Source organism: Carcharhinus amblyrhynchos, chromosome 31 (assembly GCF_965287045.1).
Source record: "Carcharhinus amblyrhynchos chromosome 31, sCarAmb.v2.hapA, whole genome shotgun sequence".
Taxonomy (NCBI): domain Eukaryota; kingdom Metazoa; phylum Chordata; class Chondrichthyes; order Carcharhiniformes; family Carcharhinidae; genus Carcharhinus; species Carcharhinus amblyrhynchos.
This window is the reverse complement of record NC_137354.1, coordinates 16618514-16690602: the sequence shown is the minus strand read 5'-3', so window position 1 is coordinate 16690602 and position 72089 is coordinate 16618514. Positions and strand designations below refer to the sequence as shown.

The window sequence follows — 72089 nt, the reverse complement described above, 5'->3', positions numbered from 1 at the left end:
TTCTCCCCGTGTCTGCGTGGGTGATGCTCCGGTTTCCTCCCACAGTTCGAGAGACATGCTGGTTAGGTGCATTGACCCGAACAGGCGCCGGAGTGTGGCAACTAGGTGAATTTCACAGTAACTTCATCGCTGTGTTAATGTAACCCTTACTCGTGACTAATAAATAAATTTTACTTTTCTTTAATTACCCGCATTAACACTAACAATATCTCAAATTAATGCTCTCACAATTAACAGAAGATACTTTGCCAGGCAACTTTTAAAACTCTTATGTCTTTTAAAAAACACTTAGATAGTTACATGGGTAAGATGGGTATGGAGCGATACGGGCCAAATGCGGGCAATTGGGATTAATTTAGGGGTTTAAAAAAAAAGGCGGCATGGACAAGTTGGGCCGAAGGGCCTGTTTCCATGTTGTAAACCTCTGTGACTCTATAACTTGCAAATACATTGCTCACGTTTTATCCCACAAATGAAATCTCTCCAAGTTATTTTTAAAAGTTCTTTTCACAATCTAATTGATTAGGATTCTCCCTCAAGTGTTACCCAGACAGGTGCCGGAGAGTGGCGACTAGGGGGTTTTCACAGTAACTTCATTGCAGTGTTGATGTAAAGTGTGAAATTTCTCACCCTGCACAAGTGAGGGGTGTGCCGAGACTGTCCCTTCAACTTAAAAAGCCTCAACTCAGCTTTAAGAAGTTGCTCATCTCTCCCAACCGAGGTGACATTGAAGTAAAAGTAGGCTTGCTCGCCCTGCACTGGAAGAGAAGGAAAGACATGTTTGTGTGTGTGTGTGTGTGCGTGAGGGGCGAATACTGTTCCATCCCCCTCCCACTTTCAAATGACAATTAATCTGGGGCAACGTCTTCAGGGTATACACAGTGTACTGTCTTTAAGTTTATTTATTAGTGTCACAAGTTGCCTTACATTAACGCCACAATGCAGGTAGTGTGAAAATCCCCTAGTCGCCCACACTCCGGCACCTGTTCAGCTACACCGAGGGAGAACCTAACATGGCCCCTGCTTCATAGTAACTTCATTGCAGTGTTAATGTAAGCCTACATGTCACTAATAGACTTTACCTAACTACATGTCTTTCGGACTGTGGGAGCATTGAATTACAGAATTACTACAGTACAGGAGCAGGCCATTTGGCCCATCAAGTCTGAACCAGTCACATTCCCACCCAGGCCCTATTCCCGTAACCCTCATTTACCCTGTTAACACCCCTCTGACACTAAGGGTCAATTTAGCATGGCCAATCAACCTAATCCGCACATCCTTAGACTTGAAGGAAACTGGAGCACCCGGAGGAAACCCAAATGAACACAGGGAGAACATGCAGACTCCACACAGACAGTAACCCAAGCCGGGAATCGAACCCGGGTCCCTGGCGCTGTGAGGCGACAGTGCTAACCACTGTGCCACCATGCCACCAACTTGCCTCCCATTCTGGGAACTAAATCCTCATGATTTTGGAGCTGCTATAGCAGATACACCAACATCCAACTAGTATGATATCACCAAACCACGCACTAACCATTAATTACCCATAAGAAGTCTCAAAACACCATGTTAAAGTCCAACGGGTTTACTTGGAGTCACGAGCTTTTGGAGCACACATCCCTTCATCAAGTGAGTGGAGAGGTTTCACAAACACAGAATATATAGACAAAGATACAATTGCAAGATAATAACAGATTGGCCTGGGCTTGGAAAATCCTACTAACTGTTAATTATCTTGCAATTGTGTCTGTGTCTATATATGCCGTGTTTGTGAGACCTATCTCTGCACTCACCTGATGAAGGAGCAGTGCTCTGAAAGCTCGTGATTTCAAATAAACCTGTTGGACTTTAACCTGGTGTTGTGAGACTTCTTAATGGTGTCCACTCCAATCCAACGCTGGCATCTCCACATCATTAACTGCCCACTTTAACACAAACAATATCTCAAATTAATGCTCTTACAATTCACAGAAGATACTTTGCCACGCAATTTGCTCACATTTTACTCCACAGTGAAATCTCCCCAAATTATTCTTAAAAATTATTTTAATAATCTAATAGATTAGCATTCTCCCTCAGTTTACCCAAACAGGTGCCAGAGTGTGGCGGCAAAGGGGTTTTCATAGTGACTTCATTGCAGTGTTAATGTAAGCCTACCTGTGACACTAATAAATAAACTTTAAATTGTTCATTACCTGCTTTCCACACTATTTTATTCTATTCTCATGAGACAGATTCAAATTTGCTGCTGGGATATAGTAACCTAGGTTCACATTATTGCGTTTTTTAAAATATATATAAAAATGTGCATTTTTGCAAACCTTTATCCTCAAAGCTTCGCACGATGTTTCCTTCCAACACACGGGGAGTCTTGGGCACGCCATTGGCATCTGAGACGGCATTGAAGAGATCCAGCATGTACTGTGGGGGTCTTCTGCTGGGGACCACTTTCCTGGGGAATGCCCCCATCTCGAACACTTCATGGAGCTGCTGGGTGGCCTGGGAGAGCCCCCACTTGTCTGGGATTGCCCCCTTCTCTGCCACGGCAGGGAGCGAGAGGAGAGAGACAGGAGACAGCAGAGCGATGCAGTGGCAGATAAAGCGAATGGACATCCTTGGGCTTGGCACTCAGGGCTGGATGTTCACCCTCTGCTATCCTGGAACACAACACACATCAGTCCGAGAGCAGTGTTCAGCTAACACCAGGAGACAAAAAAAGCAGAAACACACTGTGAATCAAATGTTCAGTATTTCACCCAGACGAAACATAAAAGGATTCTGCCAGCTTTGTACAAACACTATTAATAGATGACATTATTAAGGGATTTAGAAGACCTTTAAAAAACTGCCACTGCGACACTGGGAATTTGTCCAGTTTAAAATTTTGCTTCTAACCTTTTTAAAAAAAATCTTGTTGTCCGAGAACAACCCATGTCTTAAAATCGATACAAGATGTGGAGATGCTGGCGTTGGACTGGGGTGGGTCTCACAACACCAGGATAAGGTCCAACAGGTTTATTTGGAATCATAAGCTTTTGGAGCTCAGGTGAGTGGACATTAACCTGGTGTTGTGAGACTCCTTACTGCGCCTTATACAAGTCACCTTAACCCTCTAACATGCATGGTTTTAACTTGGCTTTTATGTTAAGATCTTCAGCATTAACTGACACCAGTGATTCACATATTTTGACACGTGCTTGAGAACTAAACCTTCACTCTGATACATCAGCAAGTTACCAAGGTGAAAACTGTGTGTACTGACAAGCCAAACTTGTATAAAATCACACCTTCAATGCCTCCAAAGAGACAGAATCATAGAATCCCTACAGTGCAGAAGGAGGCCATTTGGCCCATTGAGTCTGCACCGGCCACAATCCCAACCAAACCCTATTCCTGTAACCATCCATATTTACCCTGTTAATCCCCTGACACTAAGGGTCAATTTAGCATGGCCAATCAACCTAACCTGCACATCTTTGGACTGTGGGAGGAGCACCCGGAGGAAATCCATGCAGACACGAGGAGAATGTGTAAACTCCACGCAGGCAGTCACCCCCGAGGCCAGAATTGAACCCAGGTTGCTGATGCTGTGAGGCAGCTGTGCTAACCACTGTGCCACCGTGCTGCCCCAGAAGTGGAGAAGTGGATGGAATTTGGAGTGAAGTCTCACATTGCAACTGGTTTCATTCAATAATATTCCTTTTCCTACACAGAAAGGTTCAAAATGTGGGTTCAGTATTTATACAGTAATTACACTTCTTAAAAAAATTTCCTGGAAAGAACAGTGTTGAACTTAAAGGCCAATTAATAAATGTCTGATCCTTTTGTCAGTTGCTACAGCTACCATTTATACAAATGAAACTTACTGCATTTGCTGCATCAGTGTCTCCTTGATGCACTTTTGGTGTTGAAGTTTTAAAGTAGTTTTTTATTAGTGTTACAAGTAGGCTTACATTAACACTACAGTGAAGCTACTGTGAAACTCCCTGGTGGCCACACTCTGGCGCCTGTTCAGGTTAGACTGAGGGAGAATTTACCATGCCAATGCATCTAACCAGCATTTCTTTCGGATTGTGGAAGGAAACCGGAGCACCTGGAGGAAATCCACGCAGACACAGGAGAGAATGTGCAGTCTCCACACAGACAGTGAGGGAATTATAGATTCATAGAATCTCTATAGCACACAAAGGAGGCCATTCAGTCCATCCAGTCTGCACTGACCACAATTCCACCCAGGCCCTATCCCCATAACCCCATGCATTTACCCTAGCTAGTCCCCCTGACACGAGGTGCAATTTATCATGACCAATCATCTTAAACTGCACATCTTTTGGACTGTTTGGAAACTGGAGCACCCAGAGGAAACGCACGCAGACATGATGAGAATATACGAACTCTACACAGACAGTGACCCAAGCTGGGGATCGAACCCGGGTCCCTGGCGCTGTGAGGCAGCAGTGCTAACCACTGGGCCACCGTGCCGCCCAAAGGTGTTGCCTTCCAATAAAAAAACATGCACAAAATATTACCTAGGCTGTCTGCTTGACGTGCCGTGTTCAATATTGCGTCTGTAGCAGTCTTCAAGCTGTGAAGGTCTTACTGCACCCAGGCCAGTATTACAAAGGGACAGACTATTGCAGCGTTACACAGCAGACTAAGACGCCGAGGGTTTGTCACAGGAGGAGAAATGATGGATGCAAATGGTTGGTTTAATTGTCAGAGGCTGTCGGAGATACTTTCCCAACTCCCACCTCCCCCCCCCCCCACTTCTCCTGTTGGGATAACGAATGCCCTGGTTAATTGCTGCTTATCCCGTTACCCCGGAAACCTGTTGGTGTTATCTGTGAGGTCCCAGCCTGGCCTTGTAAGAAAAAAGCAAACGGAAAAGGCTGATCATTGACGCAAATGAGATCCTTATGTTGTTTGTTGTCTTTCTTGTCTCGTCCAGTTTTTGGGGGGGCCAGGAGGGGAGGGGAGGGGGGGTGGGGGTGGTGATTTAATTTTAGATCATATCTCTGGGTCATTGTATCGATCAGGAAGTAACTCACAGAATGAAAGTGGGTGAGCTCCCCCCCCCTGCTCCCCACAAACCTCATTCATATGGTCAGGTTTTAAAACAACTGATATGGATTCAATCGTTATTTAAACAGCTCCAAGGAAAGCAGAGGAATTATCTTAGTTTTGAAGGCCTTATCCCCAAACAGGGGAACCAATTGCACATCTTACCCTATCTGATATGGAAGAAAATCTATACTCGTGCCCAGCACCGCAGATCAGTATCTTGACTGGGTGACTGGCGTGGGGGAGACCTGGGAATAACTAAAGGATAGTGAGGGGTTAAAAAGTGAGAGACTCTAACGCAAGTTCTTACAATTAGAATCCCTACAGTGCAGAAGGAGGCCATTTGGCCCATCGAGACTACACTGACCACAATCCCATCCAGGCCTTATCCCCATAACCCCATGCATTTACTCTAACTAGTCCACCGGAATTAAGGGGGCAATTTAGCACCGCCAATCCGCCTAACCTTCACACCTTTGGACTGTGGGAGGAAACCGGAGCAAACCCACACAGAACATGCAAACTCCACACAGACGTGACCCAAGCCGGGAGTCGAACCTGGGTCCCTGGCACTGTGAGGCAGCAGTACAAATCACTGTGCCATCCGTAAGTCTATTAACTCTTTCCACTCAAACAGGGAATAAAAGTTTGATCATGTTACTCCAACAATAGCATACCGCCACAAATTGTAAGCAGGCACTATACTTTAAGGGATTTTTTTTAAACTTGAGAAATGAGTTCTAAAGTGTTTGTCTAACGTGATGTTTCTACAAAAATATAACATGTTGTTGTTTAAAATTAATCTCCCGTTCGAAGCAGGGAGATGTCAAACACAGGTGAGAAAAGCCAAAAATCACCAGACTTGAGAAAATAATGGCTTCTGTATTTGAAGAACCACATTTAAAAAAAAATATTAAAGATAGAAATCTTGATGAGGAAATGCTAGTGTTGGATTGGGGTGAGCACAGTAAGAAGTCTCACAACACCAGGTTAAAGTCCAACAGGTTTATTTGAAACCACAATCTTTTGGAGCACTGCCCCTTCATCGGGTGAGTGAAGGAGCAGCACACCAAAAGCTCACAATTCCAAATAAACCCGTTGGACTTTAACCTGATGTTGGGAGGTTTCTTACAAAGAAAAAAAGTGACTCATTTTTATAGATTAGCAGACAGAATATTTTTCAATAATAGTAATATAATTATATGATGAGAAGGGATCTTATTTGGAGGGAGAAGTGTGTTTTGTTAATACTTTTGGAGATACTGGGGGTGCTTAGAGTGGATCAACTGGACAAAAACTGATCAGTCACCCCCCACTCTACCCTTAAAAGGACTTTGTGTCCTGGAAAAAAATGTACTCTGGGTGTTGCATTTATTAACTGCATGGCATGCCTTCAGACAAAAATAGTTTAAAAACCAGGACAATAATAAAAATGGAAATTAATGGAATACAATGGGGATTAAAGTTTATATTTAGTGTCACAACTAGGCTTGCATTAACACTGCTGTAACATTACTGTGAAAATCTCCTAGTCACCACACTCCGGCGCCTGTTCGATTACACCGAGGGAGAATTTAGCATGGCCAATGCATCTAACCATTCTGGAGTGTGGGAGGAAATCAGAGTACCAGGAGGAAACCCAAGCAGGCACGGGGAGAATTTTTATAAAGTTTATTTAATAGTCTCACAAGGAGGTTTATATTGACACTGCAGTGAAGTTACTGTGAAAATCCCCCAGTCGCCACACTCTGGCGCCTGTTTGGGTACGCCGAGGGAGAACTTAACACAGCCAATGCACCTAACCAGCACATCTTTCGGAAGGAAATCCGCGCACAGGGAAAATATGCAAACTCCACACACACAGTGACCCAAGGGCGGAAGTTTATTCCATTGGCGGGTGAAACTAGAACTAGGGGGCATGGCCTCAGATTAAGGGGAAGCAGATTTGGAGTTGAGGAGCAAATTCTTCACACAAAGGGTTGTGAATCTGTGGAATCCCCTGCCCAGTGAAGCAGTTGAGGCTACCTCATTGAATGTCTTTTAAGGTAAGGATAGATAAATTTTTGAACAGTAAAGGAATTAAGGGTTATGGTGAGTGGGCGGGTAAGTGGAGCCCAGTCCACGAAAAGATCAGCCATGATCTTACTGAATGGCAGAGCAGGTTTGAGGGGGGCTAGGTGGCCTACTCCTGCTCCTAGTTCTTATGTTCTAATTGAATCTGGGTCCCTGGCGCTGTGAGGCAGCAGTACTAACCGCCGTGCCACCTAAGGATCAGCCTTTTTAAACCTGCATCCAGGTTTTTAAAGACTATTTTCACCCAGTGCTTATTGTTTCAATGCGTCTTATTGTGCTCTCAGACTCAACTTCCAAATGTAGAACAATTTCAGCTAGACAGACCTCAATTTGTGTTTAGAATCTCCAACGTTAATGTGCAACATCCAAAGTAAAGCAAATTTAATTTTGTGTTAAACTTTTCTTTCAGAACAGATTCATTAACTAAAGGACCCATTATATGATTATAAAGCATTATTTAATGTGTGCGTGGTGAGGAGAGAGTAATAAAGGCCCATATTTTCATTAGTACACTCTCATGAGGCAAGCCTGGAAGAGCCTCATAGGCGTGTTGTTGTTGTTTTTCATTAGTGCATAATAATTCCGCTGACATAGTTATCTAATCCAATTCCTTGCCTTATCTCCTCGGTTTCCAAAGCATTTAAAGGTTGGATCTTGCCAGTGTAATAAGTAAAATGTAATTGATAAGTAGAACGTGGTTCAGCAAAATGTAATTACATGGATTGATATTAATGCATCTTTTCTGTTGCAAGGTTTGTTTGGTGCATGACTCGAGAGAGGCTGGAAATCAAGGTCGAGCTCTATTTCTGTATCGACTTTGTTGTGTTTCCTCACGCCGTTCAGTCTTGGAGAGGGATGATGTGCACTTTATGAATGTCCAGTTCGATTTGCCTTTCTGATCCTGTTCAGTGCTTCTTCCCGAAATCAATCAGTACATAAATGAAACGAGGGAATATTGCACAGTGTAGGAATACATACTGGTGTTTATGCACATCAACTCAAGAATCCTTGTGACCAGCCACCATTCATTGACTAAACCTTTATAGGACCATAGAAATCTTACAGTGCAGAGGCCATTCAGCCCATTGAGCCTGAACTGACCCACCCAGACCCTATTCCTTGTAAGCCCGTGTATTAACCCTGCTAGTCTCCCTGACACTAATGGTCAATTCAGCCTGGCCAATCAACTCAACCCGCATATCTTTGGAGTGTGGGAGGAAATGGGAGCGCCCAGAGGAAACCCACACAGTCACAGGGAGAACGTGCAGACTCCACACAGACAGACACCTCAGGCTGGAATCGAAGCTGGGTGCCTGACGCTGTGAGGCAGACGTGCTAACCACTGTGCCACCGTGCAGGCTGTGCTGGTTACAGTATATTCGTCAGTAAAATTGTGCGAATAGAAATGAGTCACAGCCGACTGATTTAAACTGTACTGGAAGGCAAAAGATATGAAGGCAGGTTTCAAGAATTTAAGAAAGAGTTAATTTCATTTTGTTTCTTACACAAATGTTGGGCAAGTAATCACACTGTATTGTCTTTACTCAAACTGCACTTTTCAATATTTAAGCCATTAACTGGTGCTGTGATGCTAATGGAAATGGAAATTGTAATGATTAAATGAGTTTAGAAAGCAATATGAAAATATCTTAAATGCACGTCAGCAATAAACATAGTAAGTACAAAAATAATTAAGTACAAAATATGAAATTTAGTTCATTAACTGAGGTGTGCAGCGATAGTATGAAATTTCATTTGCCATAGAGGGAAATGAAATTCTGTCCATCTAAGACTCAAGTTTATAAAAATATAGAATCACAGAATCCCTACAGTGCAGGGGGCAGCCATTCGGCCCATCGAGTCTGCACCACAATCCCACCCAGGCCCTACTCCCATAACCGCACGTATTTACCCTGCTAATCCCCCTGACACTAGGGGCAATTTAGCATGGCCAATCAACCTAACCCGCACATCTTTAGACTGTGGAAGGAAACCGCAGCTCTCGGACGAAACCCACACAGACACGGAAGAATGTGCAAACTCCACAAACAGTGATCAAAGGCCAGAATTGAACCTGGGTCCCTGGCACTGTCAGGCAGCAATACTAATCACTGTGCTGCCCTATGTTCTGACATATTTTGGTGGTAGTATAGAATAATCTGATAATAAACTATACTTTAAAAACCAAACAAATTAGCATTTTCTGAATCAGACTCCCTTTGTTGTCACTTCCAAACCCATCTTTTGGACCAGCACCTTTGGTCACCCCATAGCTACCACAGTTCAATAGGACCATAGAGTCCTATGTGCAGGAGGCCATTCAGCCCATCAGATCTGTGCTGATTTTTCAAAGGAGCATGTTACCACGTGTGCACGCATACACACACACACATACACACACACACACACACACACACACACACACTTATCATGGCTAATCCCCATGACCAGCCCATCTCTGGACACTAAGGGTCAATTTACCATGGCCAATTCAACTAACCTGCACATCTTTGGAGTGTGGGAGGAAACTGGAGTATCTGGAGGAAACTTGCGCACATGGGGGAGAATATGCAAACGCCACACAGTGACCTGAGGCCAGAATCGAACCTGGGTCCCGGGTACTGAGAGGCAGCAATGCCAACCGGTGCTAGTTTCCTTATCTATTTCTTCCCTCTTCCATCATTCATGCCCCCACTCCCATAAAGCACCGGCAGATACTTTCCACTTTAAGGTTAAATATAAACACACCATCTGACAAATTAACTTCATAAAGACATTTATTATCAATTTCAGCTATTGAAATTTCCCCACAAACCTTAGAAGGTTGGTGTTACATGAAACTCCCTTTGCCCAAAAAAAGATAGTAAAACAACTTTTAGTTCCTGTATTTCGTTTGAAAAAATACAATTAAACTGTGTGGAAAAGAAAACATCTTTTCAATGACATCTTACCACATTAGTACCTGTGGCAAATTTGAGATATCAGCTTTCTGATTTACTTGTGATCTGCTGCCAGGGTAGTCTATCAATTAGGTCAGGGAATTATTTTCATTTGGAGGACAATGCACGTCATTCATAAAAGAACATTGTCTCACTTATTTTTGTTCCAAGGTTTCGGTTTAGGATAAATAGGCAAAGTCAGGCCATACAGTTATGGAGACACAGCATGGAAACAGGCCCTTCGGCCCAACCTGCCCATGCCAACAGATATCCTAAACTTGACCTGGTCCCACACGCCTGCATCTGGGCCCATATCCCTCTAAATCTTTCCCCTCCATGTACCTGTCCAATGTCTTTCACATGTTGTAATTGTACCCACCACTCCCACCTTCTCTGGCAGCTCATTCCACTCACTGCCCTCCGCATGATGAAGTTGCCCCTTTTAAATCTTTCCCTTCGTACCTTAAACCTATGTCCTCCAGTTTTGGACTCCTCTATTCTAGGGAACAGACCTTGGGCTATTCACCTTATCTACGCCCCTCATGATTTTAAAAATTGCTGTAAGGTCACCCACTCATCCTCATAGGGAAAAAAAGTCCCTGTCTATCCAGCCTCTCCTTATAATTCAAACCCTTCCAGTCCCGGTAACATCCTTGTAAATCTTTTTTTTTGGACCCTTCGCAGTTTAATAACAGCCTATGAGTGGACGCTACAGATGACTGGAATCAAAACAGAAAGTAGTGAGAGGGCGAGGTCATGAAGGTTTTGGAATGACAAATGACAAGGTAAAGGAATGTAGTCGGGAATGTAATGAACAGCATCGTTAGAAAAGACCCTGAATTTTAAAAGGCATTATAAATAAGCAGCCGACAGACTTATTATGAACAGTGGTCAAATTACAACCTCTCCTTTGATTCTGGTATGTTCTGTAATTGGGCACCAAGTTGTTTAAAGTTAATTTATTTATTTGCCACAAGTAGACTTACATTAACACTGCAATGACGTTACTGCGAAAATCCCCTAGTCACCACATTCCAGTGTCTATTCGGGTACACTGAGGGAGAATTTAGCACGGCCAATACACCATAACCAGCACATCTTTCAGACTGTGGGACAAAACCAGAGCAACGGAGGAAACCCATGTACACAAGGGGAAAATGTGCAAGCTCCACACACACAGTGACTCAAGCCAGGAATTGAATCTGGGTCCCTGGCGCTGAGAGGCAGCAGTGCTAACCCACTGTGCTGGTGTTGTATTGGCCTGTCAAAAACGTACCACGGATCAAAAGCTTTTGTAGAGACTTCTCTGCAATTTCAGGAACTCCTGTGGAAAACTGCACAATGATTCTAGCACTTTTATACAGTAATAAATATCAGAAGCTGCAGTCAACATTCACTGAATGCGACTGGAGGCAACCTGGGGAAAACACCTGTTGAAAATTTATGAAAAAGGTTTGTAATTATAAAACAAGGTAGTCCATATTCTAGGTGGCATGGTGGCACAATGCTAGCACTGCTGCCTCACAGCGTCACGGACCCATGTTTGATTCCCAGCTTGGGTCACTGTCAGTGTGGAGTCTGCAAGTTCTCCCTGTGTCTGCTGAGTTTCCTCCCACAGTCTGAAAGACGTGCTGGTTCAGTGCATCGTCCATGCTAAATTCTCTCTGAGTGTACCCGAACAGGCGAAGTGTGGCGACTAAGGGATTTTCACAGTGACTTCATTTCAGTGTGAATGTAAGCCTACTTGTGACTAATAAATAAATTTTAATTTATATTGCATCCTACTCTTTCACCAAAATCATGGACGAGAGATTTTGCCTTCTTCCCTCTCTCCAAGATAGTGTTCACGGACATTATTTACGTCACTGGAGTAGATTATGATTTGTACTATGATTTTAAACACAAGGGATAAAACAACTCATGGGTTCTCGGTACGGAAGGGAGGATTAAGTTAACTGCACAGCAGCGCACACTGCAAGAGATAAACAACAAGTTTGAAAGAAGTTAAATCTACAATGGAAATTTTGATGAATGCAAGGTGTTTAATGCTCAATAATCTGTATGAGCTGCCTCTTAATTGTTCCACACTGCATCATTAAAATAACCATAGGGAAGGAGAACTAAACTCATAAAGCAACTGAGACTAGAGTACAAGTACAGCATGAGGTTTCATTGTTGTCATCAAGAAAGAAGTCACTTATTCAAATCCTCATTCAATAGGTGAGGTGTTAAAAAGTCCTGTTCAACATCGGAACAGCATGTTATAAAGATACATTAGACCCATCAAAAAGTGAAAAGAAAGCTTAAGAGATCATCTTTGATGACACTGTCTGAAGGTAGCAACGAGGTGGAGATGTTGGCGTTGGATTGGGGTGGGCACAGTCAGAAGTCTCACAACACCAGGTTAAAGTCCAACGCGTTTATTTGGAGTCACAAGCTTTCAGAGCGCTGCCCCTTCACCTGAAGAGTGGAGAGGTAGGTTTCACAAACACGGCATTTTTTAAAAAGTTTATTTTAAAATAAGTGTCACAAGTCGGCTTACATTGACACTGCGATGAAGTTACTGTGAAAATCCCCTACTTGCCACGCTCCGGCGCCTGTTCGGGTACACTGAGGGGGGAGTTTAGCATGGCCAATCCACCTAACCAGCACATCTTTTGGACTGTGGGAAGAAACCAGAGCACCTGGAGGAAACCCAGACACAGGGAGAATGTGCAGATTCTGCATAGACAGTGACCCAAGCCAGGAATCGAACCCAGGTCCCTGGTGCTATAAGGCTAACCACTGTGCCACTCTGCCGCCCATATGTAGACAAAGACAAGATAATCGACAATTCGTAGGATTTTGAAACTCAGACCAAATGTTGGGGGTATTATGTTGCAATTTAGTCTTTGTCCATATATGCCGTGTTTGTGAAATCAACCTCTCCGTTCACCTAGTGAAGGAGCAATGCTCCGAAAGCTCGTGATTCCAAATAAACCTGTTAGACTTAACCTGGTGTTGGGAGACTTGTTACTGTCTGAAGGAACGGAATACAGTGAACATTTAATATAGGCTTTTATTCTGAATGTATTTTGCATTTTAACTAAATGTTTTCTGACACCAGAAGTATAGAATATTCTGAACTAGGTGGCTCAGTTACTCACACTGTTCTTTTAATCAGCAGGTTGTGGCTTGAACTTCCCTAGGAGCTCTTGGCTCAGTACTGAGGAATTGTTGTACTATCAAAGGCATTGAGACATTACACCCACGCACCAATCAAATAGGTGCAAAAGATCCCAAAATACCATTCAGAGAAGCACAGAAACTTCTCCCAGTGTTTGCCCAACACCATCACAAACAAATTATCTGGTCATTGGTTCATGTGATGTTGGTGGGATCTTCTTTATGCATAGCTTGGCTTTTTATTTTTATTTATTTATTTATTTTTAATTCATGGTTTTGCACTTCTTTACTTGAAAGTTGAGTGCACTTCAAAAAGTAATCCACTGGCTGAAGAGCACTGTCAAATGTCCTGAGGATATGATGGAGTGCTACATAAATTCAAATTCTTGCTTCCCTTGCCCTGTGAACTCAGAATAGCATAAAAGCAAATTACTGCCGGTGCTGGAATCTGAACTCGAAAGAGAAAATGCTGGAAAATCTCAGCAGGACACATTAATAGACTTCCGGTCACAACATCCAATTCAACAAGTTCTGACCATTTGTTCTACCCCACCTCGACCCCTTTGTTTTCATTTTATTTAATTTTTAATTATTCCCTACCTTTATTTCTTTATTGTCTTTTATTTTTCTTACCCCCCCCAACTCTTTCCCCTATTTTATCCCCCCCCCCCTTTCTCCTCTTTGCTTAATTTTACCCTTCTCCTTCATCCACCGCCTCCCCCCCCTCCCCGGCCTTCATCTGTCACAGTTTACCCTCTGGTTTCAGCATCTCTGCCGTTTGGTCATTCGCACCTTCTATTCTCTCTATGGGCTGCCATTAGCAGCCTTTCCCTTGTTTTTGTGGCTTTGACTCATCTTTTATCCCCTCACCCTGGAGTGTAAATATCTCCCACTTTCTATGCCTTTTAGTTTTGATAGAGGGTCATCTGGACTAGAAACATTCGCTCTTTCCTCCCCATACAAATGCTGCCAGACCTGCCGAGATTATCCAACATCTTTTTCTTTTGGTTTCAGACTAGCATAACATTGGGGATTTGGACTTTTCATACAATGACTGCTTGAACTGTGGGGGAAAACAAAAACAGTATCAAGCAGTTGAAAGCATATTTAGCAACACAAGACCTCCATGAAGTAGAGGTAGATGCCTACTGACATCACATTAAATCTTACTGCCTTAAGTTAGATTTATCTATAGCATACAAACAAGTGCACTGTTTGGTTAGTACTGCTGTCTTACTGTGCCAGGGCCCCAGGTTCAATTCCAGCTTTGGGTCATTGTCTGTGTGGACTTTATACATTCTCCCCGAGTCTGCGTGGGTTTCTTCTGTGTACGCCAGTTTCTTCCCATAGTCCAGGTTAAGTTGATAGGCTATGCTAAATTGACATTAGTGTCAGGGGGAATTAACGGGGCAAATCTGTGGGGTTGCAGGAATAGGGCCTATGTGGGAGTGTGGTCAGTGCAGACTTGATGGGCTGAATGGCCGCCTCCTGCACTGTAGAAATTCCAGAAGTGTTATTTCTATTGGAAGGTCCAATGCCCATGTTAAAGTCTATAATTTGAATAGATGTTCTCATAGAACCCTACAGTGCAGAATGAAACCATTTGGCCCATCCCGTCTGCACCGACCACAATCCCACCCAGGCCTCATCCCCGTAACCCCACGTTTACTCCCCCTAATCCCCCCAACGCTAAGAGGCAATTTATCATGATCAATCAACCTAATCCGCACATCTTTGGGAGGAAACTGGAACACCCAGCGGAAACCTACGCAGATACAGGGAGAACGTGCAAACTCTACACAGTCACCCAAGGCCAGAACTGAACCTGGGTCCTTGGCGCTGTGAGGCAGCAGCGCTAAACAATATGCCACCATGCCAGCCCATGATGACATTCACCCACTCCCTGGAAATCAGTTCAACGTAAGGAAGACATTTTTAACAAAATAAAAAAAAGATTTATTTAGGATGTCTGTCTGTATGAATGAATCTAGTTCTTATTATTTACAGTTGAATTATATACTAATTATTAGTTAATTGGCTTACGCTAATTAAGGATTCCCAAGACTAGCACGGGAGCAAATTGAAATCTGTTTTTTCTTTTCAAGTTTCATTTTTGTGCGGTCATGGATAATTCAACATTTCACACTTCAATTATTGCACTCGGCGGCAGCAATTAAACACAGCGCTCAGTCACACTGCTCTCACGGTTCGGCAGAAGCACCCGGAACGTTCACCGAAAGTCTGGTTTCAGTGTCCAGATTCCGTCCCCAGATGCGTTTCTGTGGAATGTGCACAAGTTCCGGAGGAGTTCCCGGAAAATAACCGTCTGCGCAGTTGACAGCTTGGGCTGAAACTCTTGCAGTATCTCGGTGGTCGTGGCTTGCCCATCGCTGCTAGCCTGGAACGCGATGAAGTTCCGCATTTCCACCAGCAGGTCGTCGTGCTCGGTCGGGACAGGAGGGGGCGCCGCCGCCACTGCCGCGGCGGGCTCGGCACTCTCGTCATCTTCAAGCCTCTGGAACAAAGTCAGGTGATTCCTCGCCCGCATTTTGGCCAGCAGCGAGCAAGAGGATGGAAGCGTATGACTCGCCTCCTCTTCCGTCGCAACACCACTGAAGTGAGATCTGGCAACTTTGTCCTTTTCCGTGACGGCAGCATCCTATGTGCAAAAAAAAAAGTGGATTTTATTCAAACGATTCACAGCCTACTACCAGTAAAGATACGATGTTGTGTAAAAATGTACAAGTTAAGATAACATCAGTTAAATCTTCCTCAATCCTTGCAGCAACAATTATAAACATTAAGGGGATGAGTGGCACAGTGGTTAGCACTGCTGCCTCACAGCACCAGGGATCTGTGTTCAATCCAGCCTTGGGTCCCTGTCTGTGAGGAGTTTGCACATTCTCCTCATGTCTGTGGGGGTTTCCTCTGGGTGCTCCAGTTCCCTCCCACAATCGAAAGACGTGCAGGTTAGGTTGATTGGCCATGCTAAATTGCCCCTTAAGTATCGGGGGATTAGGAGGGTAAATACTTGGGGCTATAAGGATGGGTCCTGGCAGGGATTGTTGTCGATGTGCCAAATGTGTTCTGCGCTATAGATTCTATGATTCTTTGAGTCAAATTTCTCACATAAAACATTAAGTTGATGCTAGTGACTCATGCAAGACTTTATTCTAAAGTTATCCAAAAAATATTCTATCTATAGTACCACGGGATCTCTACAGTGCAGAAAGGTCATTCAGTCCACCGAGTCTGCACTGAAAGAGTATCTCACTCAGAGCCAACCCCGGCCCTATCCCTGTAAGTCCGCATATTTAACACGGCCAATCCATCTAACCTACACATCTTTGGATTGTGGGAGGAAACTGGAGCACCCGGAGGAAACCCATGCAGGCACGGTGGGGGGAATGTGCAAACTCCACACAGTCGACCAAGGCTGGAATTGAACCCTGGTCCCTGGCACTGTGCTAATCACTATGCCACCGTGCCATCATAGTAGTAGTAAAGGTACAACTCTCATAACTTGATTTATAAGCATGGTAAAATGTAGGCACAGCATCCAACACTCAGTGCTGTGCAGTGCAGTACATTTTGCAATATAACACAGGAAAACATAATGTGGTCACTTTACATAAATATTCTGTTTCTAATAACTAAATCAGAATTTTAAGTGGGCCAACACCGCTTGGGGAAGGCTACTAATGTGCGGATAGGTCAGCGCGCTTCTTGTCTGAACCAAGGTTGGCTCAGGTATCTCTTACTACACAAACCGTCTAGCTTAGATTACGAGCTCGATAGGTTTGCTCCCATACCACTTAGCAGCATTGCTGAATACAACTGAGCACTTAATACACTGGTCACAAAAGACACAAAAAAGGTTGCAGTACTGGACGGCAGTGGTTAGCACTGCTGCTTCACAGCTCCAGACACCCGAGTTCAATTCCCAGCTTGGGTCACTGTCTGTGTGGAGTCTGCACATTCTCCCAGTGTCTGCATGGGTTTCCTCCAAGTGCTCCGGTTTCCTCCCACAGTCCGAAGATGCGCGGGTTAGGTGCATTGGCCATGCTAAATTGGCCCTTAGTGTCCTGGGATGCATTGATTAGAGGGATTAGCAGGGTAAATATGTGGGGTTACGGGGACAGGGCCTGGGTGGGATTGTTGCCGGTGCAAACTCAATGGGCTGAATGACCTCCTTCTGCACTGTGGTCATTCTACGTCTATGAAATGTGGTACAAGTACTACCTATCCACCCATTTTAACACCCATTTGATGGAAGCCACATTCTGACTGAACACTTCAATACACGCTCTGCACCAACACAGAATGCCTACCACCTTCGACTGATCTGAACCGAGGTGCTTCTGTTCCTCTCAGTGTACCAGTCAAGTTTAGCCCACAGTTCAATCATCAATGCTTTCCAAACACAAATTTAAAGCTTGTCGGGTCCAACACTAGTAACATTATACATTTATACAACCACATTTGATAACTAAAAAGGCACAAAAAAATGCTGAAGGAATAGAGGCCAAGAGAAGAAGTGAAATCTGAAGGAGGAGGATCAGGATAATGTTTTTTTTGAGGTGCAAGTGATTCTGATGATGGGTAAAATGTGATGTTTCAAACATAATTCCAAACAGGACAAACAGCCTCACTTGTCAGTGCCTTGGGGGTTAATTTGCTTTCATATGAACATACAAATTAGAACGGGAGTGAGCCACTTGGCTCTTGCAGACCGTCCCGCTATTCAATAAGATACGACTGATCTGACTGTGACCTCAACACAGCATTCCGCGCACCCCTGAGAACCTTTGACTCCCTTCTTAGTCAAGAAACTGTCTACCCCTACCGTAAAAATATTCAACGACAGTGGCTCCGCCACTCCCTGAGGAAGAAAGTTCCAAGGAGTAATAGCCTTCTGAAAACAAAAATTCTCGTCTCTCTTGTTTTTAAACTGCACCCATTAGCCTGGTCTCTACCAAATCCTTTCTACCCTCAGGATCTTGCATTTTTCAGTAAGATCAGTTCAATCTTCTAAACTCCCAAAGGAGCGGCACAGTGGTTAGCACTGCTGCCTCACAGCCCCAGTGATTTGGGTTCAGTTCCGGCCTTGGGTCACTGTCTGTATGGAGTTTGCACGTTCTCCCCATGTCTGTGTGGGTTTCCTCTGGGTGATCCAGTTTTCTCCCACAGTCCCAAGATGTGTAGTCAGGGGGATAGGTGGGATAAATGTGTCAGGTTACGGGGATAGGGTGAGGTGGGAAGAGCCTGTGTACAATACTCTGTCAGAGTGTTGGTGCAGACTCGATGGGCTGAATGGTCTCCTGCACTGTAGGGATTCTATGATACAGGCTCAGCCTGTCCAATCTCGCCTCACAGGCTAACCTTCTCATTCCAAGTATCAGTCTAGTGAACCTTCTCAGAGCTGCTCCTACTGCATTTATATCCTTTCTTAAATAAGGAGACCAAAACTGTTCACAGTACTCTAGATATGGTTTCACCAACATGCTGTTACAACCATAGAATGCCCTGTACAAAGGAGGTTGGTTAGCTCAGATAGCTGGTTCCTGATGCAAGTGACATAGAACATAGAACATAGAACATAGAACACTACAGCACAAACAGGCCCTTCGGCCCACAAGTTGCGCCGACCACATCACCTACCAACCTACAGACCTATCTATAACCCTCAATCTCATTAAACCCCATATACTCATCCAGAAGTCTTTTAAAAGACCCCAGCGAGTTCGCCTCCACCACCACTGACGGCAGCCGATTCCATTCACTCACCACCCTCTGAGTGAAAAACTTACCCCTAACAATCAACAGCGTGTGTTTAATTTCTTACTGGCCGAGGTTATTCATGAAGGCCCCGTCTTCTCAACTTTGCCCCTCGCTTGAGGTGTGGTGATCCTCAGGTTAAATCACCACCAGCCTATGGTCAATTGGGATTATGGCGACTTTACATTTACAACTATAGTGAAACAACCCTACTATAATATTCCATTCCCTTTCCAACAAACAAGCTTTCTCCATCCTTTGTCATGTAGCTGACAACCGAAGTCTGACCAATATTGTTAGTCCAGAAAGGGAAAGCTTCTAATCTTGTAAACTTTGTCCCTTTCCTCTGGCTGTCAACAGAACCTTCAGGAAAAAGTAGGGGAAGATAACGGAAGTGTTTCTTTTGTTTTTTTATTATGCTACCTTAACAGTGTTTCATTTGTGATCTTTTTTAACCTGGGCCGTGACATTTTTCTATGTTAATTTTACAAATTCAGTTTCATGTGTTACTTGGAACCCAATGTCAATAAAATCCCTGAATACTCCGTGATAGCCATTCACAGAGGGTGGCTCCTCAAGTCCTAACAATAACCATCAATTGCACAGTGGGACAATGAACAATGGTTAACGTGATTGTTACAAATTACTGGAGTTTTACGTTACCTCAATCTGCAAATAATTAGCATCCTGGTAATAACCTGCAAGCATTCTATTATTCCATATTAGTTAGGCAATTAGTCAAAACCATGTCAACTCTACCTTGCATTTTTCAGGAGTGGGTTTGGATGAAGGGTTGCTTGCTGGAAGCAGTGGGTTTTTCTTCTGGCCGAATCTTGGCCTAGGACAAGAGATAAAGTTCACGTGAGAAAACGGTGTTAAGATTTTGAACCAACGCTTAACATTTTTTCAAAGTTGTAATGCATGTTACTCGTTTTCCCTTGAATCCATCACATTACTTTTTCAATTCACGTAGATACTGTTTACGCAGAAACATTACGTTGGGCTTTAAATGCAGTAAGGCCAATCAACTTAATCAAACAGGGACTGAAATAAAGGAGGAAATAGGTAACCGAGGAGAATCAGATGACACACAAAACTCAATCGAACTCGCGTCACTCACTCTCGTTACGAAAATACATTTTTCTTAATTCATAGGATGGGTTTAATGTGTATCGAACTCACCAGAGCGAATATCAAACAAACCCAACAACTGCTCTGAGACAGCCTGACCTCGGAAAACTCTGCTTTATTTTCCCAAGAATATCAATTTAACAAATGCAAGCTTTTTTGGTCAGATGATCTCATAGTACCTGGAAGGTGGGACTGGAGTCAAGGACCTCACTGTTTGTTATGTAGTTGCTTCAAGACATGGAAGGATACTTCCCAAAGTGGGTTCGTAGAACAAGGGACCTGACTCAATAAGTTCTCTCCATGAAAGAACTGACTTATCGGTTAAGTCTCATTTTCTCCAAGAAGCCCGTTATAATTTTGGTTAGACATTTACTCTTGCTTAACACAAAAGTCAGCATATATTGGCACTTCCCACAAGCCAAAACTGGGCCGCAAGAACATGGTTAACTGTCAGAATTATTTTGAAATTGAACAATGAACCCCTTTTTCCTTTGGGATTTGCAGAGAAACGACATGGGCTGCACACGAGCTTTTTGTGATCCATCTGAATTAGCGAAGAAAACCCAGATTATCTGTCTACGTGGTTTAGACAAACAGCTATAAATCAGGGTACTTATACAGAAGTAGGGCAGAAAAGTTGGTTAGATACAATATTTCAGTTTGTCCTATGTTTCAAAATCTTAATTTTCAATATCTTAACAGTTCTATTCAGCAACTTTCAACTATAGAGACCTTTGTGAAAAGTTTCACAGCAGAGGTGATGGTCTAGTGGTTTTATTGCTAAATTATTAATCTAGAAACTCAACTAATGTTCTGGGGATCCAGGTTTCAATCCCACCAAGGCAGCGGTGGCAATGTGGTTGACTCTCAAATGGTTAGGGATGGACAGTAAAACCTGGTCCAGCAAGTTAGGCTTACATCCGCAAAATGAATACAAAGAAAGTTCTACTGAGAAGCATCATGTAAATAGGACAAACTTGTTAATAGTGGACTATGTGAAAACGAATCTCTGCAATAGTACCATCTAACATACGATCCAGTGTTACTCAACGGTGGAATTTAAATTCAATAAAAAATATCTGGAATGAGGAATCTACTGGTGACCATGAAACCATTATTGAAAAAACCCATCTGGTTCACTAATGTCCTTTGAAGTTTTTTTATTAGTGTCATAAGTAGGTTTACATTAACACTGCAATGAAGTTACTGTGAAAATCCCCTAATCGCCACACTCCAGCGTGCTGGGGTAGAATTTAGCTCGGCCAATGCACCCTAACCAGCACATGGGAAGAAACCGGAGCACCTGAAGGAAACCCATGCAGACATGGGGACAACATGCAGACTTCGCACAGACAATGACTCAAGCCAAGAATGGAACCTGGGTTCCTGACGCTGCGAGGTAGATAGTGCTAACTACTGTGCCACTCTGCAACAAAGATAGAAAAGTTGATGGATAAGCAATGTTTCAGCATTTGAAACCTTCAAAGTGCTGTTTGTTGACATTAATTACAGATTTAATATATCGTTTCTGCGATCTTACTGTGCAGAATAGAAGAAAATGTAGTTCGTAAGTTAAACAGGGATCAGTAAGCGGCCATTATGATTTTGAATCGCTGGAAAATTGCTAATAAAAAAAGGTTCATTTTTGCCTTTCAATTAAGGAAATCTGTTGCCCTTTTCCCTTCTGGTTTCCACGGGTGTGGCTAACTTTCTAACTGCTCTAAGCAGTCACCGAGTTGTACTGAGCTACTTTCGCGAAGACCGACCATCACGTTCCCTGGGTAGACAATAAATAAATCTTGGACATTTCCAGTGACGCAACCTTCTGCGAACAATTCCTTTTTAATCACAAAATCAAATTCAACGAAAGCAACAGTTAAATAACTTCCATTGCAAAAACAATGCTCCAGCTCATATCGTACTTTACGGTGGCTGACGTTCCTGACAGCTGACTGCCGCTGATTCTGGATGGTGCACCAGATACACCCAGGCAACGCTGCCTCGAGGCCTTCAGTGCTTTCAAAGCGTCCTGAGCAACTCGATTAGCCTCTGCTTCAACTAATACATAATCGGGGTTGGATGAATCCATTATGACATCGTGCTTCATCACGCTGTGGATTCCTTCATGAATCAGAAAATAAAACCAAATCAAGTGTCATTTCCACCATGGATATCAACATTTAGACCATAAGATATTGGAGCAGAATTAGGCCATTTGGCCTGCTCCACCATTCAATCATGGCTGATACGATTCTATCCCCATTCCCCTGTCTTCTCCCTGTAACTCCTGATCCCCTTATTGATCAAGAACCTGTCTTCAAGACACTCAGTGACCTGGCCTCCATGGCCCTCTGTGGCAATGAGTTCCACAGATTTACCACCCTCTGGCTGAAGAAATCTCTCCTCATCTCAGTTTTAAAGGAACACCCCTTCACTCTGAAGTTGTGCCCTCTAGTTCTAGTCTCTCCCATTAGTGGAAACATCCTCTTCACGTCTACTCTACCTGGTCCTCTCAATATTCTGTAAGTTTTTAGATCCCCCCCTCATCCTTCTAAATGCCATTGAATATAGACCCAGACTCTTCAAATGACAAACCCTTCGTTCCTGGGTTCTTGTGAACCTCTTCCAGATCCCCCTCCAAGGCCAGCACATCCTTCCTTAGATATGAGACCCAAAACTGCTCACAATATTCCAAATGGGAGTCTGACCACAGCTTTATACAGCCTCAGCAGGACATCGCTGCTCTTGTATTCCAGCCCCCTAGAAATGAATGCTAACATTGTACTTGCCTTCCTAACTGCCTACTGAACTTTACGTTGTGAATTAAACTGGATTGCCTTCTGCTAACTATGACATTTTTTAGGCTCTTAATAAAACATTAAAGGTTGAGTGGCCATGCTGAAATGCTTAAGAGTCAGGGGGATTAGCAGAGTAAATGCATAGGATATGGGGCTAGGGCCTGGCAGGGTTGTAGTCGGTGCAGCTCAATGGGTCGAATGGCCTCCTCCTGCAATGTAGGGATTCTATAATTTCCATGATTTTATTAATATCAACTTCTAATATGTGAAGTTAAATGTTATAATAATAAAAATAATGATGGAGTGAAGGTGCTATGTAATACAAATCATCCACCATCAACTCTGAAATGGCCTAGCAAGCCAATCAGTTCACGGGGAACTAGGGATGGGCAACAAATGCTGGCCCAGCCAGTGACGCCCATGTCCCAGAACATATAAAGATTCATAATAACGCACTATAATTTGCTCTCCCATATTGGTAAAAGCTAACCAGAATGAGAAGCAGCTTACCAACTTATCTAAAGTCAGCACACCTAAGCTATTTTAAACATATGACACAAAGTACTTTTTATAAGCTAGTTTATTTATTAGTCACAAGTAGGCTTACATTAACACTGCAATGAAGTTACTGTGAAAATCTCTAGTCAACATGCTCCGATGCACATCTTTCTAACTGTGGGAGGAAACCCACGCAGATACGGGGAGAACCTGCAGACTCCACACATAGTGCCTCAAGCCTGGAATCGAACCCGGGTCTCTTGCACTGTGAGGCAGCAGTGCTACCCACTGTGCCACCACACAATGCTATCATGTAATGGAAATCTTAACACCAAACTGTAATTTTAAAAAATTATAATACCAAAAATCATCTACATGTAAATACATGCACATAAATATATGATCAGTTACCGGATTTTCTGAAGAGCTTTTCCAGCACATAATCATCACTCTGCCTGCAGACCTCCTTCTCCTTTTGGTCTTCCTCATGATCCCCCCTTTTAAATTTCTGCCTCTTTACCAAGTGAGGAATTCGCTCGCCTTCAAAGTACGCATCCTTGTTGCGCTTGTGTTTTCTTCGTTTGTGCTTCTCGTTGTGTCTGTGGGCTGAAGAGACTTCGCTCTGCTCGTCCCCAGTCGTTTGATGTTTCGTTTTAGACCGGTGTTTATGATGAGGTTTACGACCCTCGCCAGTTTCAACCAGGGCTGTACCCTGCGACGTTTCTGAGTTCAGGGTAGACTGTTTGCTCTCCTCATCCAGGACGGTTTGTCCTAGTCTCTGGTCACAATCAGAGAGTCCAGTTTTATCGATGGATGTAGAGGTTTTAAGTTCTGCGTTATTGGAATAACTGTCAGTTTCTTGATGCACAGGATTGGCAGGCTGGCCACCGTCAGAGGTAACATTCAAGCCACGACATTCTGTGTCTGAGCTCACTGCAAATTCAGCGTCTCTCACTTCTTGTTTTACCCGCGTTTCACCACTGCCAAAATCACTGTTCTCTTTCACTTCATTCTGTGGATTAATAGAGAGTCTTCCTAGCTGCTTTTTTGCCGAGTAACACTGGAAAGAGAAATTGGGTGGTAATTTGACAGGCTTGCTGGCATCCTGATCTGATGGCGAGACATTCCTCTGCCGTGAGCTAGAGATATTCCCCTTTTTCTTTCGGTGAATGGCAGGCACCTGAACATCTGAACCTGTGCCTAACCGAGAACAAACATATTCACTGCAATTAATGAACAGCCTATTAAACAAAATATTACAATATGAGATTTACACTAGTACAAATCTATCTGACTACATGGCAGGGAGGCGACAGCCCAGTGGTTTAAAAAAAAAATTTGAGAAACTCAGCTAATGTTCTGGGGACCCGGGTTCGAATCCCACCATGCCAGATGGTGGAATTTGAATTCAATAAAAAATATCTGGAATTAAGAATCTACTGATGATCATTGTCGATTGTTGCAAAAATTCATCAGTTCACTAATGTCTCTTTAGGGAAGGAATCTGCCATCCTTACCTGGTCTGGCCTACGCGTGACTCCAGAGCCACAGCAATGTGGTTGACTCTCAATTGCCCTCCAAAGGCAACTAGGGATGGGCAATAAATGCTGGCCAGCCAGCGATGCCCATGTGCCATGAATGAGTGAAAAAATGAATAAATAAGCCATTGCTGGTACACTGTCTGCCTCTTTTACTTTCAGTTGTTGGCTTTTCAGAAGTGAGGACTTGGGGAAAATAAACCCTTTAGGAGGTGATGAGACCACAAAGCAAAAAAAAACACGAGGCACGGGGATTTGTGTCCCCATGAATGAATAAAAATGAAATTTTTCATAACTAATCATAAGAACATAAGAAATAGGAGCAGGAGTAGGCCATCTAGCCCTTCGAGCCTGCCCCGCCATTCAATAAGATCATGGCTGATCTGTTGTGGCTCAGTTCCACATTCCCGCCCTCTCCCCATAACCCTTAATCCCCTCGCTTATCAAAAACCCATCAACCCGCGTCTTAAAAATATTTAGCAAGGCAGCCTCCACCACCTCAACGGGCAGAGAATTCCAGAGATTCACCACCCTTTGAGTGAAGAAGTTCCTCCTCAACTCCGTTCTAAACCACCCCCCCTTTATCTTGAGGCTGTGCCCCCTAGTCCTACTGTCCTTTCTGAGCGGGAAGAGTCTCTCCACCTCTATCCTATCCATCCCATTCATCATCTTATACGTCTCAATGAGATCTCCCCTCATTCTTCTAAACTCTAACGAGTACAAGCCTAGTTTATTCAGCGTCTCCTCATAGCTCAACCCCCTCAACTCCGGCATCATTTGCTGGAAAATGATTTGGGACATTTGGAGACCACGAAGAGCACAATTTAATTACAAGTTCGTTTTAACTGAGCAAATCTATGATAATCCCGCCAACCGTTCATGCCATCTAATACTGGCTGCTGGGGTCACCCAGGCTGTTTAGTTCCCTTCAATTGCCCACCTCTGCAATTCGCGCATCACCTAGCATCTGTTGGGGAAAATTAACAAGTGTCTTGGCATTAGCACTCTTGCCTTTTGAATCAGAAGGCAATGGTGTGAGTCCCACTCCAAAATACAGAGCACAAAATGTAGACAAGACATTCCAGTGCAGCACTGACTGTCATGGGCAGCACAGTGGCATGGTGGTTAGCCCTGCTGCCTCACAGCACCAGGGACCCAGTTTTGATTCCCAACTTGGGTCACTGTCTGCGAAGTTTGCACGTTCTCCCCATGGCTTTCCTCCGTGTTTCAGTTTCCTCCCACAGTCCAAAAGACCTGTTGATTTGATGCATTGGCCATACTGAATTGCCCCTCAGTGTACCTGAACGGGTGCTGGAGTGCGGCGACAACGGGATTTTCACAGTAACTTTGTCGCAGTGTTGTTATTAGCTTCCTTGTGACTAATAAACAAACTTTATTTTAAATACCGACTTTCAGAAAACACGTCAAATCCAAGCTCCTTCTGCCCTCCAAAGTGGGCATAAAAGATCCCATACTGCTATCTGAAGAAGAGCAGAGGATTAGCTTCCAGGCCAATATTTATCCCTTAACAAGATGTTGATCTGGCCATCATCACATTTTGGCTTGTAGGAGCTTACAATTCACAAACAGGTTGCCACGGGACTGTGCTTCAAAAGCACTATTTTGCTCAAGTGCTTTGGGACATCCTGAGGTTAAGAAGAACACTATTTCAGTGCAAAGTCTTTCATTCTTTAATTGTCCATGTGGATTAATCAAGCACATACATCTCATTTTTAAGTTTATTTATTAGTGTCACAAGTAGGCTTACAATAACTACAATGAAGTTACTGTGAAAAATCCCCTAGTTGTCACACTCCTGTGCCAGTTCAGATACACTGAAGGAGAATTTAACACGGCCAATGCACCCAGCCAGTATTTCTTTCGGACTGTGGAAGGAACCAGAGCATCCGGAGGAAACCCATGTAGACATGGGGAGAATGAGCATACTTTGCCCAAGCTGGGAATCGAACCTGGGTCCCTGGCACTGTGAGGCAGCAGTGCTAACCACTGTGCCAAAAGAAATAAGATGAGACGTACGAAGTGCGGTGAATTACAACCCTGGCACTCTATTTCATAATGTACTGGACTTGTTCTTTTGTTAACTTCAAACAAGATAATACCTGCAAAGATCGCACTTGTTTCTGTTCCCTGTGAGCCATCTGGGCTGCTCAACGTGAAAAGCTCAGTGAGATCGTTTGATTTGAAGAATCGTCTCTGCTTTGGGTCTTTCAATATTCGATTAGTCAAGAACTGTTTGAAAATTTGCCTATATTGAAGTGAGAATTACATAATTCATTTAAAAGAACTACATATGAAAAGATTCACAACTTCCTCTAACAAATTTAGCAATAGAAAAAATTATATGCTTCCTTAGTTACCTTCAGAACCGTATAACTCCAGAACTAACCTGCATTTTAAATGTAATCACATAATCTTTCCACAGCTCGTGAACCTTACCCAACTGTAAATTTATTACATTCCAAAACTGTTTCATGTACCAACGCTAATATATTAATCTCTGACAAAAGTGGTTAAATGTGTAGAATATTACTAAACAATTACATGCAGGAAGTCTCAATTTTCCCATGGTGCTCACAAAAAGCAGTCATCCACCATCAATTTAATATCGCCTCCTCGACAAACATGATGCTTTAAATCGTGTGTGTTCAGGGGAGGGGACAGGAAGGATATGGGTGGCAGTTTGAGAGTCAACCACATTGCTGTGGATCTGGAGTCACATGTAGGCCAAACCAGGTAATGACAGCAGACTTCCTTCCCTGAAGGACACTTGGTGGCGGGGCACAGCGGCGCCCAGGTCATGTCTGTCAGTGTATAGGGTGAGAAGCAGCAGGAGGCAATGGTATTATCACTGGACCAGTAATGCAGAGCAAGATCTGGGGACCAGGGCTCAAATCTCACCACTGCAGGTAGTGAAATTTGAATTTAATTAAAATATGGGATTGAAAGCCCACTATTAAACTGATAAGAACAGATATACACTTGATCTTAGCCAAAAAGCCCATTATCAACTATCGTAAAACCCATTTGGTTCACTAGTTTGGTTTATTTAGCTTAGTTATTAGTGTCACAAGTATGCTTGCATTAACATTGCAATGAAGTTACTGTGAAAACCTCTAGTCGCCACACTTCAGTGCTTGTTTGGGTACACTGAGGGGAATTTAGCATTGCCAACGCACCTAACCAGCACATCTTTTGGACTGTTGCAGCAAACTGGCGCACTCTGAGGAAACCCACGCAGACACGGGGAGAATGCGGAGACTCCGCACAGACGGGAATCAAACCTGGGTCCCTGGCGCTGTGAGGCAGCAGTGCTAACCAGTGTGCCACTATGCTACTCCACCTAGTGTCCTTCAGGGAAGGAAATCTGCCATCCTTACCTGGTCTGGCCTGGCCTACATGTGACTCCAGAGCCACAGCAATGTGACTGACTCTCATTTGGTTCGGGACAGAAAATAAAACCTGGCCCAACCAGTTGGGCTTACATCCGCAAAATAAATACAGAAAAAAAGTTCTACTGAGAAGTGTCATGTAAATAGGACAAACTTGTTAATAGTGGACTATGTGAAAACAAATCACTACAATAGCACCATCAGTATATACGATGCAACGTTACTCCATGGTTCATTTCTCATTGATTTAAACAAGAACAAAGCTTTTCTGCTTAATTTTGGTTTACATTACAGGAAAAGAATCAAACTGCAGTGTGCAAACAATGCTGGGTGGCTGCCGGAAAACAGAAATACTGGACTTGTACAGCTGGTACCTCAAAGAGTAAGACAGGATTAATGTTTCACATGGGATCCTCAATCAAAACCTCAGTGAAAGGGGAATAGCAGTGGGGGGTAAAGACACTGGCCCCTCATCTTTCAGATGTGGGTTTAAATCAAAAAGAAAATTTTTGCTTCCTGTTGTTTTTAATGGTGATAAATTGAAAGTGTTAAACCAAACTTAATTTAGTTGCTTGTGGACCTAAATTAAAACCACTCCAATAGTTCGCACTGCTGCCAAGGACTCAGGTTCGATTTCTGGCTTGGATCACTGTCTGCGTGGAGTCTGCATGTTCTCCCCGTGTCTGCGTGGGTTTCCTCCAGGTGTTCCGGTTTCCTCCCACAGTCCAAAAGATATGCAGATTAGGTGGACCGGCCACGCTAAATTGTCTCCTAGTGTCAGGGTAACTAGCTAGGGTAAATGCATGGAGTTTTGGGATAGGGCCTGGGTGGAACTGTGGTCGGTGCAGGCTCAATGCGCTGAATGGCCTCCTCCTGCACTGTTGGGGTTCTATGATTCTAGTTCAGTATTAATTGTTGTCACTCAGCAATAGCATGGCTGATATTAGAAATGAGAAACTAAGACTAAGACTGTCATAACAGGGGCTATTCTTCTGAGGTTGAACTCATGTAACCTATAGAATCATCGAATCCCTACAGTGCAAGGGGAGGCCATTCAGCCCACTGAATTTGTGCTGGCAACAATCCCACCCAGGCACTCTCCCAGTAACCCTGCAACCCCCTGACACGAAGGGGTAATTTAGCACGGCCAATCTTTGGATGATGGGTGGAAACCGGATCATCGGGAGGAAATCCACGCAGACAATGTGCAAACAGACAGTGACCTAAGGCTGGAATCGAACTTCAGCCCTTGGCGCTGCAAGGCAGCAGTGCTAACGACTGCGCACCCAGAGATTATGATTCTGTGAACCCAACAGAGGGTTTCAAAAGGTGAAAAGTTCCAATCCTCAGCCTACAACATCTCACGCGTATTCAGATTGTTTGTAGGGATCCCAACTGAGATATTAATCTGCTCTTCTCTTTTAGAACAGAATTATCTGCTCAACACTCTCAGCATTTTCTCATTTCGCTTGAATTCATATTTCTGTTTGTGTTCCGCTTTTATATTTTTCTACATGGATGAATGCAGAAAAACACAATTGCACTTATAGCTGGAGAGTACTCGGGAGGGGGAATTTGAGAGTCAATGTCTTAGTGGTCATCCAGTGTGAAATTAAAATGTTACTGCTTGCTAAACCATTAAAAGTAAAACAAAATAGATCCTGGGCTAATGTACAATGTTGGCAAAAAAACGCTCCAAAAATTTACAAAGTTTAACACGACAGAACAAAGGCATTCGCAGTTCTGGGCAGACCTGTGGTAGATTTTCTCTTCAATCGATCCGGCCGTCAGTAACCTGTATACGGTAACTTGTTTCTTTTGGCCTATCCTCCAGGCACGTTCTCTGGCCTAAAAGGAGGAGCATTTGGTGATTATTATCCGCCCGGTTTCGCTGCCACTGAGCGCAGCACTTCAGAAATCAAATGTCAGAAGTGCAAGCGCAATTCGTTTCTTGAAGCAGCTACAGTTCCAAGTTATACATTTTTTTTATTGCCAAAATGATGAGCCTTTATTGCAGGGAAACTCTCTACAAGTAGGGCAAAGGTTTAGTCACATTATAGTTTAGTAAAAATTTGTTACAGCCCCACCTGCACAAAGCAGTCATATTGCTAGAATCCCAGCAGTTTTTAATTAAGTTTTCTACACACTTTACACTCACTGTAATTGCTGACAGCTGAACAACCATACTGCATGCACCCAACCACATGTGAATCAGCCAAATTTGTAGGCAACACTTTATTTCAGAATACCCTTAACGCCAGTGCAAAGTGTGCTGTTTAATGTCAGCGTTGGGTCAGACATTTCAAAGCGGCTCAGATTATTTCAATATGTACCGCGATTTCCCAGGCACGAAATCTATCACATTCTCCGTCCCAACCAGAACAATTTAAACCGGCGCTGCCACCAGAGTACATGAGGTAATAAAAGGCACAGATTGCAGATTTCAGCTGCTCTCAACGCAACACGCTAAGCTCGCACTTACGAATGGACATAATTGCTTAGTAACTGCCCCAAAAGCGCATGCAGGTATGTGGCGTTGTGTTTGAGTACAGAGGAGAGATGAAAGCGCTGCAACAATTCAACGCCGCCTGCATTGACACAAAGTGAAAAGGGCCCACCTGCGTGTCAGTGCTCGGGTTCCAGTCAGGGTCGTAGATAATAACTCGGTTCGCTCCTGTCAAGTTAACTCCCAAGCCGCCAACTCGAGTCGTGAGGAGGAAGACAAATATCGAGGAATTCTATAACACAAGAACAGAGCTTTTGTTCTTAAGAAATGCTTCCTCATCAAAAGAGGCAAATTTAAGCTCGACATGTATTAACAAAATAAATGCATTGATGCAGCAGAGGGGTAAGCATGAGGATTTATTTCTTTGAAGTGTTTACCTCATTGTATCTGGAAATAAGTGTCTGTCTAGAGCCAACTGTAGTTGTTCCATCCATTTTCAAATAAGAATAGCCTAGATTTCGTACAAACACCTCCAAGATGTCCAACATCTGGGAAATAAAGGAGGTAAGTATGTTTATCTGGTTTGTGCAGGTATATCTTTATGCATCTACCCATTTCCTCAAAAGCAATTCAAAATTAATTTTACACTTATTTTTAAACATAGTTTCTGCTCTAAGTTTGCCATCATTGCAAGAGGATTTGAGTGCAGGAATAGGAATATATATTGAATAGGCATTGGCAAGGCCACACTTGGAGTATTGTGTGCAGTTTTGGTGTCCTTCTCTGAGGAAGGATGTCCTTGCTATAGAAGGAGTGAAGCGAAGGTTTACCAGGCTGATTCCTGGGATGGCAAGTCTGCCATAAGAGGAGAGACTGAATTGGTAAGGATTATATTCATTGAAGTTTAGAAGAGTGAAAGGGGGTCTCATAGAAACTTATAAAATTCTAACAGGGTTAGATAGGGTAGATTCAGAAAGAATGCTCCCAATGGTGAGAAATTCCAGAACTAGGAATCAGAGTTTGAGGATAAGGGGTAAACCTTTTAGAATTGAGGTGAGGAAAAATTTCTTCACCCAGAGGGTGGCGAATGTGTGGAATGCACTATCACAGAAAGTAGTTGAGTCCAAAACATTGTCTGATTTCAAGAAAAAATTACATTTAGGTAACGAGATCAAGAGATATGAACAGGAAGGGGAGAATCAGGATATTGAATTCAAACATAGAAATCCTACAGCAAGGAGGCGGCCATTTGGTCCATCGATTCTGTACTGACAACAATCCCACTCAGGCCCTTTCCCTGCTTAAATTACCCTGCTAATCCCTCTAACCTATCACATTCTGGGACACTAAGGGTTAATTTAGCATGCCCAAATAACCTAACCCGCACATCTTTGTACTAGAAGAAACCAGAGCACCTGGAGGAAATCCACACAGACACGGGGAGAACGTCCAAAATCTCGCATAGACAATCACCCAAGTCAGGAATCGAACATGGGTCCTTGAAGCTGTGAGGCAGCAGTGCCACCCTGATCATTCTAATCAGCCATGATTAAAAATAAATGCTGCAGCATGTTCAAAGGGCCAAATGGCCTACTCCTGCTTCTAGTTTCTATGCTTCGATCTACATCATAGAGCAGAATACAAATCCGTTATTTGTAAAACAGATACAGATCCAACAATACTCTGTAATGGCACAGAAATGTAAATACGCAACAAGATTGTTTTTAATTTTAAACCTGCCTTTGTTCTAAACCCAAATGAAATGACAAAAATCTGAACATTGATCAGTTAAATCACAGCTGAAAACGTGCCAAAGCTCATTTTAAACAACATTTTCTGGCACTCTGTCAACTCTTACACTGCTACATGTGCAAGGTCTCCAGTTAATGTTTAAAATACCTCAAATCCTGACATATCAAATGTGACTGCATTATTTCAAAGGATGCACAAAAGATGCAGTTTGTCCAACTCAGAACCAAAAGGTGGGGGAAAGGATTAACTCCAATTATTACTGGGAAACAAATACAGAGAGGGGTTAGATTTTGAAATAGGAATCAAAACAATCAGTGTGATAAACGTGTGCAATCTTGCTTTTGCTTGGCAGCAAAGAGTGTTGATAAGTGAGTTTGTTCTGCATTGTATAATTGTAATGATGTGGAAATGCCGGCATTGGATTGGGGTGGGCACAGTAAGAAGTTTCACAACACCAGGTTAAAGTCCAACAGGTTTATCTGGAATCACAAGCTTTCGGAGCGCTGCTTCTTCAATCAGGTGACTCACGTGAAGCTCGTGATTCCAAATAAACCTGTTGGACTTTAATCTGGTGTTGTGAGACTTCTTGTTATAATAATTGTAAACACATCTTAGTGTCTCGGTGCTAACCTGTCGGGATTGAGAGAAAAGCAGCACGCGATGCCCTTGTTTGTGCCACAGCTTCAGCAAGGCATCAACGACTATCATCTTCCCAGAACGCTTCCAATAGCCAAAGTGCTCCTCCTCGGTCAACTGCTCGTCAGGTACCCCCTTCAGGATCTTAGGGCCACCAGAAAACAGGTCGGGGTGGTTGCAGATCTTTCTGAGAGCGATCAGGCCAGAGAACACCTACATTTAGGTGGGTGGTTCGGGGGGGGATGTGAAGGGGAAAAAGAAGAGACTAGTCAATGTCTTGATTGTTTGTTTCAAAACGCTATCCAAACAGTAATGCATCTACGTAAGGACATAAGATCTTGTGCGCAAGAGGCCTCTGTACACAACCCTGGATTGTGCGAGTAGGTGTGTTTGGACTACACATGTGTCGAGTACTGATAATAAGCACCTTGTACGTCACCACACTGAATGGAGTTCCTTAATTATTTATCAAACACTTGAAGCTCCATTTGTTATCCTCTGTAAGCACTCATGGATTCGTGTTGAAGTTAAAGAGCCTGTCGTTGCCTCCGCAGTAGACAAAGGGGGAAGCTCACTATTCTTAACCCCTGCCCGCCCCAGCAAGCTTCCTTACTGAATATATATAAAGCAGCAGCGCCTGACCTGCATTTCTCTGTTGAGAATCTGATAGACTTCCTTGGAATCTATAAAGTTTTGGTAGACCTCACGTTGTTCCTCAGTTAAGCGACAGAACAGGACCTGCAATAAAAGTTTCAGAGTCAGTTCCCTTTACAGAGCTCGTTACAGGAGCCCTGTTACTTGGAGATTTATTGCACAAAAGATTCCTTAACTAAAAGTTTACTTTAACTTACCCATTCAATTGTAGACAAGAAATAGGTCCTTCGCTTCAAAATGTTACAGAATATTAACATTAGCTGCAAACTGACAGTCAGAAGACGAGCAACACAAATTCAGGATTAAGTGTCAATGCTGGGAGCTTCTGGATGTGGGTATGCCGGCGTTGGACTGGCGTAAACACAGTAAAAAGTCTGACAACACCTGACGAAGGGACTAACCCCGAAAGCTTGTGAGTCTATTACCAAATAAATCGGTTGGACTAAAACCTGGTGTTGTCAGACTTTTTACTGAGCTTCTGGATGCTCAGTGACAAATAATCTGTATGATTCGTGCCTTTCAAATCAACCAAAAATACAAACTTCATAAAATCATAGAATCCTATAGTGCAGAAGGAAGCCGCCCATCGAGCATGCACCGACCACAATCCCACCCAGGCCCGATCCCCACGCAATTACCCTAGCTAGTCCCCCAACACTAAGGGGCAATTTAGCCTAACCTGCACATCTTTGGACTGTGGGAGGAAACTGGAGCACCCGGAGAAAGCCCACAACGACACGAGGAGAACGTGCAAACTCCACACAGACAGTGACCCAAGTCGGGAATCGAACCTGGGTCACTGGCACTGTGAGGCTGTAAGGCAGCACTGCTGACCACTGTGCCGCCCATAAATCGATCAGACAACTTAATGCCAAAGCACTTAAATCACAGTCATCAATTGGAATACCTCTGCCTGCTTAATCAGCATTAATTCAGATCAGTATGTAACAACGCAATGCACGATGGAGATTTTGGCCGAGGTTAGCAGTAGAATCACAGAATCCTTACAATGCAGAGACAGGCCATTTGGCCTATCCTAGTAAGTTCTAACAACAGACAAGGAAAGGGCAAGAATGGGGGGGCGGGGGGACTGGATACAAACTCCTAGGCCATTTTCTTGGCTCAGCTGTGCAGTCCACCACCCTCTGAGATGCAAGGATTAAGATATCACCCAAGAATCAACTGCATGTTCTCATAGAGCATAGCATTCTCATGAAATCTCTACAGTGGAAGATCCATTTGATCCATTGTGTCTGCAGTGGCCACAATCTCACCCAGGCCCTATTGCCCTAACCCTACATATTTACCCTGCCAATCCCCCTGACACTAGGGTCAATTTTATGGCCAATCAACCTAACCACACATCTTTGGAGTGTGGGGGGAAACCAGAGCCCCCTGAGGAAACCCATGTAGATACGGGGAGAATGTGCAGACTCCACACAGACAGTGACCCAAGGCTGCTTAAACCCAGGTCCCTGGTGCTGTGAGTCAGCAGTGCTAACCACTGTGCCAATGACCAATCCTGAAGGGTATGAACCTGTAGGTCCTGAAAAGTCTGTCAATCCACGTTAAAAGAACAAAGAACAATCCTTTTAGTGGGCCTGGTGCACTATCCTAAGACATGCGAGGGCTTGTTTTCTCACTTTATATCATCCACGCACCTGCCAACTGTCTTGTGGGATCACAGAATATTACTTACAAAGCTATACAAGCACAAAACAAATCTGGTGGAGTTTCAACTTTAGCAAACTGCAGATCGCAACACGAAGCAGAACAGATGTCCTCCCATTCACTCATTGAAATATTAATGTTTCAGCTCTCCCAAGCCTTCTCCCAGGGCTAGGTCTTACTTGCGAGCGAAATTGACTGAAAGGTGGAGCCTTCCTTTGTCTCCATAGAAGAGGAGCAAACGCGAGAAAGCGCTGCACTGCTATTGAATGAAAAACATTCTGTACTAAGGTCTGAGAATTCTCAATATAATACATTCTTCCGATGCTCTGAAAGAACATCACCAAACGCAAGGCAAAATTCCTGCTGTAGCTGATAATATACTGGACTCCCTTCCCCGCCCCACTTTATTTTATTCTCGGGAAGTGGGTATCACTGTCAAGGCCAACCTGGACTGCCTGTTCCTTGCTGTTCAGAACGGGTGACTGAGTGACTTGCCGGGCCACTTCAGAGGCGGATTAAGGGGCGATCAAATCGACAGGCCCTGGCCTGAAAGACATTAATGTCCCAGCTGGATTTTTAATCACAACCTAACGCTTTTCAATCAAAGCAGCTTTTTAAAAATTATTTTTAAAACTGAACTTTAGGGGCATCATGGTGACACAGTGGCTTTCGCTGCTGCCTCTCAGTGCCCGGGACCTGGGTTCGATTCCCAGCTTGGGTCATTGTCTGTGTGGAGTCTGCATGCTCTCCCTGCGTCTGCATGGGTTTCCTCTGGGTGCTCCAGTTTCCTGCCACAGCCCAAAAGACGTACTGGTTAGAGGGACCAGTCATGCTAAATTCTCTTTCAGTGTATCCCAACAGGCGCCAGAGTGTGGGGGCTGACGGGTTTTCACAGTAACTTAATTGCAGTGTTAATGTAAGTCTACTTGTGACACTAATAAACTTTAAAAACATTCTCCCCATTTCTGCGTGTGTTTCCTCCCGATGTTTCTGGTTTCCTCCCATAATCCGAAAGATGTGCTGGTTAAGTGCATTGGCCGTGCTAAATTCTTCCTCAGTGTACCCGAACAGGCGCCAGAGTGTGGTGACTCAGGGATTTTCACAGTAACTTCATTGTGTTAACATAAACCTACTTGTGACACTAATAAATAACCTTTAAAACTTAAAGTTATACTCTGCAATTCCAGGGTGGGATTTGAACACGTGCTTCCTGGACTACTAATCTTGGCCGCTGAATTACTGGCTGAACAGGAACACACAACGCACTTCAGGAAGTATTTATATCTTTTTATGAAGTGATGACAAATGTTATATCCACAATATAATGCAACAGCATTACTGAATGAAATGTTTTGCATTATTGATGAACACTGCACTTTGTGATTAGTTCAGTCTTTAGTTTTTGCTTTTACGCTAATCACTAGTTGCTCTTTGTCACAAGCAACTTTGCTAGGAAACAATACTATCAACTTTTAAAAAAAAAATCACATCCAAAAAAGTTAAGACTACACTAATCGTACCATTTATTACTTGCGTGTGTGGTGTGTTTGGTACCAAATGACACGATAGGCTACTAATTAACGAATAAGCAGCAATTACAAAAAAAGGGCCATTAAAGTTACTGGGATAAAATTAAAAACAACGCGCTCTCTCTTTAATCCAACTATAACTTATACCGGTAATTAAAAATTCACAGAGCACAATTTTAAAAGCACAATCAGCATCTGTGCTCGCAGATGTGGAGTGCTCTTATTTTTGCAGGAGGACTAAGTCTTTTGTTATTTTGCATTCATTTCCCCAGCTGTGCTTTACGATGGCGTTTAAATATTTAATGTAGCTACTGTCACACCAAGCTCAGGGACGGGAGGGCCCAACGAAGCTCTGGAGGTCATTCCTCCCAAATATTTTGCACACCAGCCATCAGCTGGGACTCTTGTTCCAATGTGAACAACTTCTCTTATAAATTGGAGTAGCTAATACTTTAAAGTTAAGACGATGCAGCAATTGATACTATAGCCGCCCCTCCCACCCCTCCCAAATGTGATGCAAAAATAATCAACTTATTAATTCTGAAATCTCAATAACTCAGTGGGTAATTGCATACATAAATTGTGGCAGAGAGTCTTAACAAATCAGGAAGATCCCAGGTGCATTCCCTGTATGGTGCTGTCAAATCAACTGAACCAATGCAATAACTGGCACAATAATTGGTTGGCACCCCCTGCTGAGAGTAGGAAATTTCCATTTCCAGGCAATGGGGTAGGTAGGGCATTGCAATGGGGTGGGAAAGGAGCATGCCCTCATCATTGACTGTATGACAACACTTGGGTAACTGCAGTAGTTTGAAGTTTACTTTATTAGTGTCACAAGTAGGTTTACATTAACAACATAATTTACTGTGAAAATCCCCTAGTCGCCACACTCTTCAGGTAGAAGTTCATAGAGTCCCTACAGCACAGAAGGAGGTACTCTATGCAGCAGGGTACAGTATACAGAGCTGGACGAGACGGCACACAGAGGTTGGATTAGAATCACAGAATCCCTACAGTGCAGAAGGAGGCCATTCAGCCCATCAAGTCTGCACCAACCAGAATCCTACCCATGCCCTATCCCCGTAACCCCGCTAATCCACTAACCTACGCATCCCAGGACAGTATCGGGCAATTTAGCATAGCCAATGCACCTAACCCACACATCTTTGGATGGTGGGAGGAAAACAGGAGCACCCGGAGGAAACCCACGCAGACACAGGGAGAACATGCAGACTCCACACAGACAGTGACCCAAGCTGGGAATTGAACACAGGTCCCTGGTACTGTGAGGCTGTAGTGATAACCACTATGTCACCCCAGCAGAAAATCTCTCTTCCGACCATTAGAAACCCACCCTCTCCGCGTTTTGCTCACCTGTTCGTTCTTGTCCGGTAGCGCCAAATTCATTTTTACATCTGCCTTTATTCGTCGCAGCAAATATGGATTTATGGTGTCCCGCAAAACACAAGCGCACTTATAGGCAGTTTGCACCTGAGGACATTTCAGAACAACTTTTTAGAAAGGATACACACCTAGGTTGCAATAATAATCAACCAGCAGGGACGCATTTACAAAGGGTAGTTAGAGCAAAAATGCTTCGAGAAATGCTAACTCACCACTTAACAGTCATTATGTATGTCATACAAGTAACTTCATTTAAAAAACACATCACAAAGACATTTTATTGGGCCCAGTAACAGTAACAAATTTAGCATCAATCTGGTCTTTTCCACATTTATTTAGCTAAATTAAATTGAGAAATAGCGCAGGTCAGGTAATTAATACTGCAATATTACTATTAACTATAATAATCTTCTTGCAGTATGGATTCTTCTAGCGGCAAATGTGGCTTTTATGTTTAATTCTTAATGATACCAGTGCTCTGTTATACTAATGTTTGGTTCTACGTGTAATGGTTTAGACTCAACAATATAGTTCAGAGCTCTCAGGAGGACACGAAATGGAAGTTTTATTAGCTGTGCAAGTCTTACCCTCAGGGAAATGGCCCTTTCATCACGGTACGTTATCTTTGTGTCTAATCCTATATCAGCCCAAATGCCATTTATCACTAATCTGAGTGGTCTAAGGATCAAAAGGAAAGCTGCAGGAGGCTTGCACAATGCTACACAATACCAAATGATTAGCGCCTACTGGCCTCTACATAAGCAGGCTTAAGGAAGAGAAAAGATCATCATCACAAGCAGAAGGGTTTTTTTTTAGTTTGAAGAACATATGGTAAAGTAAGGGATCAGTTGCACAAAAAAGGGCAGGAATTAAAATACATGACCGAAACACCTACTCAATTAACGCAGGAGTGTTAGCATGAACGAGACTTCCGTTACTCAAACATAATCTAATGTAGTAACGTAATACCAAAAAAAACACACATCAATGTAGGTAAATTAATTAAAATATTGCCGCGGTGAAAAGAAAAAGCTACACATTCTGAACAGCATCTTCTGTAATGGAAAGAAAACATGTATAGTCAGCATTTCAGATACTCTTTCGCAGTCATCAACCACCATATTGCTGTGGGGCAGTAATCCAATTCCCATTCTTGCCACCTCTCCCCTTGTTTCCAATTTGATAGTGGCATTTTTAACTTATTTCTACCCTAATCCCTTTCTTTTCCAAGAACCCGCTTCCTCCTTTTTTACCCAATTCTATGATCTTCCTCTTCCCATTAAAATTGTGAAGATTTAAAATGTGAATACTGGAAATCTAAAGAAGGAAAAGGTTGAGCAACATCGCTGGCCAGCATCTGAAATTCCCCAAACCTGTGAAGCCGTCCTGCTGCTTTTTATTCATTATTTTATAACGGTGGCACCATTTGCTCTTTTGCATACCTGAACAGGTGAGGCGTTTTGATAGCCTCCCATTGTGATGGGGACAGAAAATTGTTCCATAAAGACTTGTAACGTTCCTAGTTTTCCTGGAAAAACAAAGTCAAATAAGGACCAGAGCTCCTTCAGGTTATTCTGCATCGGTGAGCCAGAGAGGATGATGCGATGTGGAGTGCGGAACTGCAAAGGGAATCAACAATAAAATTTGTGAAATGGCAGTGCCTTGTCCAAATTCCCCCAAGCCCTTCAAAACATTCAAAGTTTGGTAGTAGAGAACTTGAAATTTGCTGAAAAAAGCCACTTTTGGTGAAAACTTTTTGTCTTGCACTCAATGTCAGGGGAAACATCATACTGTATGAGAAGCGTGAGCTGATTGATTAGTGACTGCGCTCTGGTAGCAGCGTTACCATGGAGAATGCACCAGTTAATGGTGACTGACGGTTAACTGCCCAGCACTGTTTGAAAATTTAAATGAGGCAGCTTGACTCTGATTGGTCAAGGCTTCCTCACTGGTTCTTTGGGGAAGGAACCAGCAAACTGTGATTGCTTAATCTGTTTGACTGAAAGAGGTGCAGCATGTGCACGTTCTTTTTGTCTCCAGGTATTAATATATGTAGCTTCCAGCATGCACAAATGCACCACACTGCGACCCTGACTGACAATCTTAAGTCGGTTGTCAGTGTAATTTGTGGCACGCTGAGATACTTTCTATCTTCAATGGAATTATATCTAATCCCCCTGCCCTTGCATGTTTCCAATACGTGGATAATATGTTTGCCATATTTAAATCCATAGCATGTGATAATATCCTAGTATGTCTTAATGAGCTCCATCCTGAGCTCACATTCACATTTGAAATGGGGCATTCAAACGGACTGCCTTTCCCCGATGTATTAGGAGGCTTTTTGGGGGTCGGGGGGGGGGGGGAGGTTGTTGTTGTGTGTTTGTGCTCTACCATGTTTTACATCAACTTCACTGCTCAATTTACTCGTTGGGATTCTTATAGTTTCACACACTTGGGCTTGTCAGCAACTTTGTAAACAGGGCCTGAGCCATTTGTTCACCATGCAAGTTTGTGAGTAGGGTTAGTGGAGAAGGGAAGGAATTCTTCCGAGTTAAACTAAATAGATAGCCTGTATGTGTGTTTTCCTTTGTTTGGTTGGGGGGGGTATTTTTTGGCGAGTTATTTTGGGATTATGCAAACTCATCCCAGTCTGCGTGGCAAACCTGGTAAAGAATAAAAATGTTGTATAATGCGTAATTCCGAAATAATCCACAAAAAAACCTTAACCAAACAAAGAAAAATACACACGCAGGCTATTTATTTAGTTTAACTCAAAAGAGTTGCCTCCCTTCTCCACTAACCTTACCCTCCTTGAATGCTGCAGGCACAGTGATTTTGTATGAGGGTTTCAAATGGGGCAGTTTTTATATTGAAATCCAAGCAATAAATTTTTGTTCAGGCCTCAACTAGTCAACATCTCTACCCAATTGGGCAAGAACTGATCTATGGATTGAGTTTTGGAATTCTCTATCCTGGGGCTCAGTGGCAGCATACATTCAAGACTGAAATTGTTAGATTCTTGGGAATTAAGGAATATGGGGAATCGGTGGGGAAGTGAAGTCCATGTGGAAATTCAGCCATGATCTCACTGAAAGGTTGGTTGAGGAGCTGTACGGGTTATTCCTGCTCCGATTCATGTTCTTAAACATACACTCAAAATTAGTCCCTAAAGACGTGTGCCAAGCCCAACTGCGGCACAGCGGCTGATCTTTTCCATCTCAAAAGAAATCTATTGCTGTTCATTTGCTTTGCTGCTTAAAACCCTCCATCAGATAATAAAATTGATAACACTGTGGTATAAAAAATATAACTGTACATTTTAATTTTTGCTACTCTTAATGCTGGTAATGCACACTACTTGCCTAAGTGCAAGATCATTGTAAAACTCACATCAAATAAATCTCTTTAAATATTTATCTACATTAAAAGCTCTTGTGATTCAATAAAGCTGTGCCAAAATTAAGTTCACAAAGATACTTTTAAGAAAGACATATCTCAGATTGTTCAAATAATTCAATTAGGGCAGAATGGTGGCACAATGCTTAGCACTGCTGCCTCACAGCATCAGGGACCCGGGTTCAATTTCCGGCTTGGGTCACTGTCTGTGCAAAGCCTGCACATTCTCCCCATGCTCGTCAGTTTCCTTCAGGTGGCTCTGGTTTCCTCCCACAGTGCAAAAATGTGCTGGTTAGGTGGATTGGCCACACTAAAATTCTCCCTCAGTGTACCCAAATAGGCGCTGGAGTGTGGTGACTAGGGGATTTTCATAGTAACTTCATTAGTGTGAATATAAGTCCACTTGTGACTATTAAATAACTAAACTTTATCATCAAGTGTTACATGATAATCTGCTACTTGAACCATTCAATGCGTCAGTACAAATGTAAATTCAATTACTAAGAAGTAAACATTGGATGTTACTCCATATTTGTACAAAATCTTTAGACATGACTAAAGTAGGTTAGCTCAGTTGACTGGACAGCTGGTTAGTGGTGTGGAGCAGCGCAAACAGCGTGGGTTAATTATTCATGAAGGCTGGCATTCTTAACCTTGCTTGAGGTGCGGTTATCCTCAGGTTAAAATCACCACCAGTCAGCCCTCCATTGGCCCCCTCAAACAGAGAAGGAGGGGGAGCAACTCGTGGTCAATGGGGGCTATGGCAATTTTACCTTTGACCGTGTACATCATGTGATTCTAGAAAGTGGGACAAGTGCATCTGGAATTTTGAAGAATGCAGTGGATCCCAAAGTGATCATTTCATTGTCTACAAAACACACAAAATTAATTGCAAAACTCATCTGTGCAAAATAGGTGATTGAACCTTTTAAAGGTGCAAATAGGGGAATTTCACATAAGTTCATTGCAGTGTTAGTCAGCCTTACTAATGACTAATAAATAAACATTAATACCCAGCAAAGGAGTGTTACATGCAAAGATTTGCATTGGTGATAACTGCATGCTACACATGTTAAGTGCGGCCAGCAAAAATGACTTGATTAAATGTTGAGGATTAATTATGAATGAAATACATCTATAGTGCAGGTAAGAAATTTTTGTAATATTTCAGTAATTCTATCAATGTACACTCAAGCCACTTCTGAATTGTACCCCAGTCTCGCAATGCATTGAATTTAAAAATCTGTGTCCTGAGGTTGACATGGTGGCACATTGGTTAGCACCACCTGCCTCACAGCGCCAGGGACCCCAGTTCGGTTCCCGGCTTGGGTCACTGAGTTTGCACGTTCTCCCTGTATTGGCATGGGTTTCCTCCAGGTGCTCCAGTTTCCTCCCACAGTCCAAAGGTGTGCCGGTTAGGTGGATTGGCCATGCTAAATTGCCCCTTAGTGTCAGGGGGACTTGTGAGGCTAAATGCATGGCATTATGAGAATAGGGCCTAGGTGGGACAGTGGTCGGTGTAGACTTGATGGACCGAATGGCCTCCTTCTGCACTGTGGGGATTCTATCATTCTAACCCAACCTCGGAGCACAATCTCTTCCAACTTTATCCACTGTACCCTGCTGCATAGGGTACCAAAAAACCCAACACTCAGTGCCACAAATGCCTTCTTTGTATATCCCATTCACCCAAAGTCACTTCCCCAATGTATTCTCTGGTGCTTTCGCCCTAAACTCTACTCTGCCTTGAAAAACGTCCTTAAAAGTTTTTGACAAAGCTTTCAGACACGCCCTAATAATGTTCTCACTGCTGATCAGTAACCAGTCCTCCTATTTGTTTCTTTACTTTCCGTGCCTTGTAGAACATGCATTCTGCATTAAGACCATTCTACAGACCTAGGTTGCTGCGGGATGTATATTGCCTGAAGCTTGTTATCTTATTCCTTCTCAAACAAATCAAGTCAGGCAGCAATCTAGCCCCACCTTTATTTCATCCTTATTCACCAGTTGGCCAGTAGGATTGCACACTTGAACAGCCTGCCCAATTGTTTCTCCATGTGGAATGACATTCAGGAGTCCTCTTGGCATCTCTGTTAAAGAAGCGGTCAAAGTCTACCTGGTGCTTTTATTCCAACCAAAAGACCCAATTCAAATTGAACTCAATTTATGGCCCCTCATGAGGGACAAACCAGATCCAAGGTGACAAGATGAGACATTGCACCCCATCTTGGCCTCAATCAAACAAGATCCAATGTATTAGCAACCCAACCCCCACCAACACCAAGTGCAATGGGCTAGCCTTATCTCCTGCTGAACCCCGGTTTCATCCCTGCCAGGTGCAACCGACATGGTATGGTGGACTCTAAAGTGGCAAAGTGAGGAATTTACTTATAAGCACATGATCACTTAGGAATGATGGCAAATTCGGTCTCGACTGCGCCACCCACAACCCAAGAACAAATTAAAAAGATACGTTCCGGAGTACCTGTTTGCATGCAACAGTGACCGCAGCATTCGGGTTTCGGATCTTATGCCCTTCGTCTAAGATTATGTAATGCCAGCTGTAGTGCGCAATGGACTCTTGCATAATTCGCACGTAGGAATAGGAGGTGATCAGAATGCCATTACAAGCTGCAATTTCTCGAATGAGCCTTTCCTGCAGAATCAAAATATACTGTGTTATAATTGCAGCAAGAGATGCATGCACACAATTCTCGCTGTTTTGTATACACAGACTGATCACAAAAATCATTATAAAGTGTACCAAGACCTCCATCGGCAGATGTAATACTCAAATCATCTCTCGCGATTTCAAATTAAGTGCTTGTAAAATATGTAACCTCTCCCAGTTTTTGCAATTAATAAGGGACGCCTGCAATTAGCCTAACTCGATGAACACAGTTCTGCTATCATTAAAAGACATTTTGCGAAAGTGCTGCTGTTCTTATTGATGCTCTGGAGACCAATCCCTCCTAGAGGGCAAATAGTGGACTGTTAGAAAACAACAGCCATAAATCACACTGTCAGGTACCAACAAAACAGGACTTAAAGGCAGGCATATGAAGGCCATTCACAGCAAACAGAGCATAGGAGGTTCACAGTCATGAATTGCTGAACCTGTAATTAATTTAAAATTCCTTCAAGCAAAATTTTAAATAAACAATGTCTTGTGCTGACAAGGGGAAAAAAAACACGAGGAAGCTTCGTGTCAAAGTGAAAAGGAAACTGGTCTTTGTCAAGCCTCTTAATAAATGTACGCAACAAATAAAGCAATTCTTTTGTTTCTTTTTTCCATGCTGGTGAACCTAAAGCCTGAGACAGTTTTTTGATCGCAGCTGAAATTTTAAAAGAAGCTTTATGTTAAGGATTATTTAAAAACATATTTGTAGCGTACTATTCCTTGCATTACCTCATTGTGATTATTTAACATTAAAATCAATGACATTGGCAGATGATAGCTGATCCATGTGTGGACACATACACGGATGCAACTAGCTCAGAAAACTAGTGAACATTTCACTGCAGATGCAACTGTTTTTCGAGAATCATTACTTACAGAACTTAAATGACTTCAGCCAAGCTCACGCGACTATAAGCTGGTTGAATTCTATGTGTGCACTCAATTACATCGAGCGGCATGGTGGCACAGTGGTTAGCGCTGCTGCCTCGTAGCGCCAGGGACCCGGGTTCAATTCTGGTCTCAGGTCATTGTCTGAGTGAAGTCTGCACGTTCTCCCCATTTCCTCTAGGTGCTCTGGTATCCTCCCACAATCCAAAGATGTGTGGGTTAGGTTGATTAGCCATGCTAAACTGACCCTAGTATCAGGGGATTAGGAGGATAAATATGTGCAGTTATGGGAATAGGGCCTGGGTGGGATTGTAGTTGGTGCAGGCTTGATGGGCTGAATGGCCTCCTTCCACACTGTAAGAGTTCTATGATTCTATATTGCTGGCTTCTATAATTAAGCTAATAGTTATGGAGATACACAGACAGAAACAGGTCCTTTTGTCCACTAGGTGTCAAGAGGTTTAGATGTCCTAAACTGAACTAGTCCCATTTGCCTGCATTTGGCCCACGTCCCTCTAAACCTTTCCCACCCATGTGCCTGTCCAATTGCCTTTTAAGTGTTGTAATTTTACCCATCTCTATGCGTGAAGAAGGTGCCCCTTTTAAACCTTTCCCCTCTTACCTTAAACCTATGTCCTCTAGTTTTGTACTCCACTACTGTGGGGAAAAGGTCTTGACTTACGTATGCCCCTCATGATTTTATAAACCTCTGTAAGTTCACCCCTTCATCCTCCTATAGTCCAGGGAAAAGAAGTCCCAGCCTATCCAGCCTCTCCCTCTAATTCAAACAACGTTGACACCAACAATAAAATAGAAATAATTCCAAAGAAATGAAACGTCCGAGCAATATTCCTGCAGCCAAGGTTTTGTTGATTTCTCTGCCTGGTCAAATACGACTTAAATATAAAGTAATGCATCGCTGGGAAGGAACGCCAGGCAGTAATCTGATCAATGTGATTCAGAAAATATATCAACCAATATGAATATAGTAGCATTAAAAAGGAATTGGAAGATAGTGACCAGGCCAATTCCATGTCTTGGGGGACAATGGTATGACGAAAGCCTCAAACGACCACACAATTTTCTGCAGGTGCAGATTTTCAAAGATAGACGTTGTGGAAGAAACATTATCTTGAATAATGAGTGTAGGGCTACGGCCGGTATTTTATGACCTCGTTTGGGCGGAGGCTCGTAAAATCCTGCCCGAAACCAACAGCGAATTCTGTTCTGCGAGCCGCGCCCGTCCAAGTCTGGGCTGGGCGTGGCGGGAAAATGCCGGCCTACATGTCCGCAAGTGCAAAATTCACAGACTTTCGACAAGAAACCTGAAACGTTAAATCTGCTGCTCTCTTCATCAAGGTAGCCTGACCTGCTGAACATTTCCGGCATCTTCTGGCCTCTGCAGTATTTTGAAGATACGTTAATAACATCAGCATGTCTGGGGCCGGGATAAGATTATGCGTGGCATCAATATTGATCAATCTCTTTCACTTTGCACTAAACGGTTACTGTTAACATTCTTATCGTAATTGGGCAATGATTTTCCTTAGTTCGTGAACCTCTGAGCATTTTGCTGTCTGGAAATCAGCATCATTGTGATCCCAGCCTTTGAGACTACCAACCTTCCTGCTAGTGAAGGAACCTGTCTCATGCAGAACTGCCACTCTGAACGGGGGCCACCACACGTGGAATTCTTTCACCCACTGGTGCATCACTGTTGCCGGGCAAACAATAACCACAGGTCCCAAGCCCTCGTATCTTGGGGAGAAAAGAAACAACTTTAATAAGTCCACATTTCAGAAATTCAACACGACAGTTTTTCAAGCACCAGTTGACAAGGGCTTTTGTTTCCCTGATGGTCGCATGCAACTGTAAATGTCACTAAGCTCTCCCTGATGCAGGCAAAGGTTACAATTCAGCAAAACACCCTGGAAGTTCTCTGGGGCACCGCTATGCAAGACCAACAGCCTGCAGAAGGAAAAACGACAAGGTGCAAGTCTGCGGGGGCAGTAAAGTACATCTGCATAATGCAGTCTTTTTAAAGCACTGACTGACAGCATCCAAAGATATTCATTACTGCGTAAAGGCCGCGAACATTGTGTGCTGCCAAAGGAGATTTTAATGCAAGATTTAATAAACTAAGCTAACAATTTATACGGGCAATTTAAAATTCTGTTTACACAAAGTATCGATATCGAGGCATAAGTGAGTTTGCAAACAAACCCCTGCTGTGAAGGGTAACCTTACGCAACTTATCGACCAATGGTATCACATGATTGTGTTCTGTAAAGTGAAGTTTAAATGTTTTGCCTTTCATTAAATGTGTTACATGTTTAATTTCTCTTGCCCTTCAGCTCCTGGATCTCGTAAAAATTCCCTTTGATGGGCCTACTAAAAGAATTAAAGGAATATTGTAATTGAAATGTCATTAAAAATTCACGAGTCCCTCCTACAACAGCAATACAACTGATGAAATATTAATTGAGCTACACAGACTGACAGTCTGCAGAGGGGCACTTGCCTGTAATTTGAACCGCGTGTCCTTATCTTGCTGTAGCTTAGGCCTGCCAGGAAGGCAATTATCTGGATGGTCTTGCCCAGTCCCATTTCGTCCCCCAAAATGCCCCCGGCCTGTTGACAGTGCAATTCCCACAGCCACCTCACACCTGTCTGCTGATACCTAGGAGCGGGCAAAGCCCAGATTTGTTTGTTAACAAAACACAGCGGAAAGCATTCATAAATTAATCAAGAATTAGCAACGCGACAATGGTTAAAAAACCGGAAACAACAAACATGCTTCAACCAACTTGGCAGTATTTAAATCATTCGGTAATGTTGGTGCTGCCCGACAAAGCGTTTTTTTAAAAATAAGAATGCTTGAAAGTGCAATTAATTTGACAAAACACATTATAGAGCACTTTCTGTTATGTATGCTATCGATTTGTTTTATTTTTCTGTCAATATCTCAAAGTAAGCAATGAATCCCATAATGTTCTATGAATACTTATTTCTACAAACTACACATTGCTTAATAGATTTTAAAAGCCAGCACTGAATTTTTCAACCAAATTACTAAATGCTGCATAATCCATTTCTATTCCACTTGGAGATGGTTATTAATTGTTTCACTGGTCAATAAAATGGGCTAGGAAAGACTAGAAGGGCACATTGCTCTCTCCCAGAGTGACACAAAGTGATAGCATTGAAAACTGTCCAGACTAAAACTGAAATGATGCATCACTTTATAAGTGGCAAAACCAATATTCAAACTGATTAATTCAAATGGAATTCAGTCTATATTTAAGCATACATTCACCTGTTTTAACAATTTGACTGTTTTGCAGTACCTAATATGTTCCCTAGGAAGTCCCGTGGCACAGTGATTAGTGTCCCCTACCTCTGAGCCAGAACTTCAGGTTCAAGTCCCACTCCAGGACTTGAGGGCCACAGAAGGTATTTTCATTAAACAGCCAAACAGATTGGTCACCAGCCCGTAAATTCTATCATTAGGCAGGCGGTAAGAATGGGAGTTTCCTGGTCAGCCATACCGTGAGGTGGCAATGGCAAACTGCTGCGGTATTTGTCACGCATGATCATGGACCAATCCAATGGAGGTCCATGGCTGCCAACACTCTCTTAGGACATGGTATCTGGAGGAGGGCGAGGAATATATTCCCCTGTTCACCGAGAGCTCAGCCTGATGGCACTAGTTACTCTTATACCTTCTGGTCCTTCTCAGTCAGAGGCAGAGGAAGAACCCATCAGTTGAAGAGCCATTTCTAGTTCTGGAAAGATTCATTTCCAGCTCCCAACAACCTCTGTCCCTCCAGGTCAGTCCCCACCCTCCCCCACCCCTCCACATCGATCCCCACCCTGGTAACTCGATTTATCCTCAGAGGGAGAGAGACACCCTTTGATGTCTTGACATACTTGTATAGCTTTCTCCAAAAGAAGCCGGGCACCTTGAAGCCCTCATCAAACTCTGCATCACTTTCATCAGACGCAGCATCTTCACCATTAGCTCGCCTTTCCTCCTTTTCCAGAAGCCGTTTCCTTTTCCATTTCCTACATAAAGACCAGTTAGGTGATGTTAACACAGAAATAAAGTGGAACTTAATACTATGGTAATGCTACTTTCAGCTCATGGCACGTCATTCGCTACTGACAAGGTCACATTCCGTGCAAAAGCAACAAGACAGCTTAAACATAACTGTGCCACCCTCTCCATCCTCATTAGACTGGGAGAGACCAGCGAACCAGCGCTCTTCCAAAGTTCAATGAGCTGTATTACTTCACTGACCAATATTTATCCTTGAATCAACATCACAGATGATTTGGCCATTATCACATTGTTGTTTGTGGGAGAGTACAGTGCACAAATTGGTGCTACAACAGCAATTTTACTTCAAATGCACTTCACTGTTCCTAACGGACATTGTGAAGTTGTGAAAGGCACAACACATATACAAACTTTTCTTATCTAATCAGAGGCTTCCATCCAGATCAGTGTCAATCTGACCCTTTCACAAATTAAGAAATTTATCTTTTACGTAATAATAAACTACGTCCACCACCAAGAGAGCAAGGCAGTGTCTTGTAAGCTGTGCCCAGCTTACCTTCTAATTCTATCTTTAACTCTCATTCTGTGATTCTAAAACTGTATTCTAACTTTTTTCTCTGACTGTAACAATACATTCCTTCCCTTCCCTATGTACGGTATACTGTCAGTGCAGTGCACAAGAAACAATATTTTCACTGTGTACTAATATACATGACAATAGTAAATCAAATTAAAAAATGGATAATGGTTGAACAGTTCTACACAGTTTCAACTGAGGTTTAAAAGACATTTCCATTGCTAGCTGTAGACTTCATTTCAAAGCTCACAGTGTCCTGGCACTAAAAGGTGGCCGATGCTAAAGTTAACGCCTCATTAATAGGCTGCACGAAAGATCAACAGTACTATTTTAACAAGCCTGTAATAATTATGAATGACCTGGGGCTTCCCTCTGAGTAACGCGCCAGAAAGTGTTCTAAACATCCAACAGGAATTACAGAATCCTTACAGTGCAGAAGGGAGCTATTCAGCCCATCGTGTCTGCACCAACTCTCCAAAAGAGCATCTCATCCAGGTCAACCACCTACCCCTCCATCCCCATAATCCTGGGCATTTCCCATCACTAATCTACCTAACATATACATTTGGGCACAAAGGGGCAGTTTAGCATGGCCGATCCACCTAACCTACACATCTTTGGACACTCGGGCAATTTAGTATGACCAATCCACCTAATGCACACACATCTTTGGAGTGTGGGGAGGAAACTGGAGCACCCGGAGGAACCCTACGCAAACACGGAGAGAACGTGCAAACTCCTCACCGACAGTCACCCGAGGCCAGAATTGAATCCAGTTCCCTAGTGCTGAGAGGCAGCAGTGCTAACCGCTATGTCACCGTGCTGCAGAAATGATGAAAGACAAACCACGACACATGCTTATATATAAGAAAGTTTAGCACATCAGTTTGGACTCCTACAACATTTACAGATAGCGCTCAATAAAAATGTTGTGTACCTTGCCACCCCAAAATCTGCACGATTTCCCTGGAGCAGGTCCTGCTGCTCCTTGCTGTGGGGATGGTGACCAAATGATTTCTCACTTGTTGGAGTTGACAGACCCCTCCCAAAAGCAAGCTTATTTAAACTTCACCTATGTTGTGTGTCGCTGGCTGTGATGGAAGGCAAATAGCATAGTTGCACTGAATGAACCTGTCACCCTCCTTTCCATTAAACATCACTGTGCAAGAGCAACACTGTTAGGATTGTGGAGCAAGTCCATGATTCTATTTGCATTATACGATAACCATAAATTATGCACAATTTAATTGTTTTAGCGAGGTAATACACCATGATCAAAACTTGTGAAAATTCAATAGTACAGAAATCGATTATGATGGATGAGAAATGGCACACGAGAGACTTACATGGCAGTAACATGAGGACACACTGAGTGCAGAGATAAATACTCCAGTATGAGGAAACTGACAGTCTGGCAGAGAGATTGACAGGTAAAAGGCAAAAGGCAAGCACAACTGGAACACAGCTACAATAGAGAAACATATAGCTCGTTGCATCTTCCAACTCCCTGGGGCAGTCAGTGCTAATAAAAACAAAACACCTGAACACAACATTTTTTTTAAACAAGTGCAAGGAATAAGCAAGTGCAGCAGCAACCATACAGATAACTTTTTAAAAATAGGCACCCACCACAAACAGCACGTAGACAGCTTAAGCAGCTGAAATTCAAATTTCTAGAATGCAAAGTCAGAAGTAAGGCAACAGAGTAGTGGACTCGCCAACATTAAGGACATTTAAGTGGCCATTGGATAAACGTATGGATGATATTGGAATAGTGCAAGTCAGACGGGCTTTAGATTGGTTTAACAGGTCAGCGAAACATTGAGGGCCAAAGGGCCTGTTTGTGCTGTAACGTTCTATGTTCTAGAGTCAGAAGATAGTGTGAAAGATGAGGAAAAGCAATCTTAATCCATCTAACTGTGGAATGACTGCCATGTAAATTTACAAACAGATACCAAGAGCTGGCTAGTCAAGATAAGTCACAGGAGAAGGCAGTGGCGTAGTGGTATTGTCACTAGACAAGTCGTCCCAAGACCCAGAGCAAAATCTGGGTTCAACTCCCACCACAGTTGATGGAATTAATCCAGAATTAAAAGGCTAATGATCACCGCTGTCAATTGTCATAAAAGCCCTTCTGGTTCATTAATGTCCGTTAGGGAAGGAAATCTGCCATCCTTACCAGGTCTGGCCTACATGTGGCTCCAGAGCCACAGCAATGTGGTTGACCCTCAAATACCCTCTGGAATGGGACGCGCAATAAATGCTGGCCCAGCCAGTGACACTCACCCCAGAAATTGAATTTAAAAAAAAAAATCAAATTCAAAGGATTCGGAAATTGTTTAGACCTGAATAGATAAAATAGTTAGTTGGATGATCAATATAATTATAGTTCTACTGATTCGCGTCGGTTTTCCTGTCTGGGACCTCACAATTCTGATTACTCTTACCCATGGAAATATATTCCCGCACACTGGTTGTCTTAGTGTAACTGGCCCCCCAGCTACAATCTCTCTCAGCCCTTTCCAATCAAAGGAAGTGCTTCAGGAAAGAACAGATTTGGTACAAAGGCTAAACAATGTTTGGCTGCAGGTCATTTAAACAGCTCTGCACTACAGGGAGTTTGATTCCCCTCGTATCAAGTTATGGTTTGAAATATGAAAACGCGGGATTGTCACCTTTCTGTCTCTGGCTTGTGTCAGGTGGGCATGAGGGAAAAGTAGCTTTTGTTCTCAATATATAAATCAACTAGGTAACATTGATGCTGTGAATTTAATTTACAAACGGAAATAAGTAAAGTTAAATCATGAATTATGGAAACCTGGATTTAAAAAGGAATGGAGTAGAAAACCTGTCAGCAGCTACAGAGGGGGAAGACAGACGAGTGTTCTTGAGAACAAAATGGGTGAGAACTTTATCAAATTATTAAAAGTAACAAGAGCAGCAGGTGGAGATTATAGGCACAGTAACACTCCTAAGTTTAAGTTTATTTTATCAGTGTCACAAATAGGCTTACATTAACACTGCAATGAGTTTATTGTGACAATCCCCTGGTAGCCACACTCCAGCACCTGTTCAGGACACTGAGGGAGAATTCAGCATGGCCAATGCATCTGACTAGACGTCTTTCAAACTGTGGTGGGAAACCGGAGCACCCAGAGGCAACCCACACAGACACGGGGAGAACATGCAGATTCCGCAGATTGACCCAAACCAGGAATCGAACCTGGGTCCCTGGCGCTGCAAGGCAGCAGTGCTAAAGACTGCACCACCGTGCCGCCCTAATAAAGTCATAAAGAGCAAGAAAGAGCATGAAAAACGATGGGTGATGGACCAAGTTCCCTCAGTCAGACTATGATCGGCTGAAGAAAGAAATAAAAGGAACACAACAGTCCAAAAGTGGGCTGGGGGTCCAGTGAAGTGAGAGTGGGAGAAAACAGCAGAACAATGACAGAGGTTTGGAGCAGCTTGGAAAAGGACAGCCTGAGAGAAAGATAAATTTGAAATAAGTCTCTATCGACAGAAAGGGAGCCATCTCTGAAAAAGAGCTTTCAAGAGAGCATGGTAAGGACAGATTCAAAAGTGTGTAACAATGGAGTTTTCTACTGTTCGGAAATAGAAATAAAGTAATTTATATTTATTCGGAATAAGATGTACTTTAAACTTAATTTGTGTTTGAGAACAGCTGCCACATTTCCATGATGTGGTTCTGCAGTTGCATTAAGGGTTAAGTGTAGTTTCATGGTTGCACAGTGGTTAGCACCGCTGCCTCAATACGCCAGGGGCCTGGGTTCAATTCCAAGTCTTTTGTGACTATCTGAGTGGAGTTTGCACGTTCTCCGTGGGCTTCCTCAGGGCGCTCCAGCTTCCTCCCACAGTCCAAAAATGTGTGGATTGGCCATGCTAAATTGCCCCTTATCATCAGGGATATTAGCAGGGTAAATGCATGGGGTTACAGGGATAGTGTCTTGGTGGGATTATTGTCAGTGCAGGCTTGATAGGCCAAAAGGCCTCCTCCTGCATTGTAGGGACTCTAGGATTCTAAACTTTGCCTGAATTTTCCATGTGGTTTTAACAACTTTAAAACAAACACAGGATATGAAAAAACTAGGCTGTTGCTTAGCAACCAGGAGCCCATGCACAAAAGTAAAAGCAGGCGGAGTTCAGTTGATACAAGGTAACCCAGAAGGAAAGAGCACTTCACAGAAATTGCCAAAACCAGCAAGACAATAGGCACTCAGAAAGCAAGCTCCAGAAATTAAGGAAGTCCCAGAAACCTGGCAGCTTCTAGTGACACAAACAACTGGAATCTGGGAAGAGTCAGGTTAAGAGTGAAAAATATGCAAGACTCCAAGTTAAAAGACAAGTCTGCATGGTACAGACCTGGACAATGTCACTTTGCGAGAAGCTAGAGCTACAACTTGATCAGAAGGTTGGTGACTCCTTACTACCTGTGAAGGAGTGGTGTACTGTTGGCAGTTGGGTATCTGAGAGATTGTGTGGAGCAACTAAGCATGGGTAATTGGCCCTGGACTTAAGGAGGACCTCATGCAAGTACAAATTCCAACTCTGCATACCTATTACGAGTAACAGACAATTAGTTGCTCGTCTGAGGTGTGAGATGATTGAAGGTATTGTGAAAAAACATGGGGTTCATCTCGCAAAATTGGAATAGGTTTACTAAGCCTAACGATGTCTTTCAGTTCTTAAGTGTCCCATCTTTGTACCATGAAAAACTTACCCAGCCTCAGGATTGCAGAACTGCTGTATTAGGAAGGAGAAACAAAGTTCGAAAGGGTCATTCCCGCACACAAGATATGACATCCACATTCTTATAGAATCCTACAGTGCAGGAGGCTGCCATTTGGGCCCATCAAGTCTGCACTGACCACCACCCCACCCAGGCCCTGTCCCCATAACCACTGCCCCCGAGACTAAGAGGCAAGTTAGCATGGCCAATACACCTAACCCGCACATCTTTGGGAGGAAACCAGAGCACCCGGAGGAAACGCACAGACATGGAGAGAACGTGCAGACTCCACACAGACAGTAACCCAAGCTGGGAATTGAACCCGGGGTCCCTGGCGCTGTGAGGCAACACTGTGCCACCGTGCTGCAGTAGAACTGTGCACAATTGGACTCTGGTACGCCCTTAGCTGAAGAAAGTAAAACAGCTGCAAGCACAACAATAAAAAGCAGAACATCAATCGTAGAAAATAAATTTGCCAGATCTTTTTTCTTTCTCTAAATACAATTGCACTCTACAATACTTCATTACTGATCGTAATTAAGAAGAGAACAAAGCTTGTATTCTTTTTACACAAACACTTTTGACAGTCCTGGAAGACCAATAAGGGTAAACTTCAGAGTAGTGAAGGCACTTTCATTTGCATTTTCTGTTCCTTTTAGAGTATAATATCCTAACATTCATAAGTAGAAACTGCTCCACTATAAAAGGGTAATAAGAAGTGGAATTTGATTTCTTAAGTGTTATATTTGCTGGCGCCATACTGTGTTTTTAATATTGCTAGTGTGTTTAAGCAATATCTCATCCATTTAAAACAACACAGCATTCTCAGCTGACTTAACTAATTCAGTATATTAGGATATTCGATGCAATTGGAGCGTCATCTTATTTTTATGGCATAACTGAGTGGGTTTAATTGATGTGTCTCAACTGTCATAATACATGCATTTATTGGCTGTGGTATCATCTAGCAAATTAAGATTGATAAAGCTAATTATACACTTGAGTAAGAAATTAAAGGTGTGCACAGAGAGTTTAAGATAGCTTCCCTCATCCAATTCCCAGTTCAGACATTTGAACAAACAGGCACCCTCCCTAGTTTTAAGTTTTCACAAACACTTGCTGCATAATTAGTTTGTGAGATTAAAAAAAATTTCCAAATCTAAGAAATATAGATTATCAAAAAAAACAGAAATCAGAATTCTGAAAACGTGAATTGAATGAGTCACCTGGGGAAGGTGCAGAAGCAGTTTTGAAAAAAAAAACAAAATTCATACCTGGTGTTGTACATAACCGAAGCTTTATTCATCGGGAGAACAAAGGGTGCCACTGGTTTTCTTGCGACAAAGATTCATATTCCTCTGGGTTCTAGCACTTTCAAGGGAGCAGGGAATCTTTGAAGGCAAAGGCAAAATCCTATGGATGCTGCAATCTGAAACAAAAACTGAAAATGCTGGAAAATCTCAGCAGGTCTGGCAGCATCTGTGGGGCAAGAATAGAGCCAATGTTTCGAGTCAGGATGACCCTTTGGCAGAGCAAATCTCGAAAGGGTGGCACAGTGGTTAGCACTGCTGCCTCACAGTGCTGGGGACCTGGGTTTGACTCTCAGCTTGGGTCACTGCCTATGTGGAGTTTGCACGTTCTCCCCATCTGCGTAGGTTTCCTCCAGGTGCTCTGCTTTCCTCCCATAGTACAAAGGTGAGCTTGTTAGGTGGATTGACCATGCTAAATTGCCCCGGGATGCATAGGTTAGAGGGATTAGTGAGGTAAATATGTGAAATCATGGGGATAGTGCCTGGGTGGGATTGTCGTTGGTGCAGATGCAATGGGCTGAATGTCTCCTCCTGCACTGTAGAGTTTCTATGAAACATTGAATCCATTCTCTCTCCACAGGTGAGCCGGTTAGATTGATTGGCCATGCTAAATTGCCCCAGTGTCAAGGGGATTAGGGTATGTGGGATTACGGGAATAGGGCCTGGGTGGAATTGTGGTTGATGCAGACTCAATGGGCCGAATGGCCTCCTTTGCACTGTAGGGATTCTATGATAGCAGGAGTTCCTCAGGGTAGTGGCCTAGGCCCAACCATCTTTATTTGTTCATGACCTTCCTTCCATTATTTAGTCAGAAGTTGGGATCTTTGCTATGATTGCACAATGTTTAGCACCATTCACTACTCCTCAGATACTGAAGCTGTTCGTACCCATTTGCAGCAAGATCTGGACAACATTCAGGCTTAGGGGGGTAAATGGCAAGTAACATTTGCACCACACAAGAGTCAGACAATGGCGATCTTCAACAAGAGAGAATCCAACCATCTCCCCTTAACGTTAACTGTCATTACTGAATTCCCCCAGTAAACCAACATGGAGTAGCCATACAAACATTGTGGCTACAAGAGCAGGTCAGAGTCTAGGAATTCTGCAGAGTAATACAGCTTCTGAACCCCCAAAGTTTGTCTACCATCGAAAAGGTACAAGTCAGAAGTGTGATGGACTACCCTTCACTTGCCTTGATGGGTGCAGCTCCAACAACACTCAAGAAGATCAACACCATCCAGTCAAAGTGGCCTGCTTGATTGGCACTCTATCCACAACCGCCAACATACATGCCCTCCACCACTAACAGTGGCAGCCGTGTACACCGTCCACAAGACACACTGCAGCAAATCAAGGTTTCTTTGACAGCACTATCCAAATCCCTGACCTTGACCACCTACCGGGACAAAGGCAGCAGATGCATGCGAACATCGATGCTTAAGAGACAGCCATGTGTACCATCTACAAGATGCATTGCAGGAGCTCACCAATGCTCCTTAGGAACCACGTTCCACACCCACGACCCCTACCAGTTAGAAGGACAAGGGCAACAGATACATGGGAACACCGCCACCTGCAAGCCAAGCCACTCACAATCCTGACCGAGAAATATCTGATGCTGGGTCAAAATCCTGGAACTCATTACTTAACAGTGCTGCAGGGGCACCTACACCACATAGACTGCAGTGGCCCAAGAAGATGGCTCACTACCAACTGCTCAAGGGCAATTAGGAATGGTCAGTAAAATAGGCTGACCTAGCCAGCAATGCCCATGTCCTGTGAAAAGGATATTTTTTAAAAGTACATTTGATAGCAACATGTATCTCTGCATCAAATGTTGCACAGCATCAGGAGACAAGACTAACCTTGAATTTAATAATTCATGGAGATTGAAAAACTACAGGGCCAAATTAAACTTTCCTTTGTGCTTTTAATTCAATATGTGTCACTATCCATCATAAAGCTATTACTTAAAAAAATGTTTATATATCTGTGGTAGAGCTTCCCTAACTTCATTCAGCCAAGCTTGTGTCTGGGTCCAGCTGCAATGAGAGATACGAGGGGATCATATTTAGCTGTAGACAATGCTCTGGGAAAGCAGACACAAACTTAATTACCGTGTTTAAGGCTTGAAAGGCAAAGCTAGGTTAAAACAATATGGTGGAAGAGAAAGCTGCTTTAAATGCAAAGTTCTTGTGGAAATTAGAATGCAACTTTCACAACAATGCTGTTTTAAAAAAGGTCAAAAATTGTCCAGAAACTCAACCTATAATCTTTTGCAGCCATTTTTATATAAATAATAGTCATTCATTACGGTAATGATTGCTTTGACTATCATTTATTCGTAACTAAAGTAAGCTGTACACAGGAAGACTGCGGGCTGATGCACAGTGCGTGTTTTGCCACTAGAAGTCACTGCTGTGTAAGACTGGATTCCTCTCTCAATCTGCAGACGGCATCCAACACGTCACCCAGGTTTGATTCTTTTTCTTGCTTTTTTACAAAAAAAAGGACAGCCCCGATATAGCTGTCACGCCACTCGTAATGTAAAGAGACAGCTTAACTGGGCAGAAATCCAAACGGCATTCAACGCCCATCAGAATAGTGCTGTTGCATATTGTAATTACACAATCCATCATTGTACTTTAAGCTTTCAAAGAAAAATAGCCACTTCGAATTCGGAAATCACACTGCAGGAGTTTAGGTCCCTGAAGTTGCCAGATTTTCAACTTAGCGTGCATGGTCTCAAGAATTTAGATTGATGCTTGCTTATTTAATACAACCTTTCTGTTTGTTACCTACTATTTTCCTGATAGCCCTGTTAACCTTTGGATGCCCAAAAGATTTTGCAATGTACTGATACCTGCAAGTAATCTTCCACACAGAGAAGTTTGCAAACCATTTATTTCAGACACCAAGTCACTACGGCACGGAGGTATAGTGGTTGGCACTCCTGCCTCCCAGCGCCAGGGACGCGGATTTGATTCTCGGCCTGGGTCTGAGAGAGTCTGCATGCTCTCCCTGTGTCTGCGTGGGTTTCCTCCGGGTGCTCCGGTTTCCCCTCTCGGTCTGAAAGACATGCTGGTCGTGCTAAATTCTTCCTCAGGGTATCAGAAGAGGCGCCAGAGTGTGGCAACTCAGGGATTTTCACAGTAACTTCATTGCAGTATTAATGTAAGCCTACTTGTGACACTAATAAATAACTCAGAGTTAATTTATACATAATTAGTTTCTTGGAAGATAGAAAACCTTTTTTCCCTCTGTCTCTCAGTCACTGAAGACAGCAACTTTTATTTAAAGTGGATGCCAACCTTTTTTAATTAAAGTTTACTCTTCTTATGAAGTTAATTTAATATTTGAAATGTAGTCTTACAAATGATAATCAGGACTCAGTCAAGTTTAAAAAGAACAGTGAAAATATATAGCATTTCTAAAATAGTTACAACATAGCAGAAAATAGATTTAATTCAAGTTGCTTAATTCAAATTGTCAATTCTGAAAAAAATTCATCTTGATTTCATAGAATCCCCACAGTGCAGAAGGACGCCATTCGGCCCCTCAAGTCTGCACTGACAACAATCCCCCCAGGCCCTATCCCCGTAACCCCGCACATTTACCCCATTAATCCCTCTAATTTACACATCCCCAGACACTAAGGGGCAATTTAGCATAGCCAATCAATCAAAACCACACATCTTTGAACTGTGGGAGGAAACCAGAGCACCCAGAGGAAATTCACGCAGACAAGGGGAGAACGTGCAGACTCCATTCAGACACTGACCCATGCTGGGACTCGAACCCAGGTTCCCTGGAACCGTGAGGCAACAGTGCTAACCACTGTGCCGCCCCAGTTGAACTTTTTCAGCAAGAGAATCTCTGTGAATTAACAAAGGCAGATTGCCATTGCTGCATTGTTGAAAGTAAATTTACAAAATTAATTTGAAAGAGAAAGTTAAAACTGAAACAAAAACAGAAAATGCTGGAAAGTCACAGCAGGTCTGACAGCATCTATACAGAGAGAATAAGGCCAATGTTTCAAGTCTGGATGACCGTTCATCAGAGCTTTGTTTCAGATTAAAGCATCCTCAGTATTTTGCTTTTACCTTAGTTAAAATTAAAACCCATTTCCTAAGCTATTACATTCCCTGCCTTTATGTGCTTTTAGCAGGATAAACAGCATCTTAATTAGGCTGCAGGAAAAATAAAGCAAAGTGATAGTTAAAACGAAGCATTTTACTCAGACTGACAGCATGCACCGGCAGACTTCCAATATAGCTCCATTCTCTAAATTACATTAGGTCCCATTTACAGTTTGGCTTTGCCTAGATGCTGAGCTGTGAAAACTACCTTATAATCAGGCGCACTGACAGGCATGCCTGATCCTTTTGCATTGCTGTTTCACAGCAATGACAAAGTGTGTCATCTTTTGCAGTTCTTATTTTAACACACCATCAGGGAGACAAGACATCATAATTTTGCCAAGTGTTGCAAGAGCAAATATCGCAGCACGCATGGGGTTATAACAATCTCAGGTAATTATGCCTGCTGTTTACAGCTTTGCCGTAAACTTTGAATTGGAACGAGGAGCTCGCTTCTCAAACTTCTGGTGCCTGCTGCCGACAGGGTGGCCAGTTTTTACTGAATTTGTACTTCAGCTTGTAAGAAATCCCAATCGAAATTTTATCTCAAGAATTTGAGCGCCTGGAAGCTAGCGATTTTAGCTGCTTCTAATGCAGTGGCAACATCAGGGGTGTTTTCTACTGATGTTGTTGTCAAGCCAAGAAGGCATACTGCCTGCTAGTCAAGAGAGGAATGTAAGACGTGAATTTCAGTATCAGTGTATATGGGCTGTATGTCCCAACAACTGGCAGGTAATATCAAACACATTGTCCCTTTGGCTGTCTGCAATAGGCATAGCACTGATTGCACTCAACCAATCCATGCTTGCTTGCAAAACTCAGACTATAATGCCCAATGTTAGATATGTATCTGCAATTGGACAGCACTTGGTGTACAATCCTGAAAGTGCTAATTACACTAACTAACTTAAGATTATCAGTCAAGCTCACATTGTAGCTCACTTATGCTTGCTCGAAGCTACATATATTCACCTGCAGGGATCTACCCTTTGCAAGCAAAAGGAACATGTCCAAACACTGCATTGTTTTGAATAAACAAAGGCATGGGGAAAATGGTTCCCTGGCTCGGTGAAGCAGCAGTGCTGACCACCATGCCGCCCGGAACTTATGGAATTTAACGTTCACCATCTGCCGCAGTGGGATTCGAACACGGGTCCCCAAAGCATTACCCTGGGTCTATTGACAATATCACTGCCTCACCCTATGTCTCAGGTTACTAATGGGCCAGAGATATACACGCTGAGTGACGGAAGACGTGCATTGACTATAATAGTACCAATCTAAAATTGAGCAAATTTATTTTTATAATGACTAATAATTTCTATGATGCTTTAAAAAGGCAAAATACTGTGGGGCTGCATTTTTGTTGAGGTTAAAATATCTAACCTGCCAAACCTTTTGAGGGTAAATTTCACATATTGTGAACGGAATCGCATGTTTTGTGTTTTTGGAAACGTCAGTGTAAATATCCAGGAACGGGTAGGGTTCTGATACTTGCTCAACTCAATCATGGTTATCATCACATAACATTCGCAGAATGGTTTCATTCTGGCTGGTAGATTGCCTGCCTCACAACACTCAAAAGAATGTGATCCGTAAGGAATAATAAACATTTTTTCTCTGCAACGGTGACGTTGCCAGCTACTCGACACCATTTGGGTCAAGATATACCATCAACTGAATGGGTTACTTTGGCTCTGTGAAATTGGTGGTGCAATGCAGTCTGTCAACTCAATTTCTACTTCACTGTATGTCAACTTTTTGCCAGAGAGCTTATATATATTTAAGGCTGAAATAGATTGATTTTTGATCAGTAAGGGAGTCAATGATTATGGGAAAAGGGTCGGAAAGTGAATGTGAGGAATGTCGGATCAGATATGATTCCATTGAATTGCAAAGCAGGCTCAAGGGGCCAAATGGCTTATTCCTATTTCTGGGGTGGCACGGGTGGTACACTGGTTAGCACTGCTGCCTCATAGCAGCAGAGACCCAGGTTCAATTCCAACTTCATTTAACTGTGTGGAGTTTGCACATTCTCCCCGTATCTCTGTGGGTTTCCTCCTACAATCCAAAGATGTGCATGGTTAGGTGGATTGGCCATGCTAAATTGCCCCTTTGTGTTGGGGGAGGGGGGGGGGAATTACAGGGTTAATCTGTGGGATTACGAGGATGGGACCTAGGTGGGATTGTTTCTGGTGCAGGCTCAGCGGGCCTCTTTCTGCACTGTAGGGATTCTATGATTCTATTCTATTCCTTATGCTCAAACAGGGAATGGGATAGTGGTGGCAGGAGTCACATAAAAATGCAGTGATAAATGATTGAGCAACTTAAATTTACCAAAGAAATACAGAAATGTTAACAGGTAGTCTAGGCTTTATCCATATTCTGTATCTGGCATCGAGAGGAGTCCTTTAGATTGACGTCACTCTTTTCCCCTTCACTCCCCCCCCAATTTGCCTCTCTTCAGTAACATGTTTCTTAAGTCCACAATCACTTCAGTCATTAAATAAAGAAAGACTTGCATCTATATAGGGTTTTCCAGGATCATCGGATGTCATTAAGCACCTTCCAGCCAATGAAGTGCTTTCTTTTTTTACACGTAGTCACTGTTGTAACATAGCAATCAATAGGTGCACAGCAAATGTCCACAAACAGTAATGTGATAATAACCAGATAAACTGTTTTTTTTAATGTTGATTTTGGGGATGAAAGTTGGCCAAGACATTAGGGAGAGCTCACCTGCTCTCTCTCGAAACAAGTGCCATGGGTATTTCTGCATCCATCCAAGTAGTAAGGTAGCACCTCAGTTTAACGCCTAATTTGACAATACAGCACAGCACTCCCTCAGCGCTACACTAGAGTATCAACTTTGATTTTTTGCATTCAAGCCCTGGAGTGTGGCTTGAACCCCGAATTTTGAGGCTTACGAGTGTGACCCACGTGGCTGATGCAATTAATGCTTAATTTGGAAATATATTTACTGAATAGACTCTTTGTTGTAAAATTAAATCCATTTACCTTAATCTTTTCCTGTATAGCTCTTCATCTCCATCATCCTTGTGTGCTTTTATCTTGCGTGTTGGTTCATCCTCTCCTGAGCTCGGTGAGAAAGCGTCGTCCGAGTGTTTCTGTTTGTGGCGTTTCCTTTGTGCTTTCTTAAGCCTGCTGTTATCCAACTGTTCAACGTCACTGTCGCTGATTTCATCTGGGTAAAGCAACTCCTCGTCTGGCACATAGAGGGACTCTTCGCTGTCTGAGCCTCTCGCCTCACGCCCTCGCGCCGATCCCTGCAGGGAGATCTTCTCTTTTGGAACTCTGGCTTTAAACTTAATCTCAAGAGTTTTGCGCTGCAGTTTCTGCAGATGCTTCTTCAACTTTCGGTCCGTTCTCGATATGCTGCCATTGTTTTTGTGGCTGCCTTTGGGGCGTTGAGTTTGGTCATCTGAAGTCTCAGCTTTGGCCTGAGCCGTACCTGTCCCTTTTCTCTTTTTGGCTCCTTTAGCAAATGGCGTTCTCCGTATTGCAGACATCTTCGCCTGATCGGCCAGATACTTCTCAAAGTCCGATGTGTCATTCAGCATGATCTTGCGAGGTTCTTTTTTGGTTTCTTTCTGAGGTATTTTGGTGCCAAAAGGCGTCATTTGTCCGGTACGGATTAAATGTTCCCATTCTGTTTCCTGCACTGGCATCAACATACTCCCCAACGATGAAGGACCTGGTTCTGGCAACGACATAAGAACATAAGAACTCGGAGCAGTAGGTCGTCATCTGGCCCCTCGAGCCTGCTCCGCCATTCAATAAGATCATGGCTGATCTTTTGCGTGGACTCAGCTCCACTTACCCACCCGCTCACCATAACCCTTAATTCCTTTACTGTTCAAAAATGTACCCATCCTTGCCTTAAAAACATTCAATGAGGTAGCTTCAACTGTTTCAGTGGGCAGAGAATTCCACAGATTCACAACCCTTTGTGTGAAGAAATTCCTCCTCAACTCAGTGCTGCATCTGCTCCCCCTTATTTTGAGGCCATGCCCCTTAGTTCTAGTTTCACCCGCCAGTGGAAACAATCTCCCTGCTTCTATCTTATCTATTCCTTTCATAATCTTATACGTACAAGATTTCTATAAGATCTCCCCTCATTCTTCTGAATTCCAATAAGTATAATCCCAATATACTCAGTTTCTCCTGATAAGCCAACCCTTTCAACTCCAGAATCAACCTAGTGAATCTCCTCTGCAGCCCCTCAGATATATCCTGCCTCGAGTAAGGAGGCCAGAACTGTACACAGTGTACATAACTGTACACCGGGTCTATTTAGGACACCAATAAGATGCCATCAAATTTTCTTTTTCTAACGTGACATTTGATTAGAAATTACATTTTGGCTGCTTGTTTTATAAAGCAATTCTTGGGTTAATGGAAAGGTTTGATGCCATGTTAAGAACTGTGCTACTGAAAATGCATTGTGATTCATGCCTCATTTGCTTTTTCAGAAATGGCAATCTTAAACTATTTAAACACTACAGATAGATACAAGGAACAGGAGAACATAACTAAGCTACCTTACAGTCTCTGAAGTCACTTGGCTTTAGGGATATGGATAGTTGCCTCATATACATTAGCTTTCCCATGTCCTGCCCAGTTCTTGCAGTTAAGCAGGTTAGAGAACCGGAAATTAATTATATGTTATCTTGGTTCAGCAATCATGAAAATCAAAACATGTTTGGCAAGCAGCTGTAAGTAAAAGTTAGGTAACACATTAAACATTTGTATGTTCCAGAAAGAGAAGCAGGCAGAAGTTTGAGAGATTAGTGTTAAGACCAGTACCCTAAAAAAGTGAAACAGTAGATCAGGAACCTGAAAGCTTAGCACTAGCTAGAGAGATAGGACAATCACGTTGTAACATTTGCTCTTATACTTGGGTCATTTTACAGGCAATTATATGCAGTATATACAAGGGCGATTTGTTTTTTTAACCCCTTTGTAAATCAGATTTCACCAAAGCTGATAACAGAACTGCACAGAGGATGAACAGAAATGTTTTAAAGTTTATTCATTTAGCATCACAAGTAGGCTTACATTAACACTGCAATGAAATTACAGTGAAAATTCCCTAGTCGGCACAGTCCAGCACCTGTTCGGGTGTCTTTACCCAGAAAGTGGTATGAGTGAGCAACTTGCTACCTCAGGAAATGGTGCAGGCAATTAGCTTAGATACTTTCAAAAGGAAACTAGATGATGGCACGAGAGCAACAGGAAGAAAATAATTTGCCGAAAGGTTGAGACAGGGCAAAACAAAATGAGAGGAGACCTGAGTGAAGTATAAATACCAGTGCATGACTAGATGGATCAAGTTGGGCAGCATGGTGGCACAATGGTTAGCACTGCTGCCTCACAGTGCCAGGGACTTGAGTTCAATTCCAGCCTTGGGTGATTATCTATGTGGAGTTTGCATATTATCTCCGTGTCTGCGTGAGTTTCCTCTAGGTGATTCGGTTTCCTCCCATAGTCCAAAGGTGTGCAAGTTAGGTTGATTAGCCACGTTCAATTGATCCTTAGCGTCAGGGAGATTAATAAGATAAATGTGTGGAGTTATGGGGATAGGGTCTGGGTGGGTTTGTCAGTGCAGGCACGATGAGCAGAGCGGCCTCTTTTTGCACCCTTGGAATCCTATGATTCTGCTCATCAAATGGTCTGTTCCTGTACTGCAAATTCTGTGTAGAACAGAACTCACCACTGTATGGTGCAGCTACTTTTGACAAGTGCTTTAGAGTAGATGCAAGAGAGTTTCAATATCTGCTTTGTCAAGTTTGTATTTTTGAGATTAATTGTTGACATTAGGAAGACAAAACCAAATTCCAAAATAAACACGTAACTGCAAAATATTATAGCCCACAGTGGGACTAAAAAGACCCTGGATGCATGTTACCCAACATGATACTTTTATGTCTGTTTCATTGTAGATGTCCCAAGAATTTTAGATAATACCAACCAAGACACTCAAAATCATAACCATAGAATCCCGACATTGCAGGAGGCCATTCAGCCCATCGAGTCTGCACCAACCACAATCCCACCCAGGCCCTGTTCATGTAACTGCACATATTTACCTTCCTAATCCCCTTGACATTAAGGGGCAATTCAGCATAGCTGATCAACCTAACCTGCACGTTTGGACTGTGGGAGCACCCGGAATAAACCCACGCAGACACGGGGAGAAGGTGCAAGCTCCACACAGACAGTGGTCCGAGGCTGGAATTGAACCTGGGTCCGTGGCGCTGAGGGAGCAATGCTAACCACCGTGCCGCCCCGGTGTACAAGATTATTCAGTACAAGATGGGTAAGCAATCAACCTCGCTCATTAAAATTAAGTTAAAATCACAATGAGATGCTGCTGGCCACTCCCGGGCAATTGCAAAGGGTTAAATGTCACGTCTACATTGGGTTTCAACAATAGCCAAGCAACACATTGATCTATTTTATAAAGAAAACCATCAGAGCTGATCAAAAATTGATAGGAGCAAAACCCTGTAACAGGGTGATTCAACTTGAGCATCAAGACAAGCCTTCGCTTTACCTTCATCGCAAGATTCAAATTCAGCTTCAAGCTTCTCAATGTCGGCGCCACTGAGCACAGCCTGGAGGCGTTTCTGTTTGGCTCTTATCTTTCTCAACTGTTTCTCCTTATCAAAAGGAACAAAATAAAAGTAAGTCACCAAGGAGAATAATATTCACAAATTCCTTGCTCAGAAAAACAAGGATTCTCCCAGTCTGTTGACACTACCTTACTAGAAACACTAAGAATATATGGTGATGCCTGTATTAATAGATTGCTTGTTTTATGTGAAGCGCGGAAAGTCGGTACGCAGGTACAGCATGTAATTAAAAAATATATAAATAGAATGTTAGCATTGATTGCAAAAGGACTGGAATACAGAAGTAGAGAAGGGTTGTTGCAATTGCACAGGGTGTTGGTGAGACCACATCTGGAGTACTGAGAACAGTTTTGGTCTCCTTATTTGAAGGAGGATGTGGTGGCATTGGAGGCAGTTCAAAGGAGGTTCACCAGATTGATTCAGGAGATGAAAGGGTTGGCGTATGAGGAGAGGTTAAACAGTTTGGGCTCAGACTCGCTGGAGTTTAGAAGGATGAGAGGAGATCTGATCGAGGAATATGAAATTCTAAAAGGGATTGATAAAATAAACATAGACCAAATGTTTCCTCTTGTGGGGCAAATCTCGAACAAGAGGTCACAGGTATACGTTGAGAGGCAGCGGATTTAAAACTGAGATGAAGAGGAACTACTTCTCGCAGAGGGTGGTGAATTTGCGGAACTTGCAACCCCATAGCGTGATGGAGTCTGAATCATTAAACTGTTTCAAGAAGGGGACAGATATATTTCTCATATAAAAAAAGGGTTAAAGGGAAATGATGAACAGGTAAGGAGGTGGATTTGAGACCAGGAAGAAATCAGCCATGATCTGATTGAATGGCAGAGCAGGCTCGAAGGGCTGGATTGCCTCCTTCTGCTCCTAATGCCTATGTTCTGATCACATGCAGGGTTAAGTTGTTTTCTCTCTATATAGATTGTTGTCTTCATTGATAGCGACATGATAGCTACTGGATTGTTGTAAAAGCCACTCTTCTTTTTCCTCAGGGAAGAAAATCTGCTGTCCTTACCGGGTCTGCCCTATACATGACTCCAGATCGGCAACAATGTAGCTGACTCTCAAATGCCCTCTGAAATAGCCTAGCAAGCCACTTAGCTTCAAGAAGGTGGCTCACCACCACCTCTCAAGGGAAGTTAAGGATGGACATTGAACAATGTTTCTTTGGCAAGGGGGGGAGGGTCGTTGGCCTGGTGGCATTTTCACTGGGCGATTAATTCAGAAACTCAGCTAATATTTTGGAGATCCAGGTTCAAATCCCGCCAAGACAGATGGTGGAATTTGAATTTTTTAAAAAATACCTGGAGTTAAGTATCTACAGATGACCATGAAACCATTGTTGATTGTCTGGTTCACTAATGTCCTTTAGAGAAGGAAATCTGCCGTCCTTACCTGGTCTGGCCTACATGTGACTCCAGACCCACAGCAATGTGGTTGATCTCAACCGTCCTCTGAAATGGCCTAACAAGCCATTCAGTTCCAGGGCAATGAGGGATGGGCAATAAAAGCTGGCCAGCCAGTAATGTCCATCTCCCACGAGTGATTAAAAAAACTGAAATCCTTGAAGAATCATGATGTTGAATATTTTAGGGAGAAAAAGCAGGGCAGTACCTTGTTTTCTTTCTGTCTTTTTACAGACTCCAACTTCCGGTTCACTTCTTTGTTGGTTTCAGCATAAGGGGCCAGCTGCTCAATGATCTTGTTTGTTTGCTTCAGGCAGGTGGTAGTGGACCTAAAGCAAGCGGTAAAGACATGAATAACCCACCTCACAAAACAGAAATACTTTGCATCAGAGACTCCTGTCTCCACTTCCCACTGCCTCGGAAAAGCAGCCAGCATAAATAAGGACCCCATGCACCCTGGACATTCTCTTTTCCACATTCTTCCATTGGGAAAAAGATACAAAAGTCTGAGCTCACGTACCAACAGACTCAAGAACAGCTTCTTCCCTGCTGTCAGACTTTTGAACGGACTCACCCCGCAATAAGTTGATCTTTCTCTACACCCGAGCTGTGACTGTAACACTACATTCTGCACTCTCTCCTTTCCTTCTCTATGAATGGTATCCATTGCCCATATAGTGCGCAAGAAACTATACTTTTCACGGTGTCCCAACAAATCAAATATCTATTGACTCTGCTGGACTGCAAGATGAATCCCATCAGGACTGAGGTGGAGAATGAATCCAGGGAGATCAGTGTGCAGCAACTGAAGAGTTGATAACTCAATCGAGGGTGAGTGGACTGCAATTCATAGGTGCATTAAAATTGGCCTAGGCAGCCTGGCCCATCACGGAATATCAAAACACTGAACCTAACCTCACTCTGATCCAGACTATTTTAATTTTCAATTGCACTAGTTGTGATCGGATCTGCTTCCATGACTGTAAGTGGCAGCTAATTTGTTCCAGAACCATTGTCTCCAAAAACCCAACGGGATCCCTGCTTACACTCCAAGGAATGGGGAGGAGGGGTGGCCCACCAGCTCAGGTCCTATCCTGAATCCTGGCGTCAGCGCCCTTTACCTGGAGGAGGCATACACCCTCTCCATTGCTGACACTCCTGTGCCAAGTGTGTGTGTGGGTCTGTCGGGGGGGATATATCCCAGCAGTAGCTCGGCTCGACTCTTGAGCAATACACCGCTCTAACAAAAATAAGCTCTGACATTGCAAAGCAAGGTTTGCACTGGTCCCACTGGAAGCTGACCCGCAACTTCTGTGGGTCTGCCTTTCCATTGGGATCTAATCCCTGGCACATGGTAGTATGTCTGACCAAAGGGCACAATCCTGTTAGTTCCTCCACTACTTCAGAAGTGTTTTGTATGTGTGGGGGTGGGACAATGCCACGGGTCCCCGCGGTACCAAAATATTGGGCTCCACTGTCTCCAACACAATGTCAAGATGTGTATTTGTTTATAGTCTAGCCTCACGTTCAACGTATCTCAGAAAAATTAACTGACTAATTTAAATTATGCATATAAGCAACATTATATACTGGATATACTGGCACTGGAGGGGAGTGGTGGAGAAGATTTCACTAGTTTGATTCCGGAGTTGAGAGGGTTGGCTTATGAGGACAGACTGAGTAGACTGGGGCTATACTCATTGGAATTCAGAAGAATGAGGGGAGATCTTATAGGAACATAAGATTATGAAGGAAATAGATAAGATCGAAGCAGGGAGGTTGATTCCACTGGCGGGTGAAACTAGAACAAGGGGGCATTGCCTCAAAATAAGGGGGAGCAGATTTAGGGCTGAGTTGAGGAGGAACTTCTTCATACAAAGGGTTGTGAATCTGTGGAATTCCCTGCCCAGTGAAGCAGTTGAGGCTACCTCATTGAATGTTTTTAAGGCAAGGATCAATAAATTTTTGAACAGCAAAGGAATTAAGAGCGGGTGGGTAAGTGCAGCTGAATCCACAAAAAGATCAACCATGATCTTATTGAATGGCGGAGCAGGCTCGAGGGGCTAGACGGCTGATTCCTGCTCCTAGTTCTTATGTTTTGTATTTTGTACGCTTTTACCAGGAACTTTAAATTCTTTATTCCAGTATAATTTAAAATCTCCAGTACCTGAGATCATCTAAAACAGAATTGTACTCTTTCTCCGCCTCAGCTCTTTTGGCTGCCTGACTGGCTTCATTAATAGCTCGGTCTACTTGCTGCAGCACTCCTTGCTCCAACACATCTTGGTCATAGACATCCACTCCAAGGCCTCGCAGCTCCAGAGCCTGAGCATTCTGCTCCACAGCCTGGATCTGCTGCCGGTCAATCTGGAGGACTTTCTGAGCACCATGGACACCGGCTGAAGTGGACGGTCTGCTGTCCGAGGTATCTGAGCCAGCGGAGCCTCCGGGGCCATCAGCGGGCAATCGGCTTTCTTGAAGAGAGTCCGGAGCTGGCGAGGTGGCCATGTTTGCCCCATCTGGTCTATAGCCATCTGCTGAAATATCAACTGAAGGAACTCCTTCAGCAGGCATTGTGCGCGATCTGTTAACAGAAAATACAAAGTGAACTGTGTGACTTGAGTACATCGTTTACAACAGGTTCAAAGGCAACTAAGAATGGGCAATAAATGCTGGCCAGCCAGCGACACTAATGTCCCATGAATTAATGTTAAAAAAAAAGGTTATCATATAAGAAAATACAAGGTGGGGATATGACAATGCTTCACCCAGCCTGTGTCTACGAAATATTGTACCCCACTTCTTTTACGCTCCTTCACATTTGTTTTCTAAATCCTTATCTAATCACTTCAACTTGCTGGTACAATTGACTTTCTCTCCCTGCATGAGAACCTGTAGAATAAATTTACCAGCCTCTGCATAAAGTCATCAATTCTACACCACTATTTTCCAGGTGTAATCTTGTGCTCTGTCTCTGTAATTATGATAAATACTCTCCTGTTTATTTTTCTCCATGCTCTTTGAAATCAATAGTTTTGTGAGATCACCTGAAGTCTTCTGTTTACCTCTTCAGGCTCACCCCGTATCTCAAGCTCCTATCCCAGTTATCAGTGTCAACCCTGTTTCTCCCCACAGACGCTGCCCGACCTACCAAGTATTTGCAGCACTTTCTGTTTATTAAGTATGAAGTTAAAGTTTATTAATGAATGTCACAATTAGGCTTATGTTAACACTGCAATGAAGTTACTGTGAAAATCCCCTAGCCGCCATACTTCCGGCACCTGTTCGGTACACTGAGGGAGAATTTAGCATGGCCAATACACCTAACTAGCGCATCTTTTGGGCTGTGGGAGGAAACAGGAGCACCCGAAGAAAACTCACGCAGACACAGGGAGAACGTGCAGACTCCACACAGACAGTGACCCAAGCTGGGAATCAAACCCGGGTCCCTGGCACTGTGAGGCAACAGTGCTAGCCCACTGTGCATCCCAGTTAGCTGCTATACGTTGTTGACCAACGACCCATGGCCACAAAGTAAAATACTTCTTCAAGCTATTTTGAATTTTATAAACCATGCCTTCAAGATCTGTTAGAAAATTAAACCTTTCAGTAAACACTAAGCATAACTGATTTCAGAGTTTACAACAATGATAGAAACTAGAAGGCCATTCATTTTGATAATGGCTGATCTTCGAATTCAATATCCTGAACCCCAGTCTCCCA

The 72089-nt window shown here is 43.1% G+C and overlaps 2 protein-coding genes across 3 annotated transcripts in view; both read right to left on the bottom strand.

Annotated features, from left to right (window-relative positions):
• The window catches only part of LOC145360394 (bone morphogenetic protein 2-like), a 13949-nt gene extending 3853 nt beyond the window's left edge, over window positions 1–10096 (bottom strand). The window contains exons 1-3 of the mRNA XM_080215591.1: window positions 10092–10096; window positions 2328–2626; window positions 631–758 (exon numbers count right to left, since the gene is read on the bottom strand). Of these exons, the coding sequence (XP_080071717.1) occupies window positions 631–758; window positions 2328–2626; window positions 10092–10096 (432 nt within the window). The remainder of the gene's footprint in view (window positions 1–630; window positions 759–2327; window positions 2627–10091) is intronic.
• Window positions 10097–14945: 4849 nt separating this feature from the next.
• On the bottom strand, window positions 14946–70998 carry ercc6 (excision repair cross-complementation group 6). 2 transcript variants are annotated; one of them, XM_080215718.1, is made up of 20 exons: window positions 70534–70998; window positions 68575–68695; window positions 66873–66978; window positions 63314–64016; window positions 49390–49524; window positions 47981–48139; window positions 47082–47217; window positions 44377–44547; window positions 39935–40111; window positions 38463–38579; window positions 33874–33969; window positions 33226–33444; window positions 31281–31391; window positions 31016–31135; window positions 30151–30245; window positions 27108–27253; window positions 23861–24649; window positions 22076–22274; window positions 19782–19860; window positions 14946–15903 (listed from the first exon to the last, which is right to left on the bottom strand). In XM_080215718.1, the coding sequence occupies exons 1-20, from the start codon at window positions 70992–70994 to the stop codon at window positions 15475–15477; spliced, it is 4569 nt and encodes a 1522-aa protein (XP_080071844.1). In that variant the 5' UTR covers window positions 70995–70998; the 3' UTR covers window positions 14946–15474. The 2 variants fall into 2 exon arrangements, with proteins under 2 accessions (XP_080071844.1, XP_080071845.1); XM_080215719.1 differs by lacking the exon at window positions 22076–22274 and having other exon boundaries at window positions 15707–15903.
• Window positions 70999–72089: the final 1091 nt, after the last annotated feature.

Coding starts and splice junctions, on each gene's coding strand:
- ercc6 (XM_080215718.1), bottom strand. CDS start 70,994: ATGTACTCAAGTCACACAGTTCACTTTGTATTTTCTGTTAACAGATCG. Junction 66,979..68,574: donor AAAGACAGAAAGAAAACAAG/GTACTGCCCTGC, acceptor CCTTTTGATAAG/GAGAAACAGTTGAGAAAGAT. Junction 64,017..66,872: donor ATTTGAATCTTGCGATGAAG/GTAAAGCGAAGG, acceptor TGTCGTTGCCAG/AACCAGGTCCTTCATCGTTG.